The 66,217-nt window shown below is 46.2% G+C and overlaps 9 protein-coding genes and 2 long non-coding RNA genes across 24 annotated transcripts; 6 read left to right on the plus strand and 5 right to left on the minus strand.

Annotated features, from left to right (window-relative positions):
* Positions 1 to 1,239: 1,239 nt before the first annotated feature.
* On the plus strand, positions 1,240 to 5,609 carry LOC112894972 (AP2-like ethylene-responsive transcription factor BBM2). Its single transcript, XM_025962827.1, has 9 exons — positions 1,240 to 1,602; positions 1,701 to 2,385; positions 2,698 to 2,780; positions 2,942 to 2,950; positions 3,074 to 3,162; positions 3,330 to 3,403; positions 3,519 to 3,569; positions 3,665 to 3,741; positions 4,279 to 5,609. The coding sequence occupies exons 1-9, from the start codon at positions 1,467 to 1,469 to the stop codon at positions 5,160 to 5,162; spliced, it is 2,088 nt and encodes a 695-aa protein (XP_025818612.1). The 5' UTR covers positions 1,240 to 1,466; the 3' UTR covers positions 5,163 to 5,609.
* Positions 5,533 to 9,559, minus strand: LOC112894974. Its single transcript, XR_003229112.1, has 3 exons — positions 9,266 to 9,559; positions 5,963 to 6,706; positions 5,533 to 5,872 (listed from the first exon to the last, which is right to left on the minus strand). It is a non-coding gene; the product is annotated as an uncharacterized LOC112894974 (long non-coding RNA).
* LOC112894973 (extensin-2-like) lies at positions 6,878 to 8,839 on the plus strand. Its single transcript, XM_025962828.1, has 3 exons — positions 6,878 to 7,224; positions 7,418 to 8,395; positions 8,609 to 8,839. The coding sequence occupies exons 1-2, from the start codon at positions 6,975 to 6,977 to the stop codon at positions 8,371 to 8,373; spliced, it is 1,206 nt and encodes a 401-aa protein (XP_025818613.1). The 5' UTR covers positions 6,878 to 6,974; the 3' UTR covers positions 8,374 to 8,395; positions 8,609 to 8,839.
* Positions 9,560 to 10,854: 1,295 nt separating the features above from the next.
* LOC112894918 (uncharacterized protein At3g49140) lies at positions 10,855 to 16,628 on the plus strand. Of its 2 annotated transcripts, none has more exons than XM_025962763.1 (13): positions 10,855 to 11,217; positions 12,317 to 12,426; positions 12,510 to 12,735; positions 12,947 to 13,049; positions 13,137 to 13,201; positions 13,750 to 13,869; positions 13,978 to 14,073; positions 14,692 to 14,848; positions 14,946 to 14,996; positions 15,080 to 15,189; positions 15,279 to 15,431; positions 15,748 to 15,843; positions 15,928 to 16,628. In XM_025962763.1, exons 2-13 carry the CDS (start codon positions 12,350 to 12,352, stop codon positions 16,024 to 16,026), a joined length of 1,353 nt encoding a protein of 450 aa, XP_025818548.1. In that variant the 5' UTR covers positions 10,855 to 11,217; positions 12,317 to 12,349; the 3' UTR covers positions 16,027 to 16,628. The 2 variants fall into 2 exon arrangements, with proteins under 2 accessions (XP_025818548.1, XP_025818547.1); XM_025962762.1 differs by having other exon boundaries at positions 10,856 to 11,217; positions 14,934 to 14,996.
* Positions 16,629 to 17,991: 1,363 nt separating this feature from the next.
* LOC112895380 (probable methyltransferase PMT19) lies at positions 17,992 to 21,785 on the plus strand. Its single transcript, XM_025963332.1, has 6 exons — positions 17,992 to 18,720; positions 18,857 to 19,067; positions 19,293 to 19,581; positions 20,218 to 20,604; positions 20,696 to 20,773; positions 20,894 to 21,785. The coding sequence occupies exons 1-6, from the start codon at positions 18,055 to 18,057 to the stop codon at positions 21,105 to 21,107; spliced, it is 1,845 nt and encodes a 614-aa protein (XP_025819117.1). The 5' UTR covers positions 17,992 to 18,054; the 3' UTR covers positions 21,108 to 21,785.
* A 650-nt stretch (positions 21,786 to 22,435) lies between these two features.
* LOC112891988 (PTI1-like tyrosine-protein kinase 1) lies at positions 22,436 to 26,862 on the plus strand. 6 transcript variants are annotated; one of them, XM_025959020.1, is made up of 9 exons: positions 22,436 to 22,590; positions 23,205 to 23,328; positions 23,474 to 23,724; positions 23,831 to 23,957; positions 24,061 to 24,334; positions 25,280 to 25,412; positions 25,984 to 26,070; positions 26,174 to 26,332; positions 26,401 to 26,862. In XM_025959020.1, exons 2-8 carry the CDS (start codon positions 23,235 to 23,237, stop codon positions 26,312 to 26,314), a joined length of 1,107 nt encoding a protein of 368 aa, XP_025814805.1. In that variant the 5' UTR covers positions 22,436 to 22,590; positions 23,205 to 23,234; the 3' UTR covers positions 26,315 to 26,332; positions 26,401 to 26,862. The 6 variants fall into 6 exon arrangements, with proteins under 6 accessions (XP_025814805.1, XP_025814804.1, XP_025814807.1 ...); XM_025959019.1 differs by having other exon boundaries at positions 26,409 to 26,862; XM_025959022.1 differs by having other exon boundaries at positions 26,613 to 26,862.
* A 375-nt stretch (positions 26,863 to 27,237) lies between these two features.
* On the minus strand, positions 27,238 to 33,504 carry LOC112891987 (CMP-sialic acid transporter 3). 5 transcript variants are annotated; one of them, XM_025959014.1, is made up of 16 exons: positions 32,714 to 33,504; positions 32,426 to 32,636; positions 31,689 to 31,805; positions 31,349 to 31,405; positions 30,931 to 31,008; positions 30,758 to 30,802; positions 30,398 to 30,457; positions 30,065 to 30,187; positions 29,826 to 29,903; positions 29,644 to 29,713; positions 29,001 to 29,108; positions 28,417 to 28,550; positions 28,261 to 28,331; positions 28,004 to 28,052; positions 27,853 to 27,916; positions 27,238 to 27,728 (listed from the first exon to the last, which is right to left on the minus strand). In XM_025959014.1, the coding sequence occupies exons 2-15, from the start codon at positions 32,582 to 32,584 to the stop codon at positions 27,866 to 27,868; spliced, it is 1,200 nt and encodes a 399-aa protein (XP_025814799.1). In that variant the 5' UTR covers positions 32,585 to 32,636; positions 32,714 to 33,504; the 3' UTR covers positions 27,238 to 27,728; positions 27,853 to 27,865. The 5 variants fall into 5 exon arrangements, with proteins under 5 accessions (XP_025814799.1, XP_025814798.1, XP_025814797.1 ...); XM_025959013.1 differs by having other exon boundaries at positions 27,238 to 27,731; positions 32,714 to 33,503; XM_025959012.1 differs by having other exon boundaries at positions 28,004 to 28,055; positions 32,714 to 33,260.
* A 250-nt stretch (positions 33,505 to 33,754) lies between these two features.
* LOC112891989 lies at positions 33,755 to 36,333 on the minus strand. Of its 2 annotated transcripts, none has more exons than XM_025959023.1 (2): positions 35,887 to 36,333; positions 33,755 to 34,457 (listed from the first exon to the last, which is right to left on the minus strand). In XM_025959023.1, exons 1-2 carry the CDS (start codon positions 36,290 to 36,292, stop codon positions 34,378 to 34,380), a joined length of 486 nt encoding a protein of 161 aa, XP_025814808.1. In that variant the 5' UTR covers positions 36,293 to 36,333; the 3' UTR covers positions 33,755 to 34,377. The 2 variants fall into 2 exon arrangements, with proteins under 2 accessions (XP_025814808.1, XP_025814809.1); XM_025959024.1 differs by lacking the exon at positions 33,755 to 34,457 and adding an exon at positions 34,465 to 35,640.
* An 8,058-nt stretch (positions 36,334 to 44,391) lies between these two features.
* LOC112891898 (patatin-like protein 1) lies at positions 44,392 to 50,802 on the minus strand. 3 transcript variants are annotated; one of them, XM_025958901.1, is made up of 9 exons: positions 50,612 to 50,802; positions 50,376 to 50,444; positions 50,198 to 50,277; positions 49,989 to 50,104; positions 48,279 to 48,463; positions 47,914 to 48,112; positions 47,672 to 47,836; positions 45,035 to 45,337; positions 44,392 to 44,940 (listed from the first exon to the last, which is right to left on the minus strand). In XM_025958901.1, exons 4-9 carry the CDS (start codon positions 50,010 to 50,012, stop codon positions 44,674 to 44,676), a joined length of 1,143 nt encoding a protein of 380 aa, XP_025814686.1. In that variant the 5' UTR covers positions 50,013 to 50,104; positions 50,198 to 50,277; positions 50,376 to 50,444; positions 50,612 to 50,802; the 3' UTR covers positions 44,392 to 44,673. The 3 variants fall into 3 exon arrangements, with proteins under 3 accessions (XP_025814686.1, XP_025814685.1, XP_025814684.1); XM_025958900.1 differs by having other exon boundaries at positions 49,989 to 50,277; positions 50,636 to 50,802; XM_025958899.1 differs by having other exon boundaries at positions 49,989 to 50,277; positions 50,616 to 50,802.
* A 392-nt stretch (positions 50,803 to 51,194) lies between these two features.
* On the plus strand, positions 51,195 to 51,925 carry LOC112893435. The gene is made up of 2 exons (XR_003228815.1): positions 51,195 to 51,678; positions 51,789 to 51,925. It is a non-coding gene; the product is annotated as an uncharacterized LOC112893435 (long non-coding RNA).
* Positions 51,926 to 52,136: 211 nt separating this feature from the next.
* LOC112893434 lies at positions 52,137 to 59,271 on the minus strand. Its single transcript, XM_025960760.1, has 19 exons — positions 58,204 to 59,271; positions 58,005 to 58,079; positions 57,600 to 57,715; positions 57,395 to 57,509; positions 57,190 to 57,318; positions 56,796 to 56,843; positions 56,222 to 56,379; positions 55,942 to 56,138; positions 55,491 to 55,783; positions 55,255 to 55,404; positions 54,788 to 55,171; positions 54,520 to 54,669; positions 54,080 to 54,155; positions 53,797 to 53,924; positions 53,441 to 53,641; positions 53,219 to 53,356; positions 52,975 to 53,106; positions 52,687 to 52,878; positions 52,137 to 52,561 (listed from the first exon to the last, which is right to left on the minus strand). Exons 1-19 carry the CDS (start codon positions 58,336 to 58,338, stop codon positions 52,415 to 52,417), a joined length of 2,964 nt encoding a protein of 987 aa, XP_025816545.1. The 5' UTR covers positions 58,339 to 59,271; the 3' UTR covers positions 52,137 to 52,414.
* Positions 59,272 to 66,217: the final 6,946 nt, after the last annotated feature.

Genomic DNA, 66,217 nt, shown 5'->3' on the forward strand with positions numbered 1-66,217 from the left:
TTCTGCCTGTCCTCCATCTTTTGAACCAATTTAAAGAGTGTTTTCTTGAAGCATGCTGCATGCATGACAAGCAGCAACGGTTGCCGCGCGCACTCTCTACAGCTAGCATACGTACTCCAATTTGGGCATGATGCTTAGCTTGATTGCACTTGATTGGACGAATCATGCTTATCTCATTACTCATTAGTATACGATTGGGACCGACTAATCCATGCATTTTCCTATCTAGGGTCAGTTGCATGGGCTGTCATTGATTCTAAATCAACCATCATTACTGTGAATTGTGGAATGGTTGTGTGCTAAACAATTTCTTATATATCTTTAAATCACTACTGCTCTTACGTTTATGATCAAGGAAAAAATTCAGGGTACATCGTCACTGTAGTAGTAATATGAAAATCACCACCGGTACATGTATGTTTACTGCTCCTTGTATGTGTGCGCGTGTGTTTGTGTCAGAGGTGATCGAGGAAGAGTGGGCCTAGGGCTTTGTAGAAAACCATGTCAGGCATTCAGCTTCTGCAGGTTAGCTGTGAGTGGCTTTAGGGTTTCAGGAGAGCCCCAGGCCTAATTGTCCACACGCACATCTCAGCAGGCTTGAACAATGTTTTGGCTCATAGCCACAACAATAATATAGTACTTAGGAGAAGCATATATATATATATATATACATGCATATGTCAACTGGGTGCATAAATGTTCAGGCATCCCTACTGTACCCGTGCGTGCATGTGCACCATCGATCCTGTGTACATACTACTTGAAAAGATCATGCATGCAAGAACATCTGCTCACGAATTGAGATCCTAGACAAATAGAATGTGAAGCTTAGATCTTGCGCCATTTCTTTTTTCCAAGAGGATTTGTTAACTTTCCGGTCAAATGACCATGACAGCCTAATACTATTATCGAGTAAAAGGTCGTCACTTTAGTACTACAATGTACATGCATGCGCAGATACATCATCAGGTACTGGTATAGGCACACATATAGACTTGTTTTGAGGAAAATGAGACAAAATATAGTGGAGACTTCCCCAGAAAGCCGAAGCAGAAAGTGCTTTCTGTTCAGTTAAATCATGCCACACTGTTTTTTTAGTATTGCACACACAGTACTCCATTTTTTTCTTATTAAAAAGAAACTTCTCCTACATGTATATGCTTATATTATAGTCCATCAACCTATATAGACTATAGACTATAGTACTAGTAGAGTGTCTTCACATAGTGCCATTGCTAATCTTATGGAGTGTATACTGGCTGTATAAATATCTACCAGTACTAGCACTGTTTGCTTAATGCTCCAAAACTCTCTGCTTGCATTGACTTCCCCTTCCCTTCCCTAACCTTTGCACTCACCAAAATGGCTTCTTGATCTCCTCCTCTACTTCCCTATCAATCTAACAAGAAGCTCAAGTAGTATCCATTAGGGAGCAAATTAATCGCTGCTCTTTCAGATAATCAACCATGGCTACTGTGAACAACTGGCTGGCTTTCTCCCTCTCCCCGCAGGATCTGCCGCCTTCCCAGACGGACTCCACCCTCATCTCCGCCGCCGCCACCGACGAGGTCTCCGGCGATGTCTGCTTCAACATCCCCCAAGGTTGTATATCGCTCGATCGATACGAGCATGATTATACACATCTACAGCTAAACATGGCGCGCGCGCGTATGTACTCATTATATTGAACACTACTGCAGATTGGGGCATGAGGGGATCGGAGCTTTCAGCTCTCGTCTCCGAGCCCAAGCTGGAGGACTTCCTCGGCGGCATCAACTTCTCGGAGCAGCATCACAAGGCCAACCTCAACGTGATCCCCAGCAGTAGCAGCACTTGCTACGCGAGCTCAGGTGCTAGCACCGGCTACCACCACCAGCTGTACCACCACCCCAGCTCCGCGCTCCATTTCGCTGACTCCGTCATGGTGGCCTCTTCCGCCGGCGTCCATGACGGCGGTGCCATGCTCAGCGCGGCCGCCGCCAATGGTGGAGCTGGCGCTGCCGGTGCCAATGGCGGCAGCATCGGGCTGTCCATGATCAAGAACTGGCTGCGGAGCCAGCCAGCTCCGCCGCCGCAGCCGAGAGTGGCGGTGGCCGAGGGCGCGCAGGCGGCGCAGGGTCTCTCTTTGTCCATGAACATGGCAGGGACGCAAGGAGCTGGCATGCCGCTTCTCGCCGGAGAGCGAGGCCGGGCGCCCGAGAGCGTATCCACGTCGGCACAGGGTGGAGCCGTCGCCGCTCGGAAGGAGGACAGCGGTGGTGCCGGCGCCCTAGTAGCAGTGAGCACGGACACGGGTGGCAGCGGCGGCGCGTCTGCTGAGACGGTGGCGAGGAAGACGGTGGACACGTTCGGCCAGCGCACGTCGATTTACCGCGGCGTGACCAGGTAGGGCCGGCTGCAATCAATGAATCACGGGACTTATTAACTAGCACAAATCAGCAATGAATAATCAAGTAGTAATCATGAAATTAAACAAAGCATTACCAATGCAAGACGATGCTATGGTACATTTGATTGCATCTAGCTAAGTTCTAGTTTGATGATGTCTCTTTTTATATATATGAATAAAATGAGTAGGGGCCGATATGATGCTAGCATTTGATGATCGATTTGGGTGATTAGGAGTGTCATTATTTTGGGCATGATTGTTGTATAGTGGGAAATTAACAAAAAACTTCTACTTTTGATTTGTTTTAGGCACAGATGGACGGGGAGGTACGAGGCTCACCTGTGGGACAACAGTTGCAGAAGGGAAGGACAAACTCGCAAGGGTCGTCAAGGTACTAACAATGCCACTGCCAGATTGTGGTATTCAAATCTGTTTCTGTGTTTGATCTATCTTTCCCCACAATGTTGTTAACTGGCATTGTTACTTCTCATTGATCGATTCTGGATTGGCTATCGTGATCTGCGGGATTGAACTCAACTCTTTAATCTACAGTCTATCTAGGTACGCGGTTTCACTTGATTCGGGTTGGGCTACTCAATTTGTTTTTTTTTTGTCCAGTAGAAGAAAGCATGTCTTTTCCTCGTCATGCATTCTCACTTTATTTCCATCTTCATTGATATACAGGTGGTTATGACAAAGAGGAGAAAGCTGCCAGGGCTTATGATTTGGCTGCTCTTAAGTACTGGGGTCCCACGACGACGACAAATTTTCCGGTATGTATATATATTAGAATGTAGTTTTACATCACTGAAGAACATGTAGTTGCTATCTTTCAATTCTGTTAAAATGCTAGTGGTCTGGAGCGAAGGTTCTGCAAATTTTTATTAATTATGTACATTGCTGGACTTGTACTTAAAGGCATTTGTTTTTGTACTTCCAGGTGAGTAACTACGAAAAGGAGTTGGAGGAAATGAAGCACATGACAAGGCAGGAGTTTGTTGCGTCTCTGAGAAGGTCGGACTATGATAATCTTTTATTAACATGAGAGAACAAGAAATTACTCTATGTTGGGCAAGATTAATAGATCAAGATCATATTTGATTCTCACTATCTATACATGTGGCTTCAGGAAGAGCAGTGGCTTCTCCAGAGGTGCATCCATTTACAGAGGAGTAACTAGGTATAAATTCATATGCTGATGTCGGCAAATGCATACTCAGCAAATGGATAGCAAAAGTGAGTGGTGTGTATAACTTGAAATCTGCGTATTTGTAGGCATCACCAACATGGGAGGTGGCAAGCACGGATTGGACGAGTTGCAGGGAACAAGGACCTCTACTTGGGCACCTTCAGTAAGTAGAGTTTTTTCTTCTTCTAATATATTCACCACGAAAGAAAATTACAGTCAACTAACCATCTCAGTGCAATTGGAAGCAAGTGCTAGCTATACAGCTGACGATACTAAGAGACCTGATGTACATGGATGCATATATGCTGACTATTAAAAATGTGACCATCAAGTCATGCCAAGTTGCATTGCAGTACTAGTACATTACTTAGTGCGTCCCCCTCAAGTGGCTTTTTTCAAATCTGATCCCATGTCTGGTGCTATTGTTGCCTCCCATTCACCCGTGCATCAGGTCAAAGTAGCTAGCACGACTGCCTCAATAAGAAACATGCGAGCATGCATACTAGTATGCAGCAGACTAATCAACTCCCAGAGCTTAGATTAATTAATTAAGCTACAACCTTCAAAAGATTCTGATTACTACATGCCACATGCATCATCTTGCGCCCATTTGTTCATGCATACCATGCACCATGCAGCAAAGTAGTGCACGAGTGTGCTTGGATTGAGCTAAGCCGAGGGCAATTTTGCGTGGATGCAGGCACGCAGGAGGAGGCGGCGGAGGCGTACGACATCGCGGCGATCAAGTTCCGCGGCCTCAACGCCGTCACCAACTTCGACATGAGCCGCTACGACGTGAAGAGCATCCTGGACAGCAGCGCGCTCCCCATCGGCAGCGCTGCCAAGCGCCTCAAGGAGGCCGAGGCCGCCGCGTCCGCGCAGCATCATGCCGGCGTGGTGAGCTACGACGTCGGCCGCATCGCCTCGCAGCTCGGCGACGGCGGCGCCCTGGCGGCCTACGGAGCGCACTATCACGCCGCCGCCGCCGCCGCTTGGCCGACCATCGCGTTCCAGCCGGGCGCCACCGCCGGCCTGTACCATCCGTATGCGCAGCCGCTGCCACGCGGGTGGTGCAAGAAGGAGCAGGACCACGCGGTGATCGCGGCCGCGCACAGCCTGCAGGAGCTCAACCACCTGAACCTGGGCGCCGGCGCGCACGACTTCTTCTCGGCGGGGCAGGCGGCGATGCACGGCCTCGGCAGCATCGACAACTCCTCTCTGGAGCATAGCACCGGCTCCAACTCCGTCGTGTACAACGGGGTAGGGGACAGCAACGGTGGCGCCGTAGGCGGCGGCTACATGATGACCATGAGCGCTGCCGCGGCGACCACCACGGCGATGGTGAGCCACGAGCAGGTGCATGCACGGGCACAAGGGGACCACGACGAAGCCAGCAAACATGCGGCGCAGATGGGGTACGAGAGCTACCTGATGAACGCAGAGGCGGCCTACGGCGGCGGGAGGATGCCTTCCTGGACGCCGGCCTCGGCTCCACCGGTGGCGGCGGCGGCAAGCAGCAACGACAACATGGCCGGCGTTGGCCATGGCGGCGCGCAGCTCTTCAGTGTCTGGAATGACACTTAATAAGCTGCGTACGCCGACCCGGCATCGTGGCAAAAAGTACGCTGACATAAGTAACACTTAAGGTTCCTGGATGGAGGTGACCATTGAGTTGTTATTTGTCATTTGCTTAAAGTTCTTTGTAGCTGGAAGGAAAGCTAGGGCTGCTTCTGAACTGAAGGGAGGTGATGGTTTGTGAGGAGTGTCATGGGGTTTCCTCCATGAAGATACCTTCACTTGCTGCCATTTTGGGGTTCAGGTTCAGAAGATGGAGACCAACTAGTAGTATTAACCAAGTCATTAGATGGGTAGAAATGGAGCTAAGCTAGCAAGCCTGCTTGTAAATTGGGCAAATGTGGTAGCTACGGTGGATGACCTGACAGGAGGTGAAGAATGACGCCATCCAAATTGTCTAGTGTTTCCATTCATATGATCAAGCTAAGCAGGGAAATCAAGCAAAGTTCAATGTTATCTACCGTTTCCAGCTGTGTTCGTTGTCTTGCTCTTATTGTTTTGAACTCCACATGGGCTCAATCCTCTTGTCTTGAAGATAGTACCCAGTTCAAGGCATCCGCAGATTGGGCCCAACCTGTTAGCCTGCATTGGCTGCCAGTCTGCTGCCACCGGCCGAACCAAACGCACTCCCTTTTTTTGGCACCAAAATGCGCTTCCTGCTAACCTCCAAAAGCCAGCATTTCCTCTCTGAGGTCACGGTTCAGCTTGATTTCCTATCCCTGACGTCATTATTATGGTATAGGCAAATATTATTAAACAGCATGCTAGTGAAACAAACCAACAGGTGAATAATCATTTGTTAGTTAAACCTGCTCAACTCTTGCACGGAGATGGAGCAGGACGGATTTGTTAGCCCGAACCATCTGAGCTGACCCCGGGCAGGCGCCTTTTTGACTTGAGATTTGGTTGGCTGCTATCCTATCCTTGGTCAGTGGGCTATGCCTGAGTAGTTGAATCAGCACATGCCAGGGCTTTTGCTGGATGAAGATCAGGCCAAAAGTTCTCTTGATCTATAGTATAATCACCCAGGCGATTTACCAGCTGGATTTGATGAAAGGGTTGCTTCAAAGGTCCTTTGTAGCTTTACATGTTCAGGACTTCAGGCTCTTGCACTGCAGTCAGGTGATCGACCATAAGGAAGTTCTCACTCTTGAGGAAAAGGGCAGCATAACGTAGCTGGTACATGGTACATGATTTCCAGAATATCTTCTATTTTTTCCACTGCACTACTGCCAAGGGCCAACATTGCATAAAATGGAGAATCAACTGCAGGTGGAATTAATATTACAAAATACTGTACTTCCCATACTGTCACCATAACCGTTTTGGCCTGCAAGGGGATGATGGCTAGGGCATCTCGGCAAATTTTTGTTTGGTATTGTGGCTTGCCACAGCCTATTACTTCTCAGTGGACGAAATCTTGTCAGTTTTTCTGTAAGACAATGATGTACCTTTCACACCTCAATCTACCCTGGCCACAGCTTATAAACGAGAGGACTTGAACAATATTGAGTTTGCTTAATTCAGATTGTGTTTGTATTCTCATATATTTCCTGCACAGTAGAAAATGAACATAAGCACATTTATGCCATCTTAAAAGAGAAAATTATAATTTCTACAGTTTGCTATCCACTACAAAAAAAATGTAGGTATTGTATGTGCTCCTTTCAGAATCAAGTGAGATGAAGCAAAATAATGTTGACCCCCTTCACTCCATCCCCTACCTGCTCTCTTTCCATCCCTCAAACCTTGTGATCATGGCCATTATAAATAGCCATCCATACCAAAGCCAAAACCATTCACATCCTCTCCTGATCTCACATGACAAAGCACTATCTAGCCATGAAGATGAGCATGACAGGCCAGCCAAAGGTTCACCTATGGCTGGTCTTCACTATGTTGTTTGTCACTTTTGCAGTGCATGGTGAGGGAGCGAGCAGCTTTACACCGCCTTCTCTTTTCACATCACCCACATATGCTCCTGTTATTAAGGTGATAGGAAAGGTGTACTGCTATAGATGCTTCAATGAGGCGCACCCAGAAGAATCCCATGGGAAGAAGCACCTGGAAGGTGAAATTTTGTCATCACTCCTATTCTTATGATCTTATCATGATAATGCAGTCATCTTGGACAGACATCATTGTTCCTTTTTGCTCATAATCATCCTCCTTAAACATCAGTAGCTTACTTTTTGCGAATTATCCCTAAATGTCCTTCTGAGTTTCATATTCATACTTATTCGTTAACAATGATCTGGGTGCAGGAGCCATGGTCAAGGTCACTTGCCAGGCAAATGACCAAGCAATCGTGGCATTTGGCTACACCAAAAGCAATGGCAAATACAGTGTGATCCTTAAGGGCTTGCCAATTAGCAGCAATTATGGGGCTGACTCTTGTAAGGTTGAGCTCCATGGAGCACCAGGAGGATCAGACTGCAATGTACCAATTGAGTTAAATTTGTCTGGGCTCAGTGTTTACTCCAAGTCAAGCGACGAGGTGGTTCTCCAAGCGAATCAGATAATGGCATTTGCATCAAAGAAGACCTTCGGATGTTCGAAACCTCACATGCCACCACCGGCGCATCCCTACAATTCCCCACCTCTCCCTAACCAGTATCCCTCACCTCCGGCTAGCCACAAGTCCCAACCATTGCCTTATCAATATTCACCACCTCCTCCTAATCATTTTCCTCCTCCAGCTTACCAGTACCCATCACCTCCGCTAAACAACTACGCTTCACCGCCACCTTACCAACAGTCCATGCCTCCAAACAGCTACCAATCTCCGCCACCTCTACAAGGCGTCAAATCTCCAGTGCCATCCCACAAGTATTTACCACCTCCATACTACTACAACTCTCCACCACCACAATACCAGTACAACAACGTACCCCCGCCGCTAGCTTACCAGTATCCCCCACCTCCAAACATCCATAAGTCACCACTTCTACCATCATCACCAGCAACTCCATACTTCTATAACTCTCCACCTCCATATAGCTTGGTTTCACCGCCACCTGCCCAGTATTCCCCACAATTACCTCCAAATGCTCCAGACCATCTGCACCCAAAAGTCCCTCATGCAAAGTCTCCACCAGTAACTTCAGCATCTCCACAGCCTCTTTACCATCACAACTCTCCACCACCTCCAATTGGAGCCCTGTCGTCGCCTCCTCTGCACTCCATTCAATCCCCACCGCCAACAGATCAGCTATCTTAAGTATCAACATTGAGTCTTAAGTGTAAGTTTTCTTTTATGTATAGTACACCATCTGAAAGTTTACACATTATGATGTCGCACACTGTATCTTTAAAATAAATCAAAGTTTTGTAAAGTTTCAATGTTCCAAGATGGCTCATACCCTAAATACAGAACTAAAATTCGACGATAGCAATCATATTCCCAAAGTGTAGTGACATGCCATGCTAACGATATGACTCCGCTTTTCTTTCAGGGCCAGCCATGAGCAGAATAACCTAAAGAGCTAAAGCCTATTTCGATTATCGAGAGGAATCATAGCTGGAGGCTGCTGCTTCCATCTCAGTATTCTAGAGTTGTTTATTGCATTGTCTAGAGATGTTGCAGTTTACATTTCATTGCCTATAGCTATTTCAGCAATGTAATCATAAGTTCGATGAGCTTTCTTAGTAGCTCTACCAATCCAATATATATATGGTGTGTACTCCTTGCAGTTTTTTTTAAAAAAATGAGCCTTTTGTGTTTCTGCCCTTACTTGAGAAGGAAATGGAACAAATCAGAAATCACCCCCAAAGACTGGTTCCTGAATAAAAAAAAAGGACAACACCAGTTCCATTTTGCTCCTCAGTTTACACTATGGCATCGAAACGAGATTCAGAATCCAGAAGGGATATCTCCTCTCTACCAGAAATAAAAAGGGTTAAAAGATGATTGAAATTAAAATATTCACCCCGCAGTAATATAAATCGACGAACATCAACAACCAGCGAGAACATAGGCAACACAATCTTTACCAAAAACTTGAGCACACAACAATAGCATCTTTTTGCGCTGATGCACGCGAGGAAAAGCTATGTGGCGGGCGGCCTATCGAGACGGACTAGTGACTCAGCGAGTGGCTCCGAGAACTCACCGGAGGGAGGAGCCTGGTGGCCGCCATGCGGCAGTACGCGCATGGTCGCCGCGCCGCCGGTTCCGGCGTCGACGCTCGGGGTCTGCGCCCGGTCGGATACGGATTACGGAAGCAAGCCCCGCAGCGGCGCGGCGGATCTGCCCGGCGCAGAAGATCCGGGCAGTTTGTGTGGGCCTGGGCCATGCTGGACCGGCGTTTGTTGGGCCTACCTTTTGGGCTAGGCCATCACTGGGCCAGTGACGTATCAGCCCCACTGAAAAAGGAAGATTGAAAAGCTCTCTCTGCCCATCGAACTTTGACCATCAAAGCGTGCAGCACAGCGATCAATGCGGCGCGGCGCCTACAAACATCCAGCACATGGAGACATGATCGGTTACTCCTTCAAAAAAGACATGATCGGTTGCACCAAAAACATGTTCTCTGAAGAAAATAATTCTGCAAGACAACCACTTCACGTAAGACAACCACTGGAGCAAAACTTTGCAACTGCAAGGCGACGGAAGAAGAAGAAGAAGAAGAACGCAAGTGTGACGCATGGACTCCACGGCATGGAATTCCATAGAAACCAGCCATGTAGAAACTGCCTTGCCATCGGCGTCGTAGTCTTTCTCGAGGCTAGAGGCTCTGGGCGTGCGGCGTGCCCATCATTTTCCAGAAAAGCGACCAAAGTGACAAAACAAAAAAGCGGCAAGCGGGCGAGCCAGAACGGGCGGAAACAAACAGCCCAGCCTCGGGCGTTTTTTGCGAGCCGATCACGAGCCTGCGGCTGGCGTTGCAGGATGGCCGGAAGCTAGCCCCGGAGCTTTGATGCCAACGGAATATGAGTGACATATTCCTTCCTTCCCTGCGCGCGCCGGCTGCAGCTGGAGGCTAGGATTGGCACGCACATCCGTGATCCACCCAGTCCAACTGCCATTCGGATGCAGGCTACGCCTATCCCTTCTCCTTTGTTCTTTTCCCTCGCCCAATCCCAAATGCCATCCATACACCTCGAATCCTCGATCTGCTGACGGGAGCGACTGTCACTATCCAACACTAGCTTACTTAGCGAGTTCATTTTTCTTTCGAAAAGCTAGTTAGCAAATTCTGCCCAAAATGTCTGTTCAGGTTAAGTACGCAGTAGTATCTGCAGCTTCAGGACTGCAACCTGCGGTAACCCGGCGCCGTATCCGTGGCGCAGTGCGCTGTGCTCTTCTACTGTACGTCGTGGATGCCGTTCCACATGTAAGCTACGGCGGTCGCTGCACGTGCTATTCAAAGCGAGAAGGAAGCTGCCCCCATCATCGTCACTGTTTTTGGTTATGGGACAGCGACCACTAATTAATGCGGAATTTACCTCGAGATCCAAGTCCCACCAACTCCGATAATCCATAGTATGCAGCTAGGCTCGGAGGTGGAGGAAGCTCCAAAAATGGAGAGCGCCGGTCTGCCCAAGTGCTGGGGGTAAACCAAATCATGCTCATGCAGTCATGCTAATCGCCAAGGTTTTCTCTGTCTGAATTTCTTTTAAGAGAAATCGACAGAAGAATCTGCAATATAAAACGGGGCTGGAGGTCAGAAAATCTGAAGCAGCAGCAATATAAACTGTACTCTACTGCTGGTGGTGGCAAACTTAACCCTGCGCCGCGCAGGGAGAGAGCAAATTACCAAAAGGGCCCTGCGTTCCTGGCGGCTCTCTCGTTCTCGGTCAGTCCCGAAGTGGCAAAGTGGAAGGGAAAAGGGGGAGAGCGCAGCGCAGCGCCGGCGCAGGAAGCCAGCCAGGGGAAAGGAGGAAGGAACAACTCGCGACTCCTCGCAGCTCGCGACGCCCAGTTCGCGCGGTGATCCGTCTCGCCCGGGGTGCTCCGCCGCGCCAGCTGCCGTTCTCGCCGCCCCGCGAGGCCCGCTTCCGCTTGATCCTGCGGCCCCTGTTTTTCCTCGTTCCAGGTGGCCAGCCAGCCTCGGTTTCATCGGTGAGTGCAGTTCATCCCGCCGTTTCCGTATCGAATTCGATTGCGTTTAGCACCAGCGGTGCCACTGTTCCCACCGGACCTATTCTGGTCATAGAACGGTGGCGCCCGGAGATGTTTCAGTGTCTGCTATTCTGAATGCTTGGAGAACAGAGGGGACCTGTTCCTTGATCAGTGCAGCAGCTCTTTCGTGCGCGACTGCTCACCGAATTATCTAGTCTTGATTGGAGAATTTGGTTGCATCGCTTTGGTATTACTATTTTGTTAGACATGAAGGTCGTTCGTAGTGTTATACTGTTATGTCAATTCCAACGGCTACAGTTTCGTAAAGTGCTCTGATCCACAGGGGCCCACCGTGATCCATGGTGTTCAGGAATTAGGCTTGCTGGATTAAAAATAACATAACTTTGGTTCGTCTTCGATTTGATCTTGGGGAGCTTGACTGGCAATTTGCACATTCAACAGTTTCTCCTGGTCTCAGGGAATTGTCCTGGTTTCTCTGAACAGAACCTCATTATGTTTGACACTGTCCAGCCATCTCTTTCCCCGTTTTTACCCCTTATGTACATTTGCAGTTGAGAGAAATAGTTTTTTTTTCTCTCGAACACGCACGTATCATTATATTAAGAAGGAAGTTGAGAGAAATAGTGATGTACCTAACATCTTTCAAGTGAGATGTTAATGAACATCGAATTTTTCATCCATTTCAAAACAATTTTCCATGTTATCTGTTCTAATCTTAGGAAGCCTCATTCATCAGTCAGCTGTGTTTGGTTGATAATCAACATAATACTGCATTGGGTTGACTTCTGGAGAAAGCGGAAATGCTTGTTATGCTCCCTGTCTTTGCTACAGGAAGTAGCCATTTCTTCTCTTTCAAAAAATAGCAATTAACCTTTTCTTTTGTGATTGTTTGCTATTTTTTTTGGTATCCTCTTCTGCCCGACTTTCTTTGAGAATGCCCCTAAGCTTTCTTTTAATCAAGACAAATACCATCTATTCAGAATCATCCATATTGTACACATATTTCTTAATTAAGTACATGTGCCATCAGCATTTTCTTTGTTTTTTTTGGCTTGACAATTATATTTTACCTTTGTAGAGCACATTTAATTGTCCTCTGCTGGAGTGTACAATGGCGGCAGGAGCCACATTAAACTGGGTTAAAACCCCATTTGACTCCCGGAGGTTTCATGACCTTTCTAGTTTAAGGTCCTTCCAACCCTCATTGGGAGTACTTCCTCTGAATGGCTTCCTTGCATTTTGAAACTAACAGCTGCAACCATTTCTTGCAGTTTTCGATGCCGTAACCCTTTTGGATCAATTCAGCCCTGCTGGTTGCCAACTAATCAGGACTCAACCCTAACCAAGGTTCGTGTGGCTGCTGATTATTCAGACTCAGTGCCAGATTCGAAGTACACAAGGGATCGAGGTTATCATCCTCTTGAAGAAGTTAAAGAGCGTCCAAAGAAGAAGGACCTGCTACTGACAGATGTCGAAACAGCTAGAACAGTAGTAGAGGTAACCTGTTGCGACTACATTCTCCATTTAATATTGCATAAGGATACCTGATACCAGAGTATAAAGCTTCTCAAACTAATCCAAATGTATTCTCTAAAAACTTACACAAATTCCTCTAGCTGTATAACAAACAAAATGATGGTTTATATCTGTGTGAGATATTTTGCTGAGAATCTGATCTAGATAACGGTCCAATCTTCCATCTGTCTAGGCCAATAGCAAGGGATTGCTTGTATTTCCTGCAAGGGTGCACAATCAACCTCATGGACATGTTGCCTGGTCAGAGTTTCAATATGTTATTGATGACTATGGAGGTAATGCCTTAATGCATGGAAAAATGTACAATAGAGCCTTAGCAGCGCTTTTTCAACTCAGCTAACCTGTTGGGAACGTATTTACAGACATATTCTTTGAAGTACCTGACAGCGAGAACCTCTTGGAGGATGATACTGCAAACAATCCTGTGGTAAGATGCTGTTTTGCTGTGTCGATCAGTGCAATACTAGTTAGAAACTAGATAATAGTAACCCTGTATTAGGGATAGCCAGATAAGTTTGTTGAGTTCATATATTATTTCTTAGGGCTCAAGTCAAGTAGTCCTGCAAGGTTAACCTTGTATCCATTATAAGGCAAAAATTTGAACCACTCTTCTCTACCAAAAGTAATAGGAGTACAGTCATAGCAGTCTAGAGTCTATGTGCCTGGCATCATCGTTCTTTTGCATGGTAGTTGGTCCTTCAAGGACCAATCTTCACGAGTTCCTTCAAGGACCAATCTTCATGACATAAGATCATTCTTTCCCTTTTGTTCTCTGTGTAAGCACAGATGCATTCTATGGTCAGCAATGCAATGTTAATGGGTTGCACTCGTTGAGGTTTTTCAGTTTGCAAGTTTAGTGCTTCAGTCAACATGCCATTGTCTTGCTATAAAATAGTGTTACTCTGAAGTTGAAAATTTTGTGCACCAGTGCTTTGATGGGCTATTTTCTTACTTGAAATGACATTTCAAGTGCAGACAGTTTTGATTGGAATGGACGGACCAATTATTGGGGAAAGTAGTGTGGCGATTAGTGATTTCAGTGATTACATGGATGGTGAAAATTTTATGGGCGTTCCTGATGAGCACTACAGCAAGGTTTGATAAGAAAGTTATTTTTCCTGCTCTCAGCAGGTACTGTTGGTCATTATTCTTGTTAGCAATAAGCCCTATCATTATTAATGTTTCCTTTGTGAAATGTCACAGATTGATACAGAAATAACTGATATTCTTATAGAATGGGGGATGCCAGCAACAATGCGTGCAATACATCCTGTTTACTTTGCCAAATGTTTGACAAAGGTAAGAGATAAACAGTTATTAAAGAGTGCAGGCACCACAAACCAGCAGCCCTTGAAATAGCGAAAATGGTCAACCTGACAAAGATGCTATAAATGATTATTTAATTCAGCTAACATCCTGTGCTTCAGATTGGTCTAGTAATTTTGTGCTGTCGTGAAGAGTTGTAAGTGAACCATTTAACAGCCCAGACTACTCGATTTGGCACATATCAAGATCCGAAAAAAGGGCAAAGATAACAAATCAAGATGGTCTTGCATTAGTTTCAAGAGTATGTTATCTATCAACTGGGGCAGAAAGTATCAGTAAAATAATAAAGATCACAGCAGTTTGATGTCTTGCTCTAAATATTTTCCCCCATCAATTAGTATTGGATAAAGCTCTTCTAAAATAGAATATATTTAAAGAATACTGTGGCTTTTATAGATATGCAAACCTGAACTTCTTTTATTTATTCTGAACTTTCATGTATCAGTTAGTTGTAGAGTAAAATCTTCAGCAAAGCATGCCTCATAGTCATAGCATTAGCGATCAAGAGCACAGCCCTAAATGTGTCACACATCAAATCACGCAAGCTGCAGAGAACTATGCAATCACATTACCTGCTCGCTTACTATACAGGCTGTTCATGAAAATCATGGGGAGAAGATGGATAGTCCATCAAATGGTGTCTCTATTGTAGGATATCTGAGACCTGCTTTTATAGAGGAAGAATCTTACTTGAGGAGCTTGTTTCATGGCGAATGCAAAAGTGATAGTTATTCGTCTGACTGGAAAGGTAATTCCATAGCAAATTCAGATGTGAAGAGTCTTCTTTTCTTTTCTCAATGTTATTCTTCAATCCAATGCCACTTCTGATGCAGTAAATGAAACAGATGAATACAACAGAGAAACTCATTCAATTTCTGGAACCGATCGCCTAGTTGGTAATTTAATCGGCTAATATCTTGCACCTCAGTTACCCACATTTCATCAACTTTTATTTGACTTATGCTAAGCAAATATTCAGATGATGATAAGTCAAGATTTGACTTCAGTGATACCAGAACTAGCACTGATTCAATGATCTACAAGCTGGAGATAATGACAATTGAGCTGTTTTCCATGTATGGCAAGCAGGTGATGTTGCTTCAGAATAGAGCATAACTACTTGACATTCCTCGGTACTGTGTTCATTATAGTTTCTTATATTCCATGGATTGCTGCAGTTGATGATTGATCCACAAGATTTTCAAGATTCAGAACCAGATATTCTTGCAAACTCTGCTTCAGCGATTATAGAACGGATCAAAGAAAACAGTGATCAGTGTGCAGTCGCTCTCAGGTCACTCTGTCGCAGGAAAAAGAGTCTTACTGTCGAGGTGTGCTTGTTGTCATTGATCCCTTATTCATCTTATGCATGGAATGCTCTCCTTTTTATTTTATGTCCAGATTCATCGTTTCATTGTGAAAAAGGAGTAGGGTGCAGTTTCTTTTTCTTGTTTAGTTGCTGTGACTGAATACCTCTGCAATGCCAAGACTTTAAATATAACTGCAATATCACCTTTTGTTCAGAAGCACGTCATTTGCACTGTGATTATGATATTACCTGTTCATATGTTGGTTAGGCATGGTGTTGTCTCTCACTGTTGCAATGTGATTATGACAGCTTTTTTTGCAATCTGATATGTTCTGCAGGAGGCAAGCTTGATTGGAGTTGACAGTCTTGGTATTGATGTAAGAGCCTTTTCTGGCTTGGAAGCTAGGACTGTTCGATTTTCATTTAATGCTCAGGTTAGTTATTAGGCTTATAATTTTCAAATCACCTCGGTTCTTTTAATGGAACCTAAAATAATCATTTGGAATATTTGGTTTCAGGCGCTCTCCGAACGTTCAGCTGAAAAGAAGATCAGGCGAATGCTTTTCCCTCGTTGTCAGCGTAAAAGTGTGAAAACCTCCACTGAAGATGAGTCTTAACCTATCAGCTGATTTCCCCCCCCCCCTAGAAAGCACCTGAATGCCTGGTCCATCGACAAGGGAATCAACAAAAGATCTTTGATTTGATCTTATGCGAGTTTTCTAGGATAGCGCGTAACCTGCCGACTATGAGAGTGAGCTGAAGCATCAGGGTACATTATTGAGGTTTTGACTTCACCGGTGCAGGAAGGTTGGCCATGTACGGTCTCTAACATGCCTCCAGGTCCAAGGATCCAAGGATAGAGTTTGGTTTCTGACAAATAAGAGAACAAATAACTAAATAAGGTGGCAGTTCTTGTAATAGATGCCCTGCAATCTGATCCCGGCAGAAATCTGCAACCGAGTAGCTGACCAAGCTTTGTCAGCTGTAAATTCCCAGTAATAACGAGCTGCAAGAAGAAAGGGCAGAGTAATAAGGTCTCTTTGGCCTGAATCAGTCTTAAACAAAGATATCTGTTCGAATCAGTTCTTTTACCCCAACTTGTAACTAACTTTGTTGTCGTCTCTTTCATGCCTGAATAAATGTAACGCAACTGTGATTATGTGTCGTCCACCTACAGGAATGGAAAAAATGATAGATAAAGCTGGTGCCTTTTCTTGGTTGAAGCCTGAAAGCTGCCAGGGGCTATTGTGCTATCTCATATACTGTTTCCAGGGGGAACTAAAAGCGTGTAATAACCCCCCCCCCCCCCCCCCCCCCCCCGGAAATTTACAGAACAAAGAATATTTTTTGAAAAGGCTCCCTTTTCTTATGCTGCCGTTGGTCTGATAAGACAGCGACTAAGCTCGGCGATAATGTTTAGCACTCTGATAGTGCCCGTCGCCGTCCAGCGAACCAGACGACGCGCGGCCAGTGGCCAGCGCCCACTCTCCTCGCCGGCACCACCTATCGCCGCCCGGATTGGTCCCGTCAAAGCTCAGGCGGAGTCCTTCGGCGCCATCGATCTCAGATTAGACGCCACTCGTGTGCCACGAGAAGTGAGAAACTAGTGCAGCAGAAAAGCAGATTCGCAGCTAGGAGAACACGTACTGGCACAGCAGACGTGCAACCGACGGGGGACGTCGAAAGATCAGACCGTGGAGGACGACCTGCTCTCCCCGTCGTCCCGTTGCGACCGTACGGCGGAGAAGGCGACGCCGCGCGGAAAAGAAGAGCGGCCGGCGGATTACTGCGCCGTCCAACCGAGAGCGCGCCATCGCCGTCGCCGCCCCGCGCGCGCAAGTCTCCGGCGCGACCCCGACCGGTCGGTCGCGTCCCGGCCGCGCGCTTCCGCCCGTAACTCGCAAGCCAACAATGCTAGCGGCCGCGCCGCGACGCGGAGAGCGCGCTCGGGCGCGCGACGAGCCGTTGCTATGGATGGCGAGCGCGACGGGAGGGGGAGGCGCGCGCGCGCGGGGTCCTGCGTTTGCTTGCAAGCGATGCCACGATCATGACGGGTCGCCGTCGAAAGCAACGGCCGTGGATCATCGGCTGATCGTCCTGGAGGACGAGCGGAGCATGCGGGCGCGCGTTGTTTTCGACCCGGATCCTGCTCGGTTCCGTGGAAGAAGATGACGCGTTAGGTACGGTGGGTTGGATCGTCGTGCAGGGCCGGATGAGACGTACCACGGCATCCTTTTGGACTTGTAGTGTGTGGGTAATGTGTTGCGCGTTAGCTGCCGATTAGGCGATTAGATTGTCCTCTCACCCGTACCATGCAACGGGATTGATGCCCCTCCTAATCTAAAGCCGTGCAGTCACGTTGTTGTACGGGTGCTACTAATCACCTTTGCGAGCATTGCAGTTCGCTGCTTTAAAGCTTTTATAAACGCAAAGTGGCAGACGGAACGAGAGCACGTGCCACTGCTGGGCGGGTCCCACGAAATCCGCGATGGCCGGGGGCCCGCGCGGCAGCAACCGCTCCCCTGCCTCCTCTTCAAATACGAACACGGCGGCCCCGCACTCGCTCACTCCACTCTCGCCGCACTCGCTCACTCGGAGCATCCGATACTCGGCCAGGCCAGTGATACGCGGCGTTGGCGGCGGCCATGCCGCTCTCGTTGCCGTCTTCGGCCGCCGTGGTCGCGGCGCTGCCGCGGGCGCTCTCGCTCTCGGCCGCGGCCGTCGCGGCGGCCACCACGTCCCTCCTCCTCATCTCAGCCGTCGTCTCCCGCTCCCACCACGTCGCCTCCTCCTCCTCGGCGCCGCCGCTCCCCCCGTCCGCCAGCGCGTCCACAACCGCCGCCCAAGCCCCGGCGCCCGCGCCGGACCCCGACCACCACCACCCCCCGCCGCCCCCGCCCGTTCCCCCGTGCCCGCCCAACGCCACCCACCTCGTACCCTGCCACGAGCCCCCCTCTGGCGAGCGCCACTGCCCTCCGCGCCCGCCTCCTCCTCCGCACCCGCCCAAGGACCCCCCGCCGCATCCCCCGCACCCTCCGCCGCCCCCGCCGCACTGCCGCGTCCCCCCGCCGCCCGGGTACCGCCCGCCCCCGCCGTGGCCCGTGCGGCGTGAGCGCGCGCGGTACGCGAACCTGGAGCTCCCGCTGCTTCCCTCGGCCACGGTGGCGACTGGCCAGGACCCCGTCCGCGGTGGCGGGGAGTGGCTGGTGTTCAACAAGGGCAAGGGGTTGCGGAATTACGTCGACCAGCTGGCGCGCGTGGTGCCGCTCCGCGGCGGCGTGGTACGCACGGCGCTGGACATCGGCTGCGGGGTGAGTGCTTGCATCGGAGCTTTCCTATTCGCAACTAAGGCTCTGCTCGATTGAAGAGTGGATTGCAACTGTTTGATTAGCTATGCCTTCCCGATGTGATTGATGGTCTCTCTGTGTTCATGCGAGTCACTGATAGGTTGCGAGCTTTGGGGACTACCTGCTGAACTATGGCGTACTGACCATGTCCATTGCTCCGAAGAACAGATACGGAGCACAAGTGCAGCTTGCGTTGGAGCGTGGACTGCCTGCGATGATCGGAGTGCTTACTGCTCAGAGGCTACCTTATCCATCGAGGTCCTTCGACATGGTGCACTGCGCGGACTGCCTTGTTCCATGGACTGCTCATGGTAGGACATGCAAGATATCATGCAATTCCTGACAAAGCATACTTCCCGCAGTGTCTAGTTTATTATTTCACTTATCACATCAGTAATTTTCTTCAAAGCGAATCTCCTATTGGTGAATGTTGACGTCAGTGAACACTGAACAGAACAGCTCCTAGTATGTCGATGTCAATAATAAAGTTTTTTGGTGGAGTGCTCTTGTTCTCATTCACCTATAGCTGATTCCAGATGGGCTCTATATGCTGGAAATTGACCGCCTTCTCCAACCCGGTGGCTATTGGGTTTTGTCTACGCCATCCGTCAGCTGGAAATCTGGATACAATATTTCAAATCAAGCGACCGAAGACAAGGATAAGCAATTAACCATGGATAATATGGCAAATAAGCTTCATTGGACGAAGCTGTTTGAGAACGGCACGATTACTGTTTGGAGAAAGCCTACTTGTCATCTCCACTGCGACCAATCAAAGCTCTTAGGATCATCACCACTCTGTAGAGAAGACCCAGATAGTGCTTGGTAAGGTTACCGTTGTCTCCTTGTCACTTTGTATTTCCAGCCAATTGCAATGAAACAGAGTAATGCAAATTTTAGCTTTGGCTATCTTTTGCATTTGAAAGTTGAGGAGGGGTTGAACATGCACTGAAATTGAAATAGAATGCAAAAAGGTTGCAATGTTATTGCCTTATCAACAATGGCACCACCTCATCCCTTTTTTTTTTTTGGCTTCATGGTATCCTTGAGATATGTGCACATGACTCTGGTACAAAACAATTAGTTGTTTTCATTGTTTCTTCTAAAGTTTGCCTTGCAGTACAAACTTATTTTAAAACCAAATCATCATCTGCATATGTTCTGTTCTGATTTCTGAACTTCATGTGCAGCTGTAAAGTTTATTTAGTCAAATGTAGTTCCAGGAATATTTTGTGAGAGTTAACAGTACAGATAATACGAAATTAACACGAGTACAATACTGCAAGAAGCCACATCCAACTAAGAACATGAGTATAGTACAATACCATTGTGTTTCAAGGACTTGCTGCCAAACTGGGAGAAAAACACTTTTGTGTTCCAAGGACTCTTCCATTGAAGTTTTCAGTCATTAATTCTTCCAACATGAAAGTTTCATTAAAGATAAGTTTTGTTACATTGCAGGTATGTGAATATTTCAATGTGTATAACATGTCTTCCAAGGGCTGAACATGCTAATGGTTGTGTTGATGGTGCCATGGAAAAGTGGCCTAAAAGACTTGATGCAGTGCCACCAAGGATAGCCAGTGGGGAAATGAAGTTGTCCATTCAGACATATAAGCACGACAGTTTGATTTGGGAGAAAAGGGTTAATTTCTATGCAACGTATCTAAAATATTTATCAAATGGAACATACAGAAATGTCATGGACATGAGTGCTGGTTTTGGTGGCTTTGCTGCTGCTATGTCCAAGTATCCAGTTTGGGTCATGAATGTCATTCCTACTAATGTAACAGACAATACTCTTGGTGCCATCTATGAGCGTGGACTGATTGGAACATACACAGTCTGGTAATGTCAATGAAAAGCTCTTTTTTCTTGAAATAAATTATGCAGTACGATTTGAATAACTCACCATCTTGATTTTTAATATATTTTTCAGGTGCGAGGCCTTCTCTACTTATCCACGGACATATGATCTAATACATGCTAATGGAATCTTCAGTTCACATATTCACAAGTAAGTGACCCACTGACCCGAATGCTTTCACAAAACACATGGACAGTTCTAGTATTACATACCATGCAGTTAAATTGATTCTAGCTCAGTTCTCCCTCCTGACACCAAAGCTATTTTCAGATGTGGGATTATTGACATTCTGGTTGAGATGGACCGCATTCTCCGGCCAGGGGGCGCCGCTATAGTTCGGGACAGAGCTAACGTTATTCTGAAAGTTAAGAAGGATGCCGACCGTCTACAATGGCATAGCCGAATCGTTGACACTGAAAATGGGGCCTTGGATCCTGAGAAGCTTCTCATCGTGGACAATTCCCTCCCATTCCCAGGGAGCTAAAGCGAGTAGCAAGGAACCAGGGTCAGCAAGCCCTTCATGTTCATGCCACCGAGTTCTATGTCTTCTCATGTTTTGAAGAAAAGTGGGCTGAGATCTCACTACCTGTACAGAAGAAGAGTATAAAGACGACTAGGGTGTTGTTACCTGTACAGATGAAGGGTATAAGGCTATTCTACAACCAGAGATTCAGAACTACAGATCCACATATATATTTCCAGTCCAATATATTTGAACCACTGACTCCACTGGACGCCCTTTCTTCGTTCCAATATGCAGCCTGATTTCCGAAGCTCTGACGACCAGCTGTGCATCTGGAGCCAATCAATCTCGACTCTGTACAGATGTCTGTATTGACTCACATTTGTATAGCAGCTGTACATATCTTGTGAGCCGTGATGTACATGCGAGAGGAGTTAGACTTTTCTGTATTTGCATTTGCCTTGGTTTGCTCGCTAAACAATCTACAGGTTGTGCTGCATCGTGTAGAAAGGGTGCAGGCCTTGATTGGCAGCTGTCGAATTTCACCTGGTCCTTGTAACTTTCCGAGTTGAGACCGGGGTACCTCACGGGCTGTTCCTGTGTTGGATTGGGGTGTTGTACAAGCAAAGGGATGGGGCAGGTCGAGTCTGGCCATGATTTTCTTACGGCATAATCATAATAACGGTTATTATTTCCGCATGTGGGTGGTCTTCTCCGCACCGACAGTAGTGATGGCAATATGTAATTTGCAAGTTGATGACAGTGCGAATGGTGGTCGCTTAGCTTTAGCAGTTTCCGTAAATGTTCCAAGATGCAACGCGGCTTCGCGCTCATCCTTCCGGTTCCCATTTCAGAGCTCCAGTTTTTAGCTAACGCCACAGCTGGCAGCTCTAGTTCCACACGTCAACTCAAAATACTGTGCTGAAATTTCTCTCATGGTTCCATCAAAAGGACATGAAGAAATCCAGAGACAGATCAAGGTCCAATACGAACCACAAACAGGCAAACCCACACGGGGCAACCCAACATCCAACATTTCGCAGAATCTTCTCTGATCATGACAGCTGAAAACATCCGTTTCCGTTTTCTGGTGAAATTTGAAAAAACGGCACCTCAGAACCAGCAACTCCAACAGAAAACCAAAAAAACAAACCAGGATCTCCGGGTCTCCCTCGGCGGGTCCCACCTGCAGCCGTGCAACTGACGCGGAGGCCCCCACCTGCTCGTGGGGCCCAGCGACCGTTCCACTCGCGCGCCCGCCGCCTATACCGGCCGTTCCCACCAGCATCTTCGGCGCGTCCACGAAAAACCGCGCAACAAAGTACAGCGCGACGTGCCCTAGGCAAACGCGCAGAAAACTTCTTCAAAAAGGACAGAGGGCGAGGGGAAAAAAAAGGGAACGCGCTATAAAATGCGGCCACCGCCCTCCGCCTCCCACCTCTCTCTCGCGTTCGAGGCGAAGCCGACGACGAGCTCAGCAGCGCCGGCTGGCCCCTTCCTCGAGGTACCCCCAGCTCCGAACCCTTCCCCGAGCCCCTCCCTCCCCTGAGCTTGTGCGGCCCCTCCGCCGGAATGCGAGCGATCGGGGCGGCGGAACCGCCCGATTCGGCGGTAATTGCAGTTGGGGTTGTGGGCGGCGCTTCCGGGTGTGATTAGGCGAGGGTTTTGCGGGAACCGCTCTTCGTATGGCTAGTCCGTTTAGTCGTTCCGGTGCCGTGCCTTGGATCTCGGTGTTGCTACGTCTGTGCTCGGGATTTTGGTTGCGGTTCAAGCGAGCGATCGTGTGCGTTGTGAGGTCGTAGATGATAAGGTTCTGGTAGTGAGGTGCTGGGCTGCTGGCTGTAGAGGTTTATCAGAGGTGATTTTTATGGAATTTATTTATCTGAAGTTATTTCTATGGCCCAATTTTTTTTATATCTAAAATGGTTACGAGAATCCCCATTTGTAGTGCTACTGCATCGGATGACCTTTGTAGCATGAATTTGGAATTTGACATTAAGTCAAGAGTATCTGTATTAACGTGTTAAGTATCGTCTGTGTTAACATGTATGATGTCGGAATATTTGCACTGACAGTGTCATAGTTCTCCTGAGTCCTGACAAAATCATTTGTTTGCAGAATAGGTGTAAATTAGAGTAAAAGATAGTGATGTGGCGTCGCTGGATTTGCTGCAATTGCCAAGTGGATAAATCCGATCAACGTGAAAATGGGCATATCAAGGCCACAACCGATAATGCTGACAGTATGCTTATTTCAATATACTTGACTGTTCTCACACTCCTAACTCGTGTGCCAGTTAAATGTGGACCATGTATCTACTGCTCTATCTAAACTTCGCTTCTCAACTGTCTACAGAGAGTGTAACGCTATTTTATCCTTCTCATCAGGGATGACAAAGGGGCTCAAAGATTCTGCTACTGGAAAAGTCGAGCCACAAAAGGCTGCTCCCCCTATCAATATTCCTGTTCTATCCTTGGATGAACTGATAGAAAAAACTGATGACTTTGGGTCAACAGCTTTGATAGGTGAAGGTTCTTATGGGAGAGTGTACTATGCCGTCCTTGATAATGGAACAAAAATGGCAGTGAAAAAACTTGATTCTACTGAAAATGAAGCCACCAATGAATTCTTGACCCAGGTTGGTTTTGTTTTTTCTTATTAGTTAGGGTGATTTCTCTTTAGTTATTTCTTGGTGCTAATATTCTGTCGGTTCCTAATTATACAATGACGCTTTCTAATGCTAGGTTTCATTGGTTTCGAGGCTGAAGCATGAAAACTTCGTAGATATGTTGGGTTATTGTACAGAACGTAATCTTCGCATTGTAGCCTTTGAATTTGCCACCATGGGTTCTCTGCATGATGTTCTACATGGTACGATTATTCATATCCTCTATAACTTGTTAGATAATTCATGTTATTTGAATGCTGTATCTACAACAGATAGTTTGCATTTTATTTTCTTCATTAATGGCAGGAAGAAAAGGAGTTCAAGGTGCTCAACCTGGCCCAGCACTTGATTGGATGCAGCGAGTGAAAATTGCTGTTGATGCTGCCAAAGGACTTGAATATCTGCATGAGAAAGTTCAGCCTTCGATTGTCCATAGGGATATTAGATCAAGTAACATCCTCTTATTTGAGGACTTCAAGGCAAAGATAGCAGACTTCAATCTCTCAAATCAGGCTCCAGATATGGCTGCCCGGTTGCATTCTACTCGTGTGCTGGGAACCTTTGGATATCACGCACCAGAGTAAATATCCTTTGCTCAATATAACTATTTGTTCACAATATGCTAATATATATGTATCACTACTTATTATTTTGTCATGCTTTGCTTCTCTGCATTTGTACTGTTATCTGATCGATTTTCCAATATATTAGCAAGCTAGGTTGTTTTTATAATCATGGAAACTATGTTCTCTTGAAATTGAAGCTGTATATGCAAAAAAAATGTGGTTTATTATTTTTTAATTTGAGATTAATTTCGTACCTGCAGATAAACTAATTTCTAAGTCATAATGAAACATGAGAAATCAATTGTAATCTTAATATTTCTCTTCTTACTCTCTGACACATCACATGGATATTTTAACCCCTTCAGCCATAGTCCATTAGGCCATTTTTTTAAGAAGGATAGACCAACCTGGGCACCATGTTGTTAGTTCTCAACTTCTCCTTTTCTTCATACTGTAGTTCTACCCTAGAAAGTTACATGAAAACCATCTGCTTGAAGCTGATCTTGCAACTTGTCCAGTTCCTCAGAAGTATGCTGTAGACCTCACACCAGGTTAGACTAGTTCATGACTCATACCTGTTGTTGACTCAAACTGGGTGGCAAGCTGACAACTGCTGCCCAGTTTCACATTCTTGTTACAAGCAAACACATAAAACTTTTTAACTCATTTGCATAGGGAAAATTTACAAAGAACTCATACAAGCAGGTTAGCAAAATGTAGACAATTTCTGCTCTGGTAATGGCTAATTACTTTTGTGCTATTTCTCTACAAATCAATTATTTCTGTAGCTGCAAGCAAGCTAGAATCCAACATCGTTCACCTAGCACTAGCAGTAATCACTTTGATAGTCGGTGTTTAGATTCTCGCTTGATGTGATTCTGTTGTCTGATCAATCTACAAAATTGAGTTGTTTTGCATTACATTCTCTAATGCTGTGCGCATTCTAAAAACTTTTGCAGGTATGCAATGACTGGTCAGCTAACCCAGAAAAGTGATGTATATAGCTTTGGAGTAGTTCTCTTGGAGGTTTTGACAGGTAGAAAGCCAGTGGACCATACAATGCCTAGAGGGCAGCAGAGCCTCGTAACCTGGGTAATGCTCACTTGCTAACTTCTCATTTTCTTTTTTTAGATGCAAATTATTTAATTAGTAGTGACTGCAATTAGCAGTTTAGCACCTTATTTGGTCAAATGAGTTCTTGTGAAGCAATAGTTTGTGCCCATGTGTATAATAACGGGGCTTTTAAAAATTTAATTTAGTCCAGAGGGTCCAAGCTGTGGGTATTCATTAAGTAGATAATGATGTGTTCTGTGAATCCCAAATATGGAACTGTTATTTCTTTGGGGTAGCAATAACTGACGACGATGGACTTGAACTTCATGTGTCAAATACCTTAGAATTTCTCATACTCTCCAGAACTGTTTGCAGCACAACTATAGTTATTAGGAATTTTTCTGCTGCATAGCTTGTGCTTCATTGCTATCTGAAAAATCATACGAGATCATCAGAGTGCACAATGATGCCCTCAAACCTTGGATAATGAAATAGCCCTTTGTATGATCTTAAAAGTCTGATATGATGATAACATGACACAACCCCATCCTAAATGCAGACATTATTTTTCACACTAGTTTTCTAAGAATGCATTTCTTTGGCTCTGCAGGCTACACCGAGATTAACTGAAGACAAGGTGCAGCAGTGTGTAGATCCTCGGTTGATGGGTGAATATCCAGCAAAAGGAGTCGCAAAGGTCTCCTTACTCCTCTCTGCATGTGCTGTGCGCATAAGCTTGTAACAGATAATAGACTATTTTCTCTTTCTGCATTTTCTCATACTGTTTTCTCCTAATGCAGCTCGCTGCTGTAGCAGCTTTGTGTGTGCAATACGAAGCTGAGTTCCGCCCAAATATGAGCATTGTGGTCAAGGCTTTATCTGCGCTGCTCGTAAGTAAGCAGACTCAAACACCTGCACCACCACTTGCCGTTGACAGTTGATGCATAGAATTAACCGAAGTAAGTTCTTTTTCCTTGGATATCTTATCACATATATGGGCCAGGAAGTTATATTTGATGAGTTGCAGTCGTGCAGAATGCCTGGAACACACTGATTTGGACAGACAGTTCACTCTTTGCAATATCTGTTAGGTTGCAAATAGGATAGGAAACAGCTTGGATAATGCACACAATGGCTCAATTCACCTCTCAGACTTCAACAACTAACTGCATGAAGGACGTCTTCAGTACTGCAAGGAGCATCTGCGGTTCTGTAACAATGTTCATATTTATCTTTCAGGAGACCTGAATTCTGATGCAAGTCTGCATTCTGGCTGGCTATAGGAACTTAATGCCTGTACTTGGGTCAAATATATAAACTGGAATGTGCAGATGCCTAATTTACAAGTCACGGGAATTCGTTCAAAATAGCTTGGGTCTGTCATTTGACGTGGTCTCGTGGACATATTTTGCTCAGTGAGCTACATGAAATGTGGACCGGGAAACTGGCGCCTTAAATTGATTTCATAAAATTCTGGTATCATTGGCAATGTTGGTGTTACCGGGAGCAGGTGGCGCCCCTTCATCAGTAGTAAAAAGTTTAGTGAATTGCCTTCAGACTGCTGCTGCTAGGTGACAATATTTAATCGTGACGGTAATCCTCCCGTTTAGAAAAACATATTGTCATTAGAAAAGTCAAAACTTTTTTTTTACTTTAACTAACAGTTTAACTTATGAGTGTGTTTACCATATTAAAAAAATATGCTACTAGATTCAGACTTCAAAATATTACCACACAATAATATATGAGAACGTAATAGTCAGAGTATTAGCTATAAAGAGTTAAAACAAATACTACTATTCTTGGCCGTGAGTAATTTGCGAACAGAATGACACAATGACCGTGTCGCCTACCAAGCGTAATGGAATCACACGGAACCTCGGCGACTCTTAGAGAACGTTTTACCAGATCAGAAATCGACCAGATAACCCGTGTCGTTCTTCTGTAGATCGAAAGACACGTTCAAAGCTTACCAAACACGCCATAACATCTACTCATGCAACTCTCACATAACATGAAAACGAACTGCTATTTACATTGGTGCCGCAACTGGGGAAAAAAATCACTCGATAGAACCACTTCTAATGGTTATGTCAGCTCTCAAGAGGGGAGAAAATGGTGAAATATGAGACTTTATTCCGCGCAAATCCTATCACATTAGACCATTAGTGTTACCACCACTAGGCTAAAGGCATTGCCTCATTCATCTATTACTCTTTCAAGGAAGCTCGCCATTCTGCCGTGCAACACGCATGCTCTTACTCGGCCAACAGCACGGCAGCAACGTGGCTTCAGAGACACAGGTCAGACATGGTAGGTCAGACGCCAGCTGCTCTCATCAAGTAGACGGCGTGCCTGCTGTCAGAAATGAGAGAGATCATAAAATGTTATGGAGGATGCGAAATCGTTAGAAAGTTTCAGCACGTCTCTACAGCAATATAAAAAATTGAATCAGAAAAGCATAGAAAAAGAGGACAACCTCCGCTGTAAAATCATACAGGAAGGAGCGGCTGCCTCTCGTCGGATCCATGGCGGTGTTTAGCCTTCATGACGAATAGAAATACCATTAGCTACACAGCAGAAACACCCCCCCCCCCCCAACCAAAGAAATTGTAGGCAGTAGATGTTACCTCACTTGCCACTGAATCAGTCACATTGACGCAAACAGATTCCTTAACTCTGCTGAGCACCATAAAACATATTATACTGTTAACAAACTTAAAAGTCCAGAAATAACATGAACTGTGCTGAGTTTTCGGCAACTACAACAAAAAACAAGAAATGATGCCTGAATGTGGAATTGAATATGACAGAACAGAACTCTAGAACTGTGCCAAACAGCACACTAAGCAACTACAGTACAGTCAGACAATATGATAGGACAAACCTGTGATCATGAACGTCAGCCATTTCAACTTTGCTGCTAGGCACTACGTCCTTAATTTGGTTTGAAAGATACTGAACAAATAATAAATAAATAAATAAATTTAGTAGTTGCAAAATTTCAAAACTATTGAATCAATGCAGGGGAAAAACAAATTACCTGATGCATAGATATGATTACTATTGAAATTCCAAGAACAAAGTTTATTGTCAGAGTGTGTCCAAACAGTACAGCAGAGGCAACTCCGGTGAAGATAGTTGCAATTGTCGACGAATACTTCTTCAAAATAGTGTCTGCACTCATCAGAGATTTGCTTAGAAGATATACAGTTCACTTGGAAAAACTAGTATATAGCAGGAGCAACCAATATGCAAATGCCACTTATTTAGCCTCCTCATGTGCATGTAAATCTTTTTCCCTCATACATGAAGGAGAGCCACGCGCCTTTGTATTAAGAAGAGAAATATGGTCCGCTTACAACCCACACAAACAAACAACAGAACACCCACACCCTTCCGGAATTGTAATAACGACGTGCGCCACAAACAGGTTAATCTGACCAACCCGCTAATAAACGTGCAATCTTTCAACTCCTAAGATGAAGGCTAATCCAAAATAATCTATTATAGGTACATGCATGTATGATAACAAGTTTCAGATATACATGTATGATATACAGTACCATTATAATTGCATATCGAACAAGAACTAAGGTTTTTTTTCTTTGCTTGCTGGTATTATACCTGCGTACTTGAAGAAAAATGATGACAGGATGCCTTGTGCAGCATTATTGCAGATAAGAAACATTGTGGCCTTTGAATGTCCTTCCAGAATGTTAAAGCTACTGGGCCCTGAAAAAAAATGTACATAGCTGATTTCTTACAGCACCATCAGCGTACTTAATCAAGCAAGAAAATACTTGGGCAACAGTTTCAACGGAATTCTGATATTTTGAGTCAGGGTCACCAGTCTTTCTATACAGATCATAAGAGTTTCTAATGCATGTAGTCCAATGATGGTGTCCCAAAAGAGTAAGCAGATGAACATCTTGCCATGGAATTGAAGATAAACAAAATGGGTTCAACCAGCAGAAGTTTTTAGATATCTGAGATTTTGACATGTTACATTCTAGGTACTACGGAACCAATACATAGGATCAAGCTGTAAGGATAATATGCTAATCATGAACAGCACAAACTTACAAGGACAAAGCAAAACAGCCTACAAAAGGCACCAAGCTGACATCGAAAAACTACTAGTAGTACTAAAAGAGCCTCGAGTAATTGATAGCTCTGCTCAGCACAACAGAATAGTTTAAAACCACCTTACATTACAGTATGCAAAAAACATGTTGCTTTCAGGTAGACATGCATTCTCAACAATTACCTTGGATGATAGCAGTGATTACAAGCCCAAGAAAATTGAATATTGCACCATAACCATACAGAAATAAGTTCTGAAAACATGGAAAAATCGCAATCAAAAGGTAGCTTCAGCACATCATAAGCATTAGCAAAATAGCTTAGAATAGAATGCCACAGCAGAAAGCCATCAAAATGGATACAAACCTGAAGGTAAATACTGGTATCAAACTGGCTTTTAAGAGCCTTTTCATTGTAAACTGAAGCCAATGCAGGAACTGTTACCTGATTGTGAATAAAGTTAGTATGAAATGTCACATATCGCCTTTATTTCTTCTCTTTACGACTTCCAATTTCAACCAAATTAGCAAAAAGGCCCATGTGGTCCCTATGTGAAGCATATAAACTAGCAAATTAGTACGAGTGTTTAGAAAACCAGAACTTACAAAAAATAGTGTATATAGGTAGGCTCCAGCTGCAACAGGAAGACCTAGTGTGCTAGAACCTTCAGGCAATGATTTCAGCTGATTAACAGATATTCCGATTAATAAAAGGGCAAGGGCCTCCCACTGTAAATATACAAAAGCACGATGTCAGCTACACAGTTTCTTTGTAATTGCTGAAATATATTGCAGCCAGAGACTAATTCCTATATGTCAGAGATACAAATTGTCAAATACCAATTGCAACAATTGAAATTGCACAGCTTCAATAAAATATAGGATTGGATCACTTTTTAAGTAGTTATTAATAGACAGGACAATAAAGAGCAAACTTGCCTGGATTGTGGAAAATCGCCTCCTCATTATTATCTTTAGAAGCACAGCGATTACCAGAACCTGCAAATGTCAGTATTCCGTATAGCATGAATGCATGATCAGTGCCATGTGCAGCCAAACTTCAAACAGATGTTGAACACCAAGGCGAAACATTATCAAGTTGGTGGCTAATATATGTTTTTAAACAGATTAGCCAAAGGGAGTTTGCATGCCCACGTGTATATGTGTTCACATAGAAGCATGGGTGAGTTGGTGCATGCCCTAAGATAAGCACATATTTGCAGGCATTCAAATGCGGATATTACTAATAATGCTAACATCTTTTTTCAGGAAAGGCTGACATTATCCATAGTAGCATACCTTGAGATTACTCAGCATTTTCACGCTTGCAGGATTAAAATATAACTGCATAAATCATAGGAATAATAGTTAGAGAAGACTGTTAGAATCCATTATATTGGCTCCTACAAACAGATATAGAAGGGGGAAACCAGAGTACATCAAGTTCTGACTCCTGGTGTGTGATGCTTTACCTGCATTATGAACTTCAAATAGTTGTTGATAGCATAGAGAAGAGCAGGAACAGCAAGAAGAACATTATTGCGAGCAGCCTGGCCAGTGAAGAAGGATGGTTAGTCTGGCATCACTAACTTGATATAATAATATTCTATAGAAAATGAAGGGAGACTTATGTGCTGCAGTCTAGTAAATGATTCACCATGCATTTTCTGTAGAAGTTAGCATGAGCTTTCTAGTAAGATGTGCTATAACGTATCAAAATGATAGCATATGGTCAGGTAGTCAGGATCCTATTCTCTTCAGAAATAGCATGCATTTCTGGCATGTGGGTTTACCGATATAAATACCAATTCTCATAACTGAAATCAGGTAAGGAATTGATCAAATCCAATTATTAACATGGCACAGTTTCAGACTTGCAGGTCATATTACCTGCATAAATGTTGATACTGTGAGAAGTGGCTTGTCCCCCACCTTTAGACGTCGAGCCTGTAAAAACCAAAACCAACTCAGTACGGACAGCAAAGATATTAGTGAAAGTAGAAGTCTACAACACCCAGCGCTGAAATGAAACGTGAAAATTTTAAACATAACATTAATGTGCTAGTTTAGTAGCATACTCGACTAAATAAATAAAAGACATCATACCACACACAAAAAAAAACATTACCACTGTTATCATTTCAGTTGCATCCAACTAAACAATATGGATATGAAATAGAATTATGGAAAGCAAAACTCTAAACTGGAATGATAAGAGGATTTCACATACCTGGATGAATAGCATGATGATGGCAAAGATAATCTTTGTAATCTCTGTCAAGAAATTCACGCTGATCGGGCTAAATTTGAATTTCCCATCCACTTTTGACATGTACACTAGTATAGGCTACAGAAAAAAGATGTAAAACTGTGGTAAGCAACTAAAATTTACAGTGTAGCAAACAAAAACTGAAAAAGCATGCTCAGGATGCAATATGATTTTGCAACAAATGCTAGGGCAGAAGTAATCCACCTCAATACTCTAACATCTAGCCCTTGTAATTTAAGACGGGGGCTGGAATGAATTCACTATAACGATTCGTCGTGTATGATCATGATAATTAAATCCTCTCCTAGCAGTTGGCGAATGCAATTAAGACTGCTGCTAACAGCAGTGGAGGGGGTGCACCTGCCATTACAAATTTGCATGTGCACTCCACCAAATTCAGAAAAAAGTTTTTTTAAAAAAGGGTCTCTGACCTCAACACTGTCTGCAGCATCCACAGTCTAGTACAATCGTTTGTTCTGGAACAGTCATAGGTCCTGAAGCTCTAGTTCAGCTATCTAAATTCACCAGGCTACAAACGTTCGTGGCATTATGTTTCCGCCTTGCTACTCAGTTCGCCTCCTCATGCTGTAATCACACGCATCAGCTACAGTTCAACAATCCCTATGCCACACTTGGGCGATTCGACACTGAGCGCACTGATCAAAATTGACCAAATGTAGAGGGGAAGCAGACTTCACCTGGAGGCCCGCGAGGATGCAGTCGCCGGATACGAGGAGCACGTTGAGCGCGCGTTGCCGCGACGACACGGTGCTCCGGTGGTTGTCGTACGCCTTGGACACCGCCGCCGGGACCGGCACCTTCGCGTGGCACACGCTGCATTCCACCTCCCCGTTCATCTCCGCCTCCAACACTGACACAGGCTCGCCGAAACACTGCGGTTCCAATCAGCTGCGCCAAAACGGCAGGAAAATCAGGGGGGGAATCGGAAAGAATCGCGGGAAAATCAGGAGCGGACCGGGACGAACCAGGAGAATGATGGGAACTGGGAACCCTAGCCTCCAGCACGCGCGCCCACCATGTGAGCTCGCGGGGACCGGAGCGATCGCGATTCGAAGCTCCTAGAAGGCGCGGTGGGTGAGGCCGCGGCGGGGAGGAGGGCAATGCCGCAATGGGAAGCGGAGGAGCGGAGCGAAAAAAATGAAAATAATTAAATTACTCCGATGGAATATGCCACGAGAATGAAAGAGGGGGGAGGACTTTTATGTAAGATCCTCGTTCCGATAAAGCACCTTAGCTTTTACAAGATTTCACACATGTTACGATTCATAGTTAAAACGCAACCTATATCCTGTGCCCACTACACCCTCAAAGAAACAAGAAAAACAGGGTTCAAACTGAAAACTTGCCACGGCCATTTCTGCTTGCGCACCGGCCACCGTCGTCACCGTGGAGGAGATCGCTGAACGCTGACTTGCTTAGGATAGCGACGACAAAAAGTGGAGACCAACCAGACAATGCCTAGAACTCCAAAATTACCCCGACCCCTTGGCCATATTCGCACGCTACCCCTGCAGGTGTTCGAAGAGAGGAGGGGTGTTCCCGGTATTTGACATGGCACTGGTGTGGCCGTACCGAACTGGTTACAGGACGAGCGGGATGCAGTCAAGGCGCCACATGGAAGCTTCGGAATCATCGGGAGCCGTGCGCGCGGCACGTGTGCTGCGTGTGCGGACCGGCACTCACCGTCACCGACAGGGTTTTTTCCCATTCCTTCTATGCAGAGTCCGGCGGCAAGTGTAGCAGAAGAAAAGGAAAGGCATAAACGTGTGTGTGAGCTTATGTGATCTGTAACAAAAAGAAAATCACATTATGGTGGGATGGAACACTCGGTCAAACAAGATTTATACTTGTGTTACCTGTGTGTTACCAGCAGTAGATCATAGGCAAATTTCAGTTTGACGCTACTAAAGCATATGCAGTGTCTGAACATATAGAACATTTTACATGTTCAGTTTGATCTATATGTAGTGTCAAACTGAACATATAGATCATCTTACATATACATATAGAGTTTCAGAGATTTTCATTTGGTTTGCAGTTAGGCTGAACATATAGATCGTTTTACATGACTGAACCTTGCCAAGCAACCAAACACTTTCTGCCCTATTGTAAATTTGTAAAACAGTGTAATCTACATATCTGTTCGTGTAAATGGCACGACCAAAGTAGCACAGAACAAAGCATTGTTGGAACTAATCAACCCTTGGATCAGAACCTAAAACTCCACTCAGTACATTATTACAGGTGTAAAACAATTAGAGCACCTAGTGATCACTACAAGGGAAAGGCAAAAAAGAACCAGCAGGTTCTGCATATGCAAACGCTGCAGTATGCAGATCACCCTGAGGAATGATGAGCTTCTGAATCTTTCATAAAAGCTCAGGCCATGGATTGCATCGAGTCTTGTCGCTGTAATTCCAAGGTCATGATTCCTCCCTTCCAAAGTTTTGCAGGAGTTTATCACTCATGTTGCTTCAATACTACGAAGCAGAAGCAGGTCCTGAGGAGTATGTGCCCCGGTGCCGCCCCATATCCCAAACCCATATAAAGCAGATTCTTCAACCTCTAGCCAACCTTCAGTGCAGCCCGTCAAAGCACACACTGCCAGAAACCAGGTAGCCAGCCTCAATTAGCTGCAGAGCTTGACAGTGCATGCTACTGCTTGAGCCCAATACTTCAGTCTCGCCTTCACTTCCTCTGGATCGTCACCTGCCAGAGCAAATACTGATCAGCAAAGAACAACAGGTCTTTTACATAAGAAAATCAATCACAAACACAACATAATCCCAGGATTCAAGGGGCAATATACAGTCTCATGGAGGACATAGGCTCCCCACAGTTTTTTCTTGTTTTCCCTGATACAAAAGTGAGCCCTTTTTTGCGACTTACAAAAACGGACCTTTGGTAAAGGTAGAATAATGCTTCTTCAAATTTACGTTACTTCTTTTGAGGAGGAAACGTGTGCTGGAAAGGAGATAGCATAATTCAGTGGAGCCTAGTTTTGCTTTGCTTTGTCGTGAAGATTGTCTTGAAGAAGACAGTTAGCACTTAGCACTTCTGCACTTAGTACTAAAGAAAAGTGACATCCATGAGAAAATGTATGCTCAGTCTCCCTGCTTCTATACTGTGATGCAACCAGTAATGCCACTATCGTTTTCCTCCTCCACTATGAATAAAAAATGATGGAAATTTTCTTTCTTTTCACTCGGTATCGAATTTAGATGCCACAAAAACCATGGAACGGACGACAACAAAAATGTAGGTAGAATCTTGGAGTGTGTACCTGTACCATCCCTGTTCCTTTTATGAGATGGAGTCGGAAGGAAAGGGTTTTCTTATCCATGCAACAGTCATCAAGGCAAAATGCAAAACAACCCATCAAAAATAAAAGGACCAAATCAATATGGCAGTATCCTCCTAAAACCGACGTTTCGAGGTGTGAAGAAGGAAGTTCTTAAAGAGACACACTAATCCACTCCCCAACACATCCTACAGTTCTTAAAACTGTTGCAAAGTATTCTTGAAAAAATAACTCGTCGCGAACTATTATGAGGGATTCAGCACTCTACATAGAATTTTTAAAAACATGATGCATCAATTGAATGGAGCAAATCGTATAGCAGCTGAAAGAGCATTTAATTCATCAGAAAACAGGACAATTGAAATTAGACATCCAACCATACACCAAGTCAGAAATCTACCAACAGGTGATTAATACTTTTTTTCGGATTCTTTATATACTATGACGATCCTACAAAAGAAAAAAGATGCTGGGGTGATCTTCATGACCTTCAATATTATTTTTCCTGACGGGCTCATCCCACACTTCCACCCTCAGTTGGGGTGCGTAATGTTTTGAAACAAAACACTAGCAGTATCCAGCATGAATATCCTGATTATTGGTACAGTGTAGTTTTCGCGCACAATGAAGTATCCTTTGTTAGAACTCAATCGGACCAGAAGTTTAAATGGTACGTAATAAAATTGGTCCCTAATCCTCTAAAAAATCACAAAACAATTGAAAACCTCTGCTTTTCACCACCAAAACTGACAAACTGCTGGTGCAAAAAATGATTTCATTTCTCTCTAGTAAATTTTTTTGACAAATCGAAACCTGGGAGAGAAAAAGATGATTTACCAGGTCCAGAGATCCTCCAATTCGGGAGGGGTGTCGCCGCGTTCTCCTGTTCCTCCTCCTGCTCGTGGCCCGGCGCCCTCTGCTCGTCGAGGAACCTCCGGGTCATGGAGTAGCAGAGCTCGAGCGCGGGCAGCGTCCCGCAGAGCTCGGGGATCTCGCTGTACGCGAACCCAAAGCCCAGGTCGAGGCAGCCCTTGAGGTCCTCCAGGTCGTCCTCCGTGAGGCTCCTCGTCCTGACCACCGCGCCGCCGGTGTTGGAGGACGCCTCGACCATCACGAAGCTGCAGCTCCGGCGCGGCTGCCGCGCCAGCCCTCTGCTCGCGGTGGTGGTGGTGGCAGGGTCCGCGGTGGAGGCCGGGAGCTGCGGCTGCGAGGAGAAGTAGGCGGTGGAGGAGATCGCCGCCATTTTCTCTGATCGGTTCGGTTGGGGTGATGGCGCCTCAGGTACCCCGGTCGGGTTCGGCGTCTGGCCTATTTATAAACAGAACGCGTATTTCTTCTTGGTAAAAAAAATGGTGTTCGATTAAAAAAATGGTGTTTTTTTGGGGCATCTTTTCAGATTATTTTTTTTGGCTAACTACTGTATATTCATGATTGTATTAGTTGGAGCTAATTTAGTTGTAACAAGAAAATAATCTCCCCAGATGTACTTGTATTTTAGTCATATAGCCTAATTTCTTGTAGGCGCATTTTATTTCTGAAAGAAGGATGTTCATGTTCGTTTTAAAACAGAGCACTCGACGTTCTCTTCACGAAGCTGTCGTTCCTGCACGATTCGACTCAGCTGCCGACGCTTTTCTTTCCCTCGCCCAGTGCGTATCAGCGTCGGTACCATGAATGAAAACTTTTGGATAAGATCGACCCGTCTGCGGCACAATACTGCCTGAAAACTTGTTGATGGTTCAGTAAACTGAAGATGCAGGTTGGCATGGACCATGGACCGGGTTGCTGATGCTGCAGCTCGCGCACACCTAGCACTGTCAGCTCGTATCACCCCTCGCCATCGGCCATCCAGTCAGAGCAGCCAAGTCGGAAGAGGGAGCTGGAGAAGCGGCGCCGTGCCCCCGTGGCAGGCCTCATCAACCGCCAGTGACACTCGCGCAGGGTTTATTTTTGTTTTTTGTTATTCATTGAGCTGACCAGGCTTTACCACTCGATTAACCTTGTTCAGAAGGGCGCCGCGCGTGGCGCGAAAGGATTTTACTCCACTTGTGCGCGCGTCGTGCATGGTGCACACAGATGCCTTCGTTCGCGGAGGCCGGACGACACGCCGGCGGTGGGGGCGGGAGCCGATGTGGCCGGATAAGCGCGGGGACGGGGACGCCCCGGGGGCTTGTGGCGGAGGAGCGGCGAGCGCCGGGGGCGCCCCCTCGCGGCGTGGCGAGGCGCGCGGCCGGCGTCGCCGTGGACTCGCCAGAACCCGGTGCCCCTGGCCCGGCGAGTCCGCGAGTGCATGTGGCGCATGCATGGAGCCCAGCGGCCGCGCGCGCCGGGGCGGCAGGGAATCCTGGGTTCCTGGCGGCACGAGCGAGTTCCGCTTGGGCAGGCGGCAGTCCCTGGCCACGATTTTGATCCCCTCCCGCCTCGTTGCGGCGACCGCGTAACTGTCCCGGCCAGATCGAGCTGCAGCAACCAAAATGCAACGCCGCCATATGTGTGTCCAGCTTTCGACCTACGTGGCAACGTATACTGATGCTCTATATACATGTTAAAGATGGTCCCTCGACGTCACAAACAAAGGTGCCACCGGAGGAACGGAGACGATGGTTGGTACAGGTTATAAACTCCTCCTTCCAAATATAAATATAATTGGCAGCTCTCCTGCTGGTTCGTCAGAAAAAGAGGCTGATGGAGATCAAACACGTGAACGGCCGCAATCCAACTGTAACAGCAAAGTGCAAACCCTGTTGCAATGTGTACAGTAGGATATGCATGCAATGCGTTTGTGGACAGCAGGCAAAAGCGCAGGCGATCCAAGCATGATTTGTGAAGTCGCAGTCGATCCTGAGAATAATCATGCGAGGTCGCGGGCTACAGTATCTGATCCACATTCCCCAAGGACCGATGGACCACGCAGAACACCGGCTAGCTTTTCCGTGGCCTGCCAATATACCTGAAAGCTACCCCGGCAATTCTTTTAATTTACAGAAATGGCCGGATAAACTTTTGAAGAAGCCAAATTTGCCGGGTCACCGTCGTGTCCCAGTCCACCGAATTCAAAGACGATGGTGAGTTTTCTACTGGAGACCACCACTACTAGCCCGGGCACCACACAGAGCGTGGTCACACAGAGATTAGAGTCGTTTTCGAACCGAGACGACGACACATACATGTGCCGTGATGTGATTGCTTTTGGACGTCGATTTGTGCATGCCCTTTAATTTGTGTTCACACCAGATAAATATATATAAAACCTCCGGCGTCAGTAAAAGTTGCACCCTGAACACGTAGATGACTAGCATTTATTTCAAACATGGAAGATATGTCGGCACGTAAAAGGAGAAAAGGAAAGGGCAAACTTAGGGTGCGCGTGGGGCAGTACATGCACGTATCACTTGTGCGCACTAGTACGGAAATACACATTCATCTTCGGTATTAGTCTGGTTTGAGTTTAGATCCGGAACTAATGTAAGTATTAGTCCTGGATCTAAATTTTATGGATGCAAGAGGAATTTTAGTTCCGGTTATTAATACTTAGTCTCAATTGGTATTAATAACCGGGACTACAAATCCTCTATCTTTCCCGGTTGGTAACACCAACCTAAACTTGGTACCCACCAGAACTAAAAACTAAAAGGTTTTTTTAGTTCTAGTTGGGGTTACTAGCTGCTAAAGAGTCGTTCACGGGTTAGTTAAAAAGAAAGACATCTCATCTAGAATTACATGTGCTGTGTAGGTGGGGTAGTTAAGAAGCTACGAGTGAGCCTGATTAATTTTTTTTAGCCTTACATATCCTTTAGTCCCGCATGGCCGCATATGGATATCAATACTTGTGACCGGTCCAGGATGGTATTGCATAGGATCGGTGGGGCGATTTATATCCATGCGTGTATTTTTCCCTCCATCCTCCTGTATATAGGATATTGCCACGACACAAGCGATGAATGGTCACCAGTATATATTTTTTCGAGCTGATTTTGGAAATAAAATTGCAAATACTATATATTCCCTTGTTGGGTATCCACGAATAATATTCCTAGTTAGTGTTTTACCCACCGACGTTACATGCTATTATTGGCACAAGATCGATGCCTCAACGTGGCCTGCAGCGACCACACATTATTATTGCGACGGTTAGCAGTGATGATGATCCCGATCGACTTATGAGTTGCGCCAAATCGAATGAAATTCCCAGAACTGGAACGAACTCCATACTGGAGTAGTATAAGAACGGAAGGTCCGGCCGGCGGCACCTAGCCGCACTAATCATGCACAACCTAGCAACCCATAAAAAAAAAACTGATCCAGCACCATTACCAAATCCAACGACTAATTCTGACCCCCTCGATCATGGCGCTCCTCCGCGGCGCACAGCGCCGCATGCTGGTTGCAGGCGCAGCTGATGATTGCACGGCGCTCCAGGCACCTGATTTCGGCGATAGACAAAGCTAGCCACTCCGATCCGAGCTCGTCGTCGTCGATCGCGTCGCGTCGTGTCCTTTCTGTTGCGTGCGCCTGTTTCGAGCTGGACGGAGAGCTGTTGCTCTGAGAAGCGGGACTCGAGGCCATGCTTGGCCATCAGCTGAAAGTAAACTTATTGTTTAGTTTAATTTTAAGCACGCCACCGAAGCGCATGCAGGCCGGCCGTTATTATAGTAGGTCGATTGGGCAATTTTTCAGCTCCCCTGATCAGTCTGCGGGACCAACACCCTACACTAGTTCTCGCGGTCCTTAAAAAAATAGAATTCTTTTACAGTTTGATCGTTCTTTTAGTTTTCAGATGATAATAAATGTGCAGGAGCGAATGCCAATGCGACACTGCACAGTGGGATTATTCCAAGGGGTTGGTTCAGCTATTTGCATTGGAATAAACGAAGAATCTTGCAGGAATTTCACATCAAACACAACTCAAAACTCTGAGAAGTACTAGAAAAAACAGGCAAATGAAAGATCCTGCAACATATCCAGCTACCGGGTTTTCGTGCATGAATGTATCGCAAGGTATGTATATCCCAGCCCCTTAGCTTGCAAGATTTTTTTTTTGAACGAACAACACTCGATGAGAGCGTTTTTATTGATATAGCAGATAAATATAAGATTATATCCCTGGGAAGCTATAACCAGGCAAAAAAAAAATCACAGAAACAATACCGATGGGTTGGATTGGGGTATCAACACGCATTAAACTCAACACTACTCAACAACTCATCCCAGTCGGATCGAGGCATCGACACAAGCTGTATAACTCGTCTCCAATGGCAACTCTGCCCGGTCGAAAATTACTCCACGCAACAAGCGCAGCAGAAACCGGAGCTCGCGGCACCCACCAAAACATCCACGCTCATGTAGTCACCGAGAACCTGAACCTCTAGGCGTGACCCTACGTGGATAGGGAACCGAAAGATGCAGACTGCACCGCATCAGAAAGACCACCGGCATGTGGGACCCTTCGCCGTTGTGCCGCTACAACACCACCCTCCACTTGACGGAGTGATACCGCCGAAACCGAACCTCTTGTAGGCTGTCTCGCAGTCGCCACCACGATAACACAACACGTGGGGGCCTTGCCACTTCCGCCGTTGGACTCACTCTCGTTGCCTCGAAGAATCACCACGCGCGGGGGCCTCACCACACCTGCCACAGTATTCCACACCACGGTTCCGTTTCATTTGTTGCCGTCAGGGTGGAGAGCAATGTTGCTCCACGTCCCAGATCTCCATCAATGCCGAGCCACCGTCGTGGGCCGACCTCACCTACCTACTTCACTCGTGCACATGACCTCCGCCACCGTGCCAGCAAGCCAAAGAAGTCGTTTGCGTCGTCTTTTGATGATGTACCGCACCGAAAAGCCTAGCCAAGCTGAGCAGCCTGCTGCGGTCCGCTGCAAGCCAAGTCGTCCCATGATGCCGATGCCGCGAGTGCCGTCCTTCGACGCAGTTCCACACCGCACTGACAGTTGCAAGGCAACACCAGACATCACGGTCCGCTGCAAGCAGCCACAAACGACGAACATGCGACAACCTCCGGCCACCACCATAGCTATGAATGCCACCACGAGGGCTCGGCAACACCCGTTAAGCTTGCCACGCGGCGGAATAGCAACCACCGTCCTTTGCCACCCATGACCAATGCACCGGAAATACCTCAAGCCTAGACGAGTCTCTGGAGACGACGCCTCCAAGGAGGGCACGATGCCAAAAGGCACCACCATCGCTCATCCAGGATCTGGATAGGGTTTTCACCTAGAGAGCCCCGTGCAACAAGATTGTAGCTCCAAGATGACGCCCCAACAGGGAAAACGACGCCCTAGGGCGCCGCCATCAACTCTACCAGCAGGAATGCCAGCAAGGGCTTTCGCCCGGAGCATTCCAATCCTTCGGTGCATGCTCACGGCTTGGCACTCCCGGACCACAACCATGGCAGCACACCCGGGGCGGCTCCGCCGCCGCACCTCCACACCATGCCACTGACCTCCACCTATCTTGCGCTCGTCGCCCAGAAGCGCTCACCACACCTGAGCTCCTCACAAGCGTCACGCCAACTGCCAGCTTGCCGACGTGTCACCTCCATATCGTACGGCAACTGCGCACCGCTCGCCCCGCCGCCTTTCAGCCTCCGCTCCGGACCGCTACCGCGCGGCCTCCACACAACTCGCTGGCCTCGGCCGCGAGGCCTCCAACGCGCCACCACTGTGGCCACGGCTTCTGCAGCCTCCAGCTCCTCTTCGCTGCTCGCGGCGGCCGTCACACCACCATGTCCGCAGCCACTGCGGCCACCACCTCCTTGCTCCTCACGCCGACCATGCCCAGCGCGCTACAGCTCCCCTCCTCGTGTGCCGTTGCTGTGCGCCAGCCCACAGCCGCCCCTTGCATGCCGTCGCTGCATGCCCACACGGCCGCTCCTTGCGTACCGTCCCGCAGCAGCCGCCGTCGCCGACCCGCAGGAGCCGTGTCAAGGAGGGGTTGAGACCATCCATGAGGACGAAAGAGCGAGGGAGGCCATGGCCACGGGGGCACTAGATCCGGTCTCCAGGACACCGGATCCGCCGCCCCAAGCCCGGCGCTGGCGCGACGTTGTGGATCCGCCCCGGGCCGCCGCCGCCGCCTCCATGCCGGCCCCAGCGCGAGAGAATCCTCCTCCTCCCCCCCCCCCCCCCACCATCCTAGTAGGCACATGGGCTTCCGGTGCTCCGCTCCGGCGGCGGCGAGGTGGAGAGGAAGCCGGGAGGAGGGGTGATGGCGGTGGAGGAAGGGGTGCCGCCCGAGTCGTCCCATTGGGGAGACGACGCGGGGGCCGGGGTTTATCAATATTTACCAAGATTAAAGGCTCAAACAAACTGATGAATTGAAGAGATTATCTAACTAGTTCAGACTTCAGAGCAGGCACGCCCCACGTTGAATCAAAGGTATTCAAGTGAATACCCATTATTTTTGGCAAAAATTTTTGTATATATAGTATATTTCTCAAGTATATATGAAGAAAAAATGAAAAATAAACCAATATCAGCATAACATGATTAAAACAAGAAGCAACCCACCTCCCCTAGTCCCCTCTTCCCACTAACGGCCTACGTTGCCACCCCCACCCGGCCCACCTGGGCAGCCCACCCCACTCGCCCACCTCTGCCCAGATCCGCCCACCCCACTCGGTGACCTACCCAGGCACCACCTCCCGAGTCCCAAATCTCCTTACCCATCCGGCCGGCCATCCCAGCCGCAACCCTAGGCGCCTAGCCGGTCGGCGGCGGCGTGCGGCACGGTGCCACGGCAGCCGGCTGCTTGGGAAGGCGCAGGCGGCAGGCAGCGGCAGCAGGGGCGCAGCGGCAGGGGAGCCGTGCAGAGGAGCCGTGTAGCCGTTCAGGGGAACCACGCCGGCGACCGACGGCGGCAAGGCGGGCTGCAACCTGCGGTCCTGCAGAGGACATGCGGTAGGCGCTGAGGCACAAGCAGGGAGCAGGCGACTAGCGGCGTAGTGCCGCATTAGGCAGGGAGCAGGCGCCAGGCGGCAGCAGGCGCAAGCACAGGGGCAAGGCGGCGAGGGCAATTAACACCAAGGTTAGTGAAAATTTGTTCATTTTTTTTCTAAAAGTTGTCATTGCAATTTACAAAGTTAATGGACAATTCACAACAATGCAGTATGATAATGAGGAAAATATTTCTAAAACTAGATAGCTTGTAATATGTAGGTTTGAACCATGGAAAAGAGGAAGAGTGGCAGTGCCACTACTGGTTTGAGATCCTTATCAATGTCATTTGTTGTTTTAAAAATTTTATTCTCTATATATTTCAAATATTTCCACTTTGATATATTGATCATTTAGTACGTCTATTATCTATATGTTGAATAATTCCAAATTATGAATAATTTGTGTTGTCGGTACTCAATTATGTTCTACTAATATGCACTTTGGGCTATCAAATTTTTTGTCTTTTGCACTACTTGAAATTTTGAATACCCACCTTCCAAATCGTAGGCTAGCCCGTGCTTGAGAGCATCAGGAAGCTACGGCATTGCTGAGGTAGGCACGTGCATGCGGCTAGAAGCGTACACTTCCTAGATATGCTAACGCACTTGTTGGTTCGAATCATGTGTCGAGCTCGAGCCAGCTGTGGTTAGGTGTAACCATGGTAAGATAGGTGATTGATGGCCCACTTGCAAGATAGGAGTCTACGAGGGATCGATCAGTTGTGGTGAGCCTGTGACGTGCAAGCCAAGAGGTTTCCACAACGAGCATGCAGAATTACAACGATGGGCCGGCAGGATTACACCACTTATATATGTATAGCAAGTACAGTGGCAGTTTGCTTATTAGATAAAATGAGCGATTAGGATAATATGGTTAATTAGGACTAGGAGTGCTACTGCATCATTGAGGACAGGGTGTTCTGAAAAGGTGTAGCTGGATGGATGTTGCTGATGAGAGGCATGATAGGTGTAGAAGTTTAGCAATATGGCCAGAAGGAAAGCCTACTAACCAGAAAGGGGACGCGTGGGATAATCATGTTTGAGCTGTAGACATTACAGTATATATACTAAAAGGAACACAAACAATTCAAACATGTATTAAAAAGGAATTTAATTTTTCACACATTCACAGGGACACAGACCCGACGGAGAATGACGGAAGAAAGAGGAACCTAATGGCCCCATTGGTATGTAATGGGTAGTTTGGGATACCAGAGGGTTCAAAGCCAATAATTCGTAGCGTGCACTCTGCTTTTAAAAGGAAAAGTATCACAGCCTAATATTCTAGGACAACCTCTGCAATTCCTATGTAAACTAGCAAGATTCTTTTTTAAAATGATAATGATAGTCTGGCGTTCCAAGGCCAATTAGAGAGCTGGACTGCTGGAATAATCACAGCATACTTTTTTTTTCAATACGAGTAACAGAGAATTTACAGCCTAGGATGCAGATCCACCAGTTCACCACACTCACATTACACACAGCTAGATAGCCCGGCGCGCCAAGGCATTACAGTTTGTCCAATTATAAAGGGCTCTGAGCTAACACGTCACTTTACCATTTACACACTGAAGAACTACATGTAATACACACAACTGCTTATAGTAATCAACACGAATTGCTAAGATGGGCATGGACCATGTGTTCTGAAGAGCTCACCTTTCATGGTTCGCCAAGACCCTCTGCATCCAGTTCTATGTTCTGGAGCCTAAGCTTCCTCTCATCAGAAAGGAGCTTTGCAAACCGTGTGAGCAGATCAGCATAGGTTAGAGTACAGCTATCTTTTGGCACTGGTCTGACATGGTTGATCTTGCAATCATCCTTGCTTAGTGGCCTATGCAGGAGGTTTTCTCCAATTGTAACCAGCCCTTCAAGATTCTTCTCCGTTGTGAGGTCAGCTGACACAGACGCTATTGGTATGTTGTGGTCCTGCAAAACAGTAGATGAACATAGATTTCAGCATGCATTCGCAGGACAAGAACTGGAGTATTGACACTGGCTTGTAAACACATGGTATATCTACCTGAATGCGCAACAGTTGGTCTGAGCATTCGATTGATTTGAAAAGGTTCGCAACATGACTATCAGTCATGTCTGAGCTAGCATGTAAGAACATGTGCAGCAAAGGCATGGTATAGTGCCGGCCAAGCCATTGAAAAATACCCCACTTAGCAACATGCAATGCGTCAAACTTGATGTCTTGCTCTGGAAGACCTGTGCCTAATGATATTACCAGATATCTATGGTAATCCAAGGGCTTGGTTTCAGGGAATTCCTTGCTCCTCAGCCGGATCTGCTTTGTTATCTCACTCATTGCCACCAGAGTCTGTCAACTTAGAGGACAAGGTGTTCTGTTAGCATTTACATTCTCTTATGTCTGTTTTGGCAAATAAAGGTTGACTAGAAATTTGGCGCGCGCCCGTGAGCTGATTGAATTAGTAAGGGAAAAATGAGGTTAGATATATTTATTTTTTCTACATAATAAAAAAGTTAAGGAAGCTAAAACGTGAAAGATATGAGTTTGTAAAACTTCCAAGATTTTTAATATACTATTTTTTTATTCAGCTTAGTTTAATATGGGATATGATGGTCTGCACCTAGTTTTGGATGATCCATGTCCCTGTTTGATAAGGGGATAGGATTATCCATATTTTCTATTTGATTGGAGAGATAAAGAGGATTGGAAAAGTCATGACTTGTGTTTAGATTAAGGAGGGCGTTGGGACAGGTGGATACGATTACTCCTTCCTTCGACTTGTGAGGCCTCATTTTTAATATTTTTCAATCTTACTTGATCAAAGCACTCTCCAAATCTGGTGAAATTTTTGAGTAATTCTTCTTGTCCCCATAAATAGTCTAAATATGGTTATAACATTGAAATAACCAGAGCTTTGTTTTGATTTGAATAAATCAGACTGCATAATTCTTTGTTTGAGCAAGGGTATAACTAGGGGTGGTAAAGGGCCTTAAAATTTAGCCTAGATAATTTAAGGATCGGGCTCTAATTTTATACAATTTTGAGCTAAAAATATATAAAAGCCAAGTTGGATTGTGAAGAGACCACTAGGATTATTATCCGTTACCACACCCCTAGGTATAACTCTTGTTGCTGTACAGATGGTCAAAATAGAACTGTATAGAGAACTTTGGAGCCATTTAGCTAATTAGTAAACCAGAGAACAGAAGAATATAACCATAAGTGAATTGGAAATTAAATCATAGAAGACCCTGGTCCACACCTCTCCCCTGCGTTCTGATCCTCCCCTCCTCCCCTGCATGCATGCATGCCGGCAGTTGCAGAAGCTTCCTGTAGCGTGGCTCGTGGCGTGGCTGAGCCCAGCACTTTCCCCTCTCCACAGCAGGTCAGCAGCTGTCTATTTGTTTTTGAAAACTAGCAGCTGTCTATCTCATCTCTGTTTTCTTGTTTCCCTGGACCGGTCTCTCCATCACTACACACAAAGCAGGCAAGCAGCAAGCTGCTTAGCAGCCACTAACAGCTCCGCCGGCCAGAATCCTCCATCAATGTTAAACCGAGCTACCTGTCCTTTCCTCTAGATCCATATGATCCTGGTAAATCCATTTGAAACATTCTTGTTGCAAAATTCTTCACAAGCCTGGCTTGATTGGAGTCTCAGTTACCGCTGGTCCCCATTGTTGCTGCTACCTCCTCGTCTCTCACAGTCGCACGCAGCTCGCTCGCCTAGTCGCCCATCCCTCACGTTCTCGTGGCCTCCCCCGCTTCCTCATCTGCTCCGACCACGCTCTTTCCTCCGTCCACCTCAAGAAGGGCGTGCTTGATTCGCGCTCGCCGTGCTCAATTCAAGGTCTCGTGGGCACCAATGCTCAAGTCGCAGGTGGCGGAGGCCGATGGGGGAGCAACCTCAATCCGCAATCCGTCTCGCTCGAGCTGATAGAGTTCATAGCACACTTTGTTGCCCCATGGATGGCTAGGTGCTGCGTTTGACACTTTACTGGTGGTATTCTAAACTGCACATAGCCCAATATGTATTGCAAATTTAATTATCAAATTAATAGATTGTTTGGAGCAACTGTATCTTATCTGTCGGTGCATGTATTATAAAGGAGATGGGTTGATTGAAGATTCGATGCAAGGCTTAACTGCATTGTAATATATTTCTTTGATTCGTTTTCTTCTTTTTGCACTTCAATTATAAAGTATTTGTTTAATATGATCTAGCATGAGATTTTTTTCCAATGTTAGAATATTCTAGATTCTTTCTGTGCTTGTCCGTAACAAATTCGCTAACATAGGATCTGACTGATAATGGGAAAAAAAATTTACTACTATCTGAGTTTTTTCTCTGCTGGAGTATTCCAGATCCTTCTTGGTTCCTCTGCTAGTACGCCGGCATCCGTATACGATCTGACGGCTAATGGAAGATTAGCTGCTAATCTGATGGCTGATAGAAAATTAGCTACGTGGATCAATGAGGAGCGCCGGAATGCACCGGCTCTAGATGTAAAAAGATGCGCAGAGGATATAGAAGATCATAAGGGGAAAAAACTAATACTCAGCTCAAAAAATTAGTAGTGATAAAAATGTACAATTAAATCAAAGAAATGGAACATATAGGAACTTGATAGAAACATCCAACCACAAATTGTAGCGTCGATGTCAACACCAAAGAATTTAACATACCGGATTGTTTGCGACAAGGCCCCCATCAATAATGTTGAAGCTGCGTGTTGCACCAGTGTGATAATCCACAGTTTCAAAATAGTGTGCAGGGAGAACGGTTGGTGCTGCAGATGTGCCAATACACACATCAGCAAGACGAGCATCCATCAAGGTATTAGATCTTGCCTATACCATAACAAAAATATTAGTTCACCGTTAATAATCAATGAAGGCATCACGTACACTAAGTTTAGAATTTGAACCTTAAATGTGCTGAATATTGTTGGCTTTACACATTTAACATCATAAGTAGGAATCACAATATTTGTCAATGTTTCCTTCACTCTAGTCTCACCAAGCAGATCATTGATTATTTTGTGGAGGTACTTCCCGTTGTATTTCGGCCCAATGATCAGCTTAATTATGCGTACTATCTTGCATAACCAACCAAAAAATCCGGTCCTGGTTGGCATATCAGATAAAGGAATAAGTCAAAGTACTCCCATGTATTCCTCTCCAATAACAGATAAATATAATTCACTTCAGACATAATCTGTTTATACAAACATTTAAATATCCTCCAAGAAGCAAGAAATATGATTGATAGAAGCCTCTCGAACATACAAACCTGCATGGAAAGATGTGAGGACAATGCTTGAGATAAAATGGCACGATATCCTTGGCCTCATAGCATGGTTGCTTAGCATTGCTCAGTGATGGAGTAGCTAGCATAGCAGTAATGAGGCCACCTGTGCTTGTGCCAGCGATGACATCAAAGTAGTTAGCTATGCGTGCATTGCTCCCATCAAGATCCTAAAAATGGCAAAACATACCAGCAAATAAATAACCCTCAAACATGAATGTGTGCAGAGAACAAGATGTTGGTCACCAAAACAGATCAAATTTTTAACTTCCACTGATCAAAGGCTACAGCCAGGGTCAACATTCAAACATAGTTATGACAAAAATATTGGTGTGGTAAAAGTTGCTAAGCTATATATGCAACAGAGGAACATAGGATCAACCTGAAGTTTAGACTCAAGGAATGAGAGGAAGGTAGCAGGGATGATACCCTTAACCCCACCACCATCAATACTCAAAATGGTGATCATGTTTCCCTTCCTTGGTGGTGGGCACGCGTAATTACTTTCCATTGCAGAGGTAAACAAGTATTTCAATTGACCACGCTATGTCTTCTCAGTTGTTCTTAAAAGCTACTTATGAATTCTGACATAGTAAATGCTATTTTTATAGGCGTTGGAGGCAAAAGATAACTCATGTTGATCATGCAAAACGTTTTGATTGTAGCACAAGTAATGGTTGCATCTATTTTGCACATGCTAAACTGCTGGCAAGCTTATCTAAGATTTCTGTATTGTTTCTCTATGTGTGTATTTATGCATTTGTTTAATAAGATATGTAATTACACATCACGGATTGCTCATATGTTATGCACCTTTGAGAGCCTTTTTTTTTCTTTTTTCTATTTTAGCTTTACTTCTAATTGAGAAATATCATGTGAGTGCAAGCTTGGTTATCCCACAACAGTCATGTAGGCACAAAGCTTCCGTGATACTCTGTCCTTTATGCTTCAGATGTGCTACTTTATTGAGCTTTTATTTGTCTTATCTTATCTTTAACTTGAAAAAACATTGAGCAAGAAAACTAATTGAGTATCTGGAATATCTGAGTCCTCCAAAAGTCATTGGCGTGCCTTTATTTCTAGATAAACTCATAACCCTGATGCTTGGACGTTAACCTAGAGTCCTCTATTGTCATCCATGCCAGTTGTTATCCATGTAGGATGTACCAAAGAAACATGACATGTGCCGCATAACATAAAGGAAGTTTTCAGATTATCATTATCCGCAAGCAAAGGGTGTCAGGAATTGTATAAAAACAATTTCAACATTTTAGCAATTATGAAGAAGTTTGTGATGGTGAGTGAAAAAAGAAAAAGATTAGCATTAGCATTTATGTAAGGTACAATAAAAGAAATTTTTAAATAAGATGTGCCAAAATTCCAAAAATTGAAGCCATCTTTAAAGTCATTATCTTGTAGGTCAGGATCTGCAGATCATTGGTTGCTTAATCTAATATCATAACACCATATATCACAGCAGTGTGTCATACTGGCATGTCATCAAGTAGCTAGCCTATAAGTAATTGAAGTATTAAACAATCAGCTACCAGAGCAAATCATCTTTGTAGGTTTCTTCAGACCTTGGTCCTCATTTTTGTAGCTAACCAAGACTATTAGACTAAATTAAGCAAAAACTTAGGAAAGCATTCCAAATTCAGCAAGGGAAAAAATATAACTGACTTGGTAAATCAATACCATATAGATAGTCCATTGGATCATTGCGAAGCGTCGATTTGACTGCCTTTTGCCCCACCTCCTGTACACCTTCGCCTGCCTATCATACACTCTTCTCGCGCACTGCCTTTCAGTGTCTGCAAAATTCAGCTCCACCCCTCATCACTCATATAGCTAGGCTTCACGGCATTGTTAGATTCCGGAATCCGCTGCTGAAGTAGTTTTCCCACCTGCTCTATTGCTTTTCCAATAATCGCGCTGAGATCACCTTGTTGCCGCCCCGCCATCTCTGTAGGTCTCCCATCAACGCCTTCACGTCAACAAGGAATCCGCAATGGATTAGCACATGATCAAGCCTTCAAAGCACAGAGGATTCGACGTAAATTCTCGGAGGTAGAGGATCAATACCGCCAACGACCAGCGAGCTCTCGGCTTTAAACGATGATGAGAGACCACAGATTATAACCATCGGGACACCTATTTGCAGAATAAAACGATAAAAGTTCAACGATTTTGCTACATTATTATCAGCGAAATCTCAATAAAAACGTGAACTCCTGGTCAGTCTCGAATCAAAATGTGGGAACGAAATGCCGCATTAATAATAATAATAAAATCTGGCAAACAAGATAGCCAACACTCACTCACTCAGCAATAAGCACACGAACCGGTTGGTGTCACGGAAGCGACTCCGCTAAAGTACTGGATCTCGCGGCCGCCGCCGCCGCCTCCATCTCGTCTGGTACCTCCTCGTTTGAGTGCGCAGGCTTCGGGGTTGGGAAAACACGCGGGTTCTCTGGTCAGCGGGGCATGGATGCGGCCCGGTCGATGGAGCGGATTCATGGCCGGAGCCGCCATGGCCATGGTGAGGTCGTCGCGGCGGTGGCCGGCAGAGATGTAGCTCGTTGACTGATGCGTACCACCATCGGACCGCACAGTCCGGATCTGACGGCAGCAGGTTTCCCTCTTTTCCAAAAGACCCCTGAATATAACATTTACATAAACACCCCTGAAACTGATCCCAATTTTAACATAAAACCCCTAAATCGGATCGCGATGCGATTTTGTACACAAAACTTCCTAAATCGGATCGCGACTATTAATCGCAGTCCGGATTTTTACATAAAACCCCCTAATTCGGATTGCGATTAATAATCGCGATCCAAATTTTTACAGAAAACCCCCTTTTCATCCTGGTTTTTTTTGTAAAATAGTCACTCCGCCGTCCGCCGCGTCCACATCGTCGTCTTCCCCTTTCCTTCCGGCAACGGCGACGGTTGGCTGTCTGTCTCGACGTCACCAATGGACTTGCGCTCCTCGTCCGGTCCTCCCCTCCTCCTCCCTCTCCACTTTTCCTCCGTGCCTTTCCCTGCCACGCTCCCTCCTGCTCCGCCGCTGTCCCCCTCTTCCCTCTGTCCGGTCGCGTCGCTCGCTACGCCGGCGTGGCCTCGTTCTCCAATTCCAATCACATCACATGTGCTACTGCGTATCTCCCAGTACCTGCGGCCAAGCGGTGGTCGGGCTCTTGTTTGGCGGGGCGACGCTCAACTCGCCGGCGGATGGCTGAAACAGAATGTGACCGGCCGGACGCCGGCGCGTGTTCCTTCTTCTTCCATGAGCACTGGGTGTGAAAGCCAGCCTCTCACGGCTGCAGACAGCCTCTTCAGCGTCCTCCATCTTGCGCGCCGCCGGTGTCTTGTCGTTCTGTGCAGTTCTGATTCTCAAACTCTGTTAACTTTGCTTTGTTAACTCGAAATTTCAGTACCCCTGCATGTCTTAGCGTTCTCGTTTTGACGATGAAAAATTCTTTTAAAAATTCAGGAACATAGCCCCTTCAGTCCGACTGCATTGCCAACGTACCAAAGATCCAGCGTTTTAGCGGTGCATCTCTCTTCTTACATTGGAGTTTACAGAGAGCATACCGCTCCTAGCAGAAGAGAGAACTCAAAAAAAAAAAAGGCCTCACCGTTCATCGGTTGCTGATTGATCCCATCTCTCAAGTAAGAATACATTCGTCAAGGTCGCTGTGAATCTGGAGCCTTAAGAGGTTTACAAGCTGCAACGAGGATGTAAGATACAGGGACGGCGTGGATATTGCAAACAATGAAGCAAACGGAAAGGCATGATTTCGGATTAGGCATTCATTCTTCAACAGCGACAAGGCAAGAATTTGGGTAAAATTTATTCCTTTCACGACGAACAAATGAACAAATACTTTATGATACAAGAACTTGTGCGATTACCTATACATTTCCGTTTATTATTAGTCTCCAAAAGTAATAAAAATTTGTACACCTTGTCGAGGAGTGTCAATGTACACTTGAAAGAAAACTCCCAGAACAGGGAGTAAGAACGGGGGGCAAGGAATGGCATGAAAATCTTGCAAACTCTCTTGTATACAGACTTGAAAAGTGAAGCGTCACGAAGCTTCACGAAGCCGTGCCAAGCTACCGTCCAGCCGCTTTCAGGAACTTGTCGTATGGGCTTGCAGGTGGCAGCCTGAACGAACAGTCAGATTCGCTGGATGCTGAATCGCTGCGTCGCATGCGGCCCTTCCTAGTTGATTGCAACTCAGGCTCGGATCGCAGGGATGACTGCAATACATGACAAGTGATGAGACTGACGTTAAGTTCTGAACAGCATTTTACTCGCGGGGAAAAAAATCTGATATCTTAATGATACATGAGATGGCTAGATTTTGCAGATAAGATATACATGCCTCGTTCGTTTCAAGCCCATCCAACCCGGTTGAGCCATGGGAGTTAGTCCTCGAATGCTTGAAGCTCAAGAGAACAGACATCTTCTGTTGTTTTTCCATAACCAGGGCTTCACATTGGCTCTTCATTTGGTCATAAGGTACAGGGTTGGCAGAAACTGGAACACTAGCGACTTGCCTTGCTGTCTCATGAACCTGCATGGCAAACAGTTATGCATAAAAAATGATGGATCTACATGGTCTGGAACTAACAAACTAACAGGTGTGGAGGTTAGTAGAGATGGCACATACAGATTCTATTAGTTGATTAACCGTTAGAACATCTGATGAAGCCATAGAACCAGATGTTTTCCTGTCAGATTGAGATCCACTGTGTTCAAAGATGATGTCGTCATCATCATCTAGCTCAGAAGGAACACCATCCTGAGGGCAGAAGACAAGCAGACACAAAGGGCAAGTTAGAACATCAATAATGCAACTGTCAGTATGGATATTGTTGTGCAAGATCAACTATTTGTGAAGGATCAGTAGGGACCTCATCAAAACAGTGGTCGTCCTTTTCAGCATATATCGAACAAGAGTGTGGTGTCTCCATGAATAGTGGAGCGCCAAGAGGAAATGAATCATCCAGGGAAAACTCTTGAAGAAGTTGTTCTTCTATCCCGTTAAACTTCTGCAGGTCACAAGTAAAGACACTAAATAAGACCTTTGTTCTACACAAACAAATAAATAAAATACTAAACAAATCTATATACACCTCTGGTAAATTTTCAAATTTCTTCTTAAAATGGGACATCACGGTTTCTATCAACTCCACATCATCCTTGTTTATGGCTGAAAGAAAGGCCTGTGCATTACTTTCATCTTCCTCAGAACCAAAAACCATCTCACTGTTAGAAGACTCTGCAGAGGTGTTAACGAGTTGGCAGTCATCCATTACGCAAAGATGAGGATCAACCTGCAAAATCAACAGAAGAGTAAATGCAACTTGAACATTATTACATTACATGTTCATTGCACAGATTATAAGGCTACAAGGGCTAGATAGTGTTTTTTATTTCCTTTTTGTTGATTTGAGAACATGCAATATACACATGATTGGAACCAACAAACCATTTTCTCTGGTGCTGCTGCTTTGACGAGAGGAATTATCTGGTGAAGATCAGCTATTTTGGCTGAAAAGATGAGCATTGCTGATGCCATTGTATACAAACACCTTCTACGAGATGGCTGCAAATCATCTTCATTACAGTGAAAAGGGTAAGTGAGGAAATCAAGCCATACACTTAACTGCAATTTTTGGTGAAATCCTAGAAGGGTATAAGTTCTTGAAACATAAATTTACTTATGTAAAAGTGGAAAAGGGAACAGAGCAGGCAATGGTGAAGGAACTTACTTTCTTGACTAAGAGACTTTCTCCTGAGAGAGAATGCCAACTGGAAACAGCGAACTAGTGCCACATGACTGGAGCTCTGCCACAAAAATTCCTCGGTCAGACACATGGTACACTACTTCCAAGTCTTAAGAACAGAATGATATTGCTGGGTCCTATTAGCCCGGGAATCTAAAAGGGAACTTCATGATAATAACGTTTGCAAAAGAGTACGTAGTAAATAAATTTTAAATGGAGGGCTTAACATGAACAGTTCAGATCTTCTCTTTCTCTGCTCTGTAATTATTTCAGGGCTTTCCTTCAGAATAAAATAGCAGCCTCTAAGCTCACAAATCTTAGTAACATATGTTCCATATGTTTAAAGGACCTACATTTGATATCACGAAACAGTACCCTTGGCCATGGGATAACAATAGTAACATATATACTGAACCTTGACTTACTTTTGATTTCGAACAAGATAAAGCAATGTTGTAGATATGGCACATTGCTTCAAAATTCGCAGGTGAGTTATCCTCCAGAGATACTTGACTCCAAATAGATGAAAGAAGAAGAACAATCTGGTGGTTGTTCAGCTTCATGAACTTTAGATTCTGCTTGGATGGAAGAAAATAAGATGGTACATCAGTTGGACACTAACGTGCAATACAAAAATAAAAATAAAAAACAGAGAGAACAAGTTAGTATACATATGCCAACTGGATTTCATACTTCATCGTTAAATGCTGTAAAATGATGTTCATTCAGACATGGGCTCCCTAGATACTGCCTTGCATTTGATTCTGTCTGTGTGCATCCATTCCCAGTACCAAGTATAGCTTCTGATCTGCCATTTTTCTGCAAGGATTCTTGGATGTAGTTTTTGGTCCTAATTTCATTGATTATGGCTTCAGAAGAGAAAGCTGAGAGAGCCAACAAATATAAGTTCTGCAAATCATCGCTCTTTACTGGGATTGGAAAGCTCATGGCTGACCATGGACACAGCAGAGAAGGTGCGACGATGGTGGATAGAACACGATGTGAACCAATCCTTGTCTTATTGTCTGGATGCAACATTGCTAAGAGAAGCTGGTGAAATAAAGCTTCAGGAAATGCCTGAGATATGCACAACCAATTTCCAGTTATTATTTTTAAAGCAAAAATTACTTCATGCAGTAGTGGGTATGCCAGGAACTTGCCTTCTGATGGTACGATGACTTGTAGATAGAAGCTGCAATTTGTGATGTGCGATAAACAGATGAAATTGTTGATCTTGCGATGGTAGCAGTATGAGAGAGATTCTCGAGAATTACCCCAATCATATCAAGAATAGGACTAACATCCGCAACCTATGAAGTGAAAGGAGCAACTTAAAGATCTCTATGATGAGAGCAACGGGTAGTTAAGTAATAAGGAACCAAAACAATATGATAACCTTTTCTGTCAACTGCACGAGGCAATCCTCCAAGGCCACATGAAGTGCGCTATTCCATTTGCCATCATCAGCATGAGCATTGGATGCTTCAATAGCAAAATGCATACATTTGCGCAAATGCTTTATTAAGTCACTGATTGCGCTTGCTATTGTCACTGATGCCTTCAACTTTGCATGCCTTGCAAGACTTGAAGCAACTTTAAGAATGCTGATTTGTTTGGCAGGTTCCTTGGCAATAACCTTATGATCTATGTGCTTTATAGTGAAAGATAACAACAAATGGCCATGTTGCCCTGGCAATATGGGGGAGAACAGGAAGTTAACAAAGTATTTAATATGTCTTCTGTTGAACAATAATGATTGAAAGGTATAATGGGTGGGGGTGGGGGTGGGGGGGGGGGGGGGGGGGAGGGTGGAGAAACAGAAATTACATGGGTGGAAATTGCTGCACCTGATTTGTCCATCAGTTTCTGCATTTCTTGCAGAACAGAAAGGGCAATCCCATTCTCAGGAGACCAGTAGTCATGGCTGTCAAAAAGGCGGAAAAGAGGATCAAGAACACGCCGCACTGTTGTTGCCTCCTTTGCAATATTAGCCATATTACGCAAGCAAACCCTTGCCCAATGCGCTGGATTTTCAGACACAGACCTGCTGACACATTAAACCATTATAGCATTGAAAGATGCATAAGGATCTGGAAATGCGCTTGTTACACTGGCAGGACAGCTCACATTGTATCAGATGCCACTTTGGCACTATTTTGCCCAGACACTGGTACCACAGCCAAGTTCCCATTAATGACCAAATCATCATCATCTTGAAGTCTGACAACCTCTTTTATTGAGAGAGTTTGATTAACCTCATAACAGCTTATGATCACTGAGACAACCTGTGTTCAAGAATGAATACAGAATTTAGACACAGCGCTCCTAATTTCAGTGCTGCTAATTTTTTGTTTCATAAAGTATTGTTTCTCAGCAGTTATCGATTAAAACTAATGTTGAACTCCTTTCAGCAATTTTCAGAAGTCACTGATTTCTGATTGAATCTCTTGCATGTATCTAGTCATCCTATTTCTAATCCAAAATGAATTCATTCATTCATATTCCAGATGATTGCACCAATCATATACAATGCGGATAAGAAAAATCAAGAACATCTCCCAGAAGTTATCCAGCCATCTTGTAGCAATATAAAACACAATAAAAACTTACTTCATCAAGTTCGATTAAAATATGAAAGTGATTGCCATGTATGGAATTAATTATGCACCTTGTAACAATATAAAAAGCAATAAATACTTACTTCATCGAGTTCCATTGAAATGTGAGAATGATCACCCATGTATTGGACCTGATTACAGAGATGGCAGTCAGATGGTACGCACCACAAAAAGGTAAAATACTAAATGAAAGTGAATACAAGCCACACTGCAAATGAAACAAAATAAAAAGCCATGTTTTGTTGTTATCCAACTTGATTGTGCTAGACCACATTGACGATATTATTTTTGCTAAGCCAAAAAAGGAAGGAATCAGCAATGCAAAGCAACCAGGAAAACTTAAACTTACAATCTAAGGGTAATATACATGTTAGACCTAAAAATCTCCAATCTAGATCAATGTATTTGATACAATATATCTGCGAAGAATGCCTTATACTATTCATGGGAACAATTTAGTTAAAAAAGAAGTGTTACCATAGAAGCAAGAGCCTGAAGTGCAGCAGATCGAAGACGGAGCCCTTCATCATCTTCCCTTAGCTCATGACCAATTTTGCAAAGTTTTGGTATCAGACCTTCCAAATTAAACATATGTGTGCTGTCAACCTACAAAACATCTCTAATTAAGTTAAATAGATGGCAATATCTATCAGCAAATGCAGTTGCAAGTTATGTAACCAACCTGGCCATTGAGAAAGTCAACAAGCATTAGACAACCCAGAACCTGTAGATCATCATGCGCTCTCTGATCAAGAAGAGTGCGAATGGTGCATAATGAGCTTGTGGCTAGCAATGGCCTGAATTAAGAATAATATGATAAGCACGAGAACAACAAATGAGTATGGATGTGTCATTGGTAGAAGAGAACCTTAACAGCTAACACCTACCTGTGCTCCTTGCATGAGCAGAGAAGTTTTCTATAGATGCATGGCACAACTTTGGCCAAAGTGAAATTCTCATGCCTCAGATCTTTGTAGAATCTCTGCTCAAGATACTCTGTGATCTGCCCACAAAAGGTTTGAGTGTGACCACGAATCCTGGTTTTACAGAGCTCAATCATTCATTTCTTGACATATTAGCATTACAAGTACATTTCAAATACACCAGTTTTAGAATTTTCCATTAGGGTGATTATTCAGTTCAACTCAAAAACATTTCCTTCTTTTTTTTCATTTTGCTTGAACTATTGCATTTGATTTTCTTACTGCCTAGAGTCCAGTCTCAACTCTTGGAAATGTACAATTGTTGTGTCTCCATTCTATGAAAAAAGGAGTTAAGGTTGAAAGCGTTACCTTTGGTATGCGTGTTGGATTTCTCGAGACATAATCACAGAGTTTCCCAATTCTTCTATCATTTGGTTCTCCATCCTATGACGCCAAAAATTCAATTGTCATCAAATTCCCTCACAGTTTTGACCACACACCCAGTTGCAGAAAAAACAGCTATATCAGAAACGGCTGAATTCTGAGAGCAACGCAGAATTGGACATACCGGTGGCAGCTGGTAGATCTCCGAGATGATCTTCTTGTACCGCTTGACAGGCTGCCGGGAGCGCGCCCGCAGCGAGGGGCAGAAGTAGCAGAGGCTGCTGCAGGCGGGCAGCACCCGCCTCGACATCACCCCCATTTCTCTTCGATTCTAGTCTCCGATCCCACCAACAAAAGAACGAGCTGAACAAGTCGTCTTCCTGAAGCACCCGCGAGTCCTGATGCCTCGGAATACTCTCGCAGCCCCAAAAATCCAATTTTGGATGCGACTGCACTCAAACAGCCAAAAACCAGCACTTCCCGCAAGAGCTCCTACGGTAACCCTCTTGTGTTCTGCTATTCTTGGGACGGCACGGTGAACTGCTCTTCGATCCAACGGGCAGCAGAAGCCAGAAAGTTCAGCAGCGGCAATATAATGGCCAACCACCTTCCACCCTTTGTCGAAGCCAAATCCAAACCGAAGCAGAAAAAATTCCCCTCCCGTCGGTCAGAGTTTGACCAAATCAGCTTCGACACGAGTTGAAGAAAACCGATTCCTTGTGTCAAATCCGACGTGAGGAGCCGGGACAGAAAAAGCGCGCCTGCACCCCGTCGCGCAAACCGAATCAAGATCCTCGACTCCGAGAACGGCCGCCCGATCAGATCAAAATTCCTGCGGAAGATCACGCAGCTTCCTCAACGCCGGCGCCCCAGATCACACCCCGAACGAGAGCGGGAGCGGCGACGGGGAGCAGTCTGTGGGACAGACCCGGAGCGAGGACGGATCCACCCACCTGGAGGCCGGACCCGAAGCGATCGGGCCCCCGCGCCTCGCGCCGCCGGCTGAACTCAACTCAGTTCAACTCGCCGGACGGGACGCCGTGCCGCCGGCCGTGCGCGGCGTGGAGCGGGGGTGGGGCGTGGGGGGCGGCAGGGTAGTTTAATGCGAGGCGAGGCGCCGCAACGGTCGCCTCACTCCGCTGTAATTCACCGGCTCGGCTGCTGCTGGATACTCGCAGCCGGCGTCTGGCGCGATTGGCGCAAGCAAGCGCGTGGGCGATTTCTCCTGCCCCCGCTGCGCGTGTGGGCAGCTGGGAGGGCGGAGAACATTTCGGGAGGGCTTTTTGGGAAAGTCCTGTTGCGTCTTTCTGAGCCTCTGACAGATCGGCCGAGCTCAAGCTCAAGGCTCAAGGCTGGCTGCCAGCTCGGGCTCGCCGCTTCGGTTCGGCCGGCGGTCAGAGAGTGGAAACACCCTCTTTGCCCTCCAGCTGTTCCGCTTCCTCTCTTCCCTGTCTAGCGACAAGCGTGCAACCGAGGGCAGACTGGACATCCCGCCGCTTTGCTCGCCTACCCGTGCTGTCCATTCTCCCGATCGGTGGCTGGCTCCAAAAGCTGCGCCGTGCGAATGTGCGATCCGAGCCCAGAGCGGCGGCAGAGGTGGAGACGGACGGCGGCGTCAAGAATGGAAAGGAATATGTCTCGCGCTCCACCACCTGTCCTGTCCTTTCCTGTCCTACACGCACACCTACCATGCCGGCAGTGGCGACCGCGTCCTCGTCGTGGCGTGATTGCCCTGCCTTGTCCGGTGATGCGGCGGTGGTGGTTGGTTGGTGATTAGCCAGGGCGCGAGAGCTTCCTGTTCATCGCTCAACGGCTATCGCTACCGTAATTACCTGGACCCTCTTTTACGAAACAAAGATTAATTAGAGTACTGTACAACTTGCTACCTACTCAAGTCTCAACGTTTGCTAGCGACGGCAGCTGAAAGCTGGGCAGGCATGGGCAGTACAGAAAGCTACTGCTCGACACTCGACAGATAAGAAGGGCCACAGGCTGGCGTGGTGTTGCCAAAGCTTTCGTGTCTTTTGAGATGCAGCCGGCCGTGGAACGCAGCAGGCAGGCAGGACGCGCTGCACGTCAGCAGGTGTGATTCCGCTGCGTGCGCTAGCGCTGCATGCAGCCAAAAGCGATTAGCGATCTGATGCATCACAAAATCTTCCGTACGTGGACCTTTGGATGCCAGCAGCACAAATATGCCCGGGGGAATATCTCCGCCGAGCCCCCCGGCTGAAACGTTCCGGAAGATGAACGTGGCCACGTGGGTGGGTTGCTCCTTGATCTTCTTCTTCTCGTAGAGGAAACGGGCACGTTGCGTCAAGGGACAACGCAGCGTGCCTGCACGGACGAAAGGGGAGTCGACACCGGGCCCACAACGTGCCGGCGTTGATAACTAGCTTCTGCCTGGACGCAATCGGCAGTTTTTTTTTATTTTTTTGAGTATGGTCAAGGCTAAATCTAGCCAATATCCAACCGGCCCACCTGGCTGCTGCTGCGCGTGTGAATGGGCGGAAGCTACTTGGGCTGTGGTGGACAGGAGAAAGGGGGAAAGGGAAATTGGCGCTGGAACCAAGCCAAACTGGCCCACAAGTTTATTGAATTCGTAGCGGCTCGTACGTAAGCCCATTGTGCCCAGTAACGAACGAACCCGGGCAGGCAGCCACCAGCCCACCATGCCCTCTCGGCCCCGCAGACGCCAAACCCCGACGCTTGCTTCGCTGCCGAGACCCGAGCAGGCGAGCATGCTGTACGTAGGTGTCGTCGTACCATGCTGGCGATCTTGACGAAGTTCCGGGTAGCGTCGCTCACCCCCCTGACCGTCGTTTGTTTCGGGGGGCACAGGACCGGGGGAGGAACCCGATGCCCGGCATGGAGCGAGCACGCGCACGCACCCGGTGGCCGGCCGGAGTACTACGACAGATCGATCGACAACACCGCGCCGGCGCCTGCGGTGGTGGGACGTACTCCTTCCTCCCGTCTCGTGTCGCGGCACGGAACGCGCGCGCGGTGGCCGGAGCCTCTGTGAGCCGGCAGGCAGATGGACATGCATGGGTCATCATAACCCTGAGCACGGCGACGCGAGAACTGAGAGAGGCCGCCGCCGCCCGCCATCAGCAACGCTCGATTCGCCATCCTTGCACCGTCGCGCAGCTCGACCTCAAAGCCGCGCCGCACCAGACCACACCACCACACCAGGGTGGCATGTTCTCGGTAATGACGCGCGAACGGAGATTCCCGCGGCTTGGGCGGCCAGCGCCGCCCGCACGAACTCGGCCCGTGCTCGTCTTGCCGTCTTCCGTTGGCGTTCTCGCGCGCGCGTGCAAGCAGGAGTGGAAGCGCCGGCGAGGCGGCGGAAGGCCCTGCTTTGGCCCGTGGATCGCGCGACCGCGACAAAGTTGGATCCGCTTCCGGCGATTGCACGCGCGTTCGATCACTGCACGGAGCAGATCGCAGAGTCCGTGGGGGATTTTCGTGGCCTCGCGGGCGTGCATTGCAAGCTGCTTGGCTGATTGCCTGAACCGAACGAACCCGCGCGCCTCGACTCGACTCCAGCAGTCTACTCTTAACATGGCCAAACAACTAGTACAGCAATTGACACGACCGGGAAAAACATGGACGGGGATGCAGACGCACCTGGAGCTGGATGCAGCAGAACGCAGTCTGTTACGACGCCGCACCCGAATCTCAATTGGGAATGGACGACGCAGAGACTTCTGGCCGGCGTGTTTCAGACTTGCCTGGAGGGAAAACCAAACGGTGGCGCAAGGAATGACATCAAGAAAATTGTGTGCGTGGCCTGCGTCAGGTTGCTGACGAAGAAGCTCTCCGGCAGTCCTTTCAATCATCTTAAAAAAGTGCAGTTTCAGCGATAGTATCATGAACTGAACTAGGAACAAATCTGGAAGGTCGAGGTGGAAGCAAAATGCAAGTTCTTCATGTTGCTTCTCCTGCAATGCAAGCTACCCACAGCCGACAAGAGCAAGCTGAATAAACGCGGTAGACAGGCCAAACCGATCTGCCAATTATGCCCACAAGTGGGCACTGCCAGGCATCAGATCATGGTGGAGCAAATCCGACTCACAAATGGTCAGGGATACTCACAAGAACAAATCATGGCAGTCACCTATACAGCTTGGTGCTTGGAATATTTAGAAGGAGAGGCGCCGAAGAATCTTCGAACATTGTGCCTAAGTTGGCACAGCAGGTTCAGGGTGTCTGAATTCATGATACTGTCGGACGGGGATCAGTAGTTGTCCCCTTTCTTTTACTTGTATAGCTTTCAAGCTAAATCTAGAAGGAGCTCTATTAAATATTATTTTTGCAGAGAAGTAACTTTAGCCTAATTCTGCGAAGTAATTTTATAAAATGAATTAGCGGTATGAAAGCTGAAAGAAGTAACTCCTGATCTACTTATCGCCTAAAGAATCATAGAAAATCACTTTTAAACACGAAATCATTTCTCTCAAAGATTCACATTTTATAGTGAATTAGAATCAAGAAGAGCTCTACCAAACCGACTCTAAAATCCAACCCATATTCACAAAGTTCTCGGGTCGAGGATCGAGGGACGACACTTCATAAAATTATGGTACGAAGGTGGTATACCTCTTTAAAATGATAAATTATTATGTGGAACGTGATTCTATTTCATCCGGGTCAATATCTTTGGATCCATGCGTCCTTATAAAAGGCAAAAACTATATACATGTGCTACTAATGAAAAAACTAATATGTACAACCATATAAGAAAAGTATAAAAGAGTACATTTAGACCATGCCACACGTACTCCTATTATCTAACAAAAGTCACATCAATCCATTGTCCTTAACCTCCTTATCCCAATTGAATCCGCTAGCTATAGGGCTACAACCCCTCTCAAGCCAGAATGCGACCCAACCTTGAACGAGACACTGATCCGTCGACCCCGACCCTCAAATTGGGACGGCGTTCCCAAGTCGTGGGACAAGGCATCGACCCGAATTCTATGACTATGATCCAACCATGTGTTTTTAGATTTCTGTTGATCAAATCATTCTAACTTTAACCACTAACATAAAAAAAAGTTGTATAGAATGACAATGCAAGACAATCGTTAACAGATTAGTAAGTGTAGTCTCATTCATAAGTGTCTTCCTCGCTCGGTCTTAACCCTAGCACGCCGCCGCCATTCGCTCGCTCACTCCGCCGCTGCCATCGCTGCTCGCTTTAGGTTTTGAAAAGTATTGAATGCAATGTTGATATACGTTGTGGAAATGTCGAAGGAACGGTCCACTTAACGTTAATCTGTGTTTTGAAAAGTATTGAATCTAATGTTGGTACAGGTTGTGAAAAAATGTTGAATGTAGTATTTTTCAAAATGCAGATCTGTGTTTTAGAAAATGTTGGATCTAGTATTTTTAAATGTTAATTCGATTTTATTAGAAAATGTTGAATCTAGTCCTTGGAAATATTGATCTAGATGTTTATAATGTTGAACCTAGTTGTGAATTGAGCGTTCCGTAGCCGGTAAAGTTACTTATGATGAAATCTGTTTATTCAGGTTTAAGTTCTCGACTCGGCACAGCTGCACAGATTCTCGTATTTTTCTGAAATTAATCTAGAATTTAGCCAACACTATTCATTCAATGGTATGTGATGCACCCGTCGATAGCGAGGCACCTATAGCAATCTCTCAAAGGTGCTTATATTAAAAGGAGTAAGTGTGCGTGCGTGTATGTGAATGTTGCATTATGTATAAAAAAATATCGAATCTAGTTTTTTAGAAAATTAAAAGCACAACAATCTATTGCACGAACGGGAGCTAGACATGGGCAGGAGCCCAATAATATGAGCCTTACAGGATGTTTGGATCAATGACCAATTTTTTAGTCTGGGTCATATCAGATGTTTGACGCTAAATAGGGGATTAAATATAAGTTAATTATAAAATTAATTGCATAAGCCGGTGCTAATTCACGAGATGAATCTATTAAGGCTAAATAATTCATCATTAGCATATGTTTACTATAGCACAACATGGTCAAATCATGGACTAATTAGGCTTGATGGATTCGTCTCGCGAATTAGCCTTTATTTATGCAATTGGTTTTGTAATTAGTCTATATTTAATACTCCTAATTGATGTTCAAATATCCAGACTAAAGTTTAGTCTGTGCTAACCAAACACCCCCTTAGAGCATCTCAAAGAGTCTTTCCAAATTTCACTATCTAAATTATTATTTAGATAGTCTTCTACATAAAAATTGATTTTTAAATATTTTCAATTTCCAACAGCTTTTCTATATCTTGTGTACACTCTAAAAAGTTATTTTCGTTATCTAAGCGAGAAATGCGGAATTGAGGATGGTTATATTTGATAAACACTTAGAGAAACTGTTGGAGCGTATTTTTCCATCAAAAACTCTATTCCTAAGAATGAGGAAAGATATAGAGAGTCTCTTGGAGTTGCTATTAGAGCATCTCTAAAAGAATCTTTATATCTTTAGAAATAGAGATTTTTGTTAAAAATTTACCCTCCAACAGTATTTTTAATTGGATATCTAAATATAAACCTCCTCTGTTCCAGATTTCTCGCTAGCCTTTATGGAGAGTAAGAATTGCTCTCTAGACTACGCATAAGATATAGAAAAGCTATTGGAAAGTATAAGAATATAGAGAATAATTTTTATTTAAATAATTCTCTAAATTGATTTAGAGAGTAGATTTAAAAAAAAGCTCTTGAAGACGCCTTAAAGTTCCTATGCTAACCATTTTTAGAAGTTATATTGAAAGGCCCCTTGCCTGTAGCGCTGTTCTTTTTCCATTCTTTTAAACTTTTTTTGCTGGGCAGATTACCCGCGCGCGCGGAGACTGAACGCCGACGAAGCCAGAACCGAACGCCTGGCTCAGGCTAATATAACCTGCCTGACCGGACCCCCCGCTCTCCGCCGCCCGCGCTCGCTCTCGGCGCTCCTCCCTTTCTCGCCTCCGGACCAAGAAACCCAAAAAATCTCGAGAAGGAAGCAGCACTAAGATGGACGCCGCCACCGCGACCGCCTTGGTTGTCGCGTGCGCGGAGTCATCGCTGCCGAGTAGGGCCGAGGACCTGCTGATGCTGGCGGAGAAGCTCGGGGCGGCCGCCGACGGCTGTGGCGTTCCGAAGAAGAAGCTCGTGGACGCCGCCGACAAGCTGTCTCGTGCGGATTAAGCCGGGCGTCCAGACGCGGTCTTCGAGCTGGGCAGAGCCGCCGCCGCGTTGGGGGAGGAGGCGGCCACTTTGACGCGCGCGTGCGACGGGTTCGGCCACCTGGTGGCTGCGATCAGGACGGTGCGGGCCGGCGCGGAGGTCGGAGGAGGAGGCGTTGCAGCCGAGGGGATGCGCTGGGCAACTTAAGGCATGGTGGGCGAAGTGGACGCAGAGCAAGATCGGCGGGGAGGTGCACATAGAGGCCCATCTCCTCGCCAAGGACCTGAGGTTGTCGCACTCGCACAAGGGGGCGACCATCGCTGACATTCCTGCCGCCGGTCAGGTAATGATGTCAAAAAGGACCCGTTCTTGCGTTCTTGGTGTGTCGTGTCTTGACTCAACCGGCGACGGCAGCCCCGCTCGGGGTTCGCTTGCGGCAGGTGGCGTGGGGGTGCGTGGCGCGCAGAGACGCACGCCAAGTGTTCGATCGCGCGGCCGGGGTGCGTCTTTGCACGCGTAGAATGTTCGATCGGCCAGTTGATCTTGTTGTGTTCTTTGGTGGGTTCGCGGTCATCGGGTTGTCTTCGACTCTTCGTGCCAATTACGCCGTGGTGCCCGCCGTGCGGAAGTGCACGCAGAGCGTTCGATCGGGCGCCCGGTGTGCGCGGCGCGCTGATTTGAACTCGTTGAGTGCCCCATCCCCCGGCAGCGTAGCTTGATGAATTGACGACGGTGCGTGGCAACTCCGGCCTCCGGGGTTCACGGCAGCCACTGGTGGCAGTCTGGCAGAGGTGGAGGCCTTGTGTTTGGGAGTTTGGGGGGCTTGGGGTGGGCCTAGTGTTTTTTCAGCGCCAATTGATGATGCCTATCTATCTGTCTAACTTAACCATTGAATGATGCCAACAGGACAGCGACAGGCGCAGCCAGAGGATCTCTGGTTGCTCAGCTATGCAGGGCTGTTCCCTTCTAGCCTCTCTTACATGGGACCGGACGGCGTGCTCAAGACGGATGTCTACACCCCATGGTACCGTCGGT

Source organism: Panicum hallii, chromosome 5 (genome assembly GCF_002211085.1).
Source record: "Panicum hallii strain FIL2 chromosome 5, PHallii_v3.1, whole genome shotgun sequence".
NCBI lineage: Eukaryota > Viridiplantae > Streptophyta > Magnoliopsida > Poales > Poaceae > Panicum > Panicum hallii.

Bases quoted from the DNA above. Each gene is read 5' to 3' on its own strand.
- LOC112891898 (XM_025958900.1), bottom strand. From the start codon at position 50,012: ATGATCCAATGGACTATCTATATG. The intron at 48,464-49,988 runs GTATTGATTTAC...TGCCATTTTTAG, and splicing joins TCCAATGGACTATCTATATG to GATCTTGATGGGAGCAATGC. The intron at 48,113-48,278 runs GTTTGTATGTTC...TATGCCAACCAG, and splicing joins CCTCACATCTTTCCATGCAG to GACCGGATTTTTTGGTTGGT.
- LOC112894973 (XM_025962828.1), top strand. From the start codon at position 6,975: ATGACAAAGCACTATCTAGCCATGAAGATGAGCATGACAGGCCAGCCA. The intron at 7,225-7,417 runs GTGAAATTTTGT...ATCTGGGTGCAG, and splicing joins TGGGAAGAAGCACCTGGAAG to GAGCCATGGTCAAGGTCACT.
- LOC112891989 (XM_025959023.1), bottom strand. From the start codon at position 36,292: ATGGCGGCGATCTCCTCCACCGCCTACTTCTCCTCGCAGCCGCAGCTC. The intron at 34,458-35,886 runs GTAAATCATCTT...TTGCTCTGGCAG, and splicing joins TTGGAGGATCTCTGGACCTG to GTGACGATCCAGAGGAAGTG.
- LOC112895380 (XM_025963332.1), top strand. From the start codon at position 18,055: ATGCCGCTCTCGTTGCCGTCTTCGGCCGCCGTGGTCGCGGCGCTGCCG. The intron at 18,721-18,856 runs GTGAGTGCTTGC...AGTCACTGATAG, and splicing joins CGCTGGACATCGGCTGCGGG to GTTGCGAGCTTTGGGGACTA. The intron at 19,582-20,217 runs GTAAGGTTACCG...GTTACATTGCAG, and splicing joins GAAGACCCAGATAGTGCTTG to GTATGTGAATATTTCAATGT.
- LOC112893434 (XM_025960760.1), bottom strand. From the start codon at position 58,338: ATGGGGGTGATGTCGAGGCGGGTGCTGCCCGCCTGCAGCAGCCTCTGC. The intron at 56,844-57,189 runs GTAACACTTCTT...CTCTGTAATCAG, and splicing joins TTCAGGCTCTTGCTTCTATG to GTCCAATACATGGGTGATCA. The intron at 54,156-54,519 runs GTAAGTCAAGGT...TTTTTGTGGCAG, and splicing joins TATCTTGTTCGAAATCAAAA to AGCTCCAGTCATGTGGCACT.
- LOC112891987 (XM_025959012.1), bottom strand. From the start codon at position 32,584: ATGAACGGGGAGGTGGAATGCAGCGTGTGCCACGCGAAGGTGCCGGTC. The intron at 29,714-29,825 runs GTTTGTATCCAT...CCATGTTTTCAG, and splicing joins ATACCAGTATTTACCTTCAG to AACTTATTTCTGTATGGTTA. The intron at 28,551-29,000 runs GTATAATACCAG...TGATGAGTGCAG, and splicing joins ATTTTTCTTCAAGTACGCAG to ACACTATTTTGAAGAAGTAT.
- LOC112891988 (XM_025959018.1), top strand. From the start codon at position 23,235: ATGTGGCGTCGCTGGATTTGCTGCAATTGCCAAGTGGATAAATCCGAT. The intron at 23,329-23,473 runs GTATGCTTATTT...CCTTCTCATCAG, and splicing joins CACAACCGATAATGCTGACA to GGATGACAAAGGGGCTCAAA. The intron at 23,958-24,060 runs GTACGATTATTC...CATTAATGGCAG, and splicing joins TCTGCATGATGTTCTACATG to GAAGAAAAGGAGTTCAAGGT.
- LOC112894918 (XM_025962762.1), top strand. From the start codon at position 12,350: ATGGCGGCAGGAGCCACATTAAACTGGGTTAAAACCCCATTTGACTCC. The intron at 12,427-12,509 runs GTCCTTCCAACC...CATTTCTTGCAG, and splicing joins CATGACCTTTCTAGTTTAAG to TTTTCGATGCCGTAACCCTT. The intron at 13,870-13,977 runs GTTTGATAAGAA...GAAATGTCACAG, and splicing joins CTGATGAGCACTACAGCAAG to ATTGATACAGAAATAACTGA.
- LOC112894972 (XM_025962827.1), top strand. From the start codon at position 1,467: ATGGCTACTGTGAACAACTGGCTGGCTTTCTCCCTCTCCCCGCAGGAT. The intron at 1,603-1,700 runs GTTGTATATCGC...ACACTACTGCAG, and splicing joins CTGCTTCAACATCCCCCAAG to ATTGGGGCATGAGGGGATCG. The intron at 3,404-3,518 runs GTCGGACTATGA...ATGTGGCTTCAG, and splicing joins TTTGTTGCGTCTCTGAGAAG to GAAGAGCAGTGGCTTCTCCA.